This window comes from Mauremys reevesii, linkage group 9, assembly GCF_016161935.1.
Source record: "Mauremys reevesii isolate NIE-2019 linkage group 9, ASM1616193v1, whole genome shotgun sequence".
Taxonomy (NCBI): Eukaryota; Metazoa; Chordata; order Testudines; family Geoemydidae; genus Mauremys; species Mauremys reevesii.
In genome coordinates, this window is record NC_052631.1 from 57169455 (window position 1) to 57241543 (window position 72089).

A 72089-nucleotide genomic window follows, 5' to 3' on the forward strand; every position below is an offset into this window, starting at 1 on the left:
TAATGGTCTCAAGTTGCAGTGGGGGAGGTTTAGGTTGGATATTAGGAAAAAAAATTTCACTAGGAGGGTGGTGAAGCCCTGGAATGGGTTACCTAGGAAGGTGATGGAATCTCCTTCCTTAGAGGCTTTTAAGGTCAGGTTTGACAAAGCCCTGGCTGGGTTGATTTAGTTGGGGATTGGTCCTGCTTTGAGTAGGGGATTGGACTAGATGACCTCCTGAGATCCCTTCCAACCCTGATATTCTATGATTCTATGGAGATCTTTTATCTCATTGTGCTCCCCCAGCCCAGCCCCAAGACCACACCCAACAGTCCCTTGCTTGGGGACAGCTGCCTCTAACTTTGTTAAAGGACAATCTCTTTTCATAGCTTTGGATTTTCTTTCTATCTTTCTTTGGCCATTGGCTCTGCCATATCCCCACCCCAACCATCCTCTCTCTACTGGAATAAAAACTCCCCATCCCCTCACCTTTACCTATTTTTGTATAACACTTGTACCACTCCATACTCTATCTTGTATGGTGTAAACCTCCCACCCCTAGTACTCTCCCTTTGCTTCAGGCAGGAGTCAGCATCCAGTAGAACTCCCTTCTCATTTGGCCTGCACCTTTGTGATGTTCTTGTGTCTTCCTGTCTATAATAGCCCCATCTGCATATGCTGTGCACAGGCCTCGTGTCACCATTGCTGTTCTCCAGCATAGAGGGATGGACAGGGAAAAGCAACTACAACTCAAAATCAAGCATTCTGGGATAGCTAGATCAACACCAAGGCTGGTTGTGACACAGTCACTGTTGCAGCATTCGCTATGCCCCGCCCCCACAGTACAGCACCAGTGACTCAGATCAAGCTGAAGATTCAAACTTACTGTGAAATTCACTGAGATTCTTCTAAGCTAAATACAAGACTTTTTTAACTGTCACTGCACATTGAACAGATGTATTCAGAGAACTATCCATGATGATTCCACTGTCTCTTCCTTGAGTGAGTCCTGCACTTTCTGGTGGATTTGCTCGCCGCAGAGGTTCACGGCAACCCTCAGTTTGACTGCTTTCGCTAGAGGCACAAACCTGCCATTCACTCAGCTAACCTCATCATTGGCCAGTATGGGGGAAATGGAGAACAATCTCCGCAGTCTCTGTTGTCCCACCTAGTGGGTCAGGGACAGGCCAGATCCCTTTCCAAATTAGATCTTCCCCTCTGGTGTGTCTCACAGACCAGGTCAACTCCTCCTGTGTCAGATAGGCTGTTGGGGGGATGCAGGGGAGCCCGGGCCCGCCCGCTACACTGGGTTCCAGACCAGGGCCCTGTGGATAGCAGCTGTCTACAACGTTTCCTGTAGCTGTCACACAACTGATACAACTCCCTGGGCTACTTCCCCATGGCCTTCCCCCAGCACCTTCTTTATCTTCCCCGCAGAACATTCCTCCTGAAGCCTGATGATGCTTGTACTCCTCAGTCCTCCAGCAGCACGCCTTCTCACTCCCTGCTCCTTGCACACCCCTCACTAACTGATGGGAGGTCCTTTTTAAACCAGATGTCCTGATTAGCCTGCCTGCCATAATTGATTCTAGCAAGTTCTTAATTGGCTCTAAGTGTCTTAAGGTATGTCTACACTATGAAATTAGGTTGATTTTATAGAAGTTGATTTTTAGAAATCAATTTTATACAGTCAATTGCGTATGTCCCCACTAAGCGCATTAAGTCGGCAGAGTGCGTCCTCACTACTGTGGCGAGCATTGACTTACGGAGCGGTGCACAGTGGGTAGCTATCCCACAGTTCCCACAGTCTCCGCCGCCCATTGGAATTCTGGGTTAAGCTCTCAATGCCCGATGGGGCAAAAACAGTGTCGCGGGTGGTTTTGGGTACATGTCATCAGTCGCCTCTCCCTCAATGAAAGCAAAGTCAGACAACCGTTTCATGCCTTTTTTCCATGGAGACACCATACCATGGCAAGCATAGACCCCACTCAGCTCAGCTCACCGTCACTGCTGCACAGGTTGCCACACTGTGCATCATAGAGACTTTGAAAAACAGTTTCATGACTGTCCAGGCTTCAGTGTGGCAGTTGTGTGTGTTTCTCCTTGATGCAAACCCACCCCCTTTGTTGATTTTAATTCCCTGCAAGCCAACCACCCTCCCCCCTTTGAAATAAAGTAGCTATTGTTTTGAAACCATGCATTCTTTCTTTATTAATTAAAAAAAAATTAGGTAACGGTCAAGGAACCCCGGGTGGGGTGGGGGAGGAGGGAAGGACAAGACCATATTGTTTATTGTAGCCACACTAAAAATCAATCTGTTGCTTGGACCATCCTCTGGAGTGGAATGGCTGGGTGCCCAGAGCCTCCCCGCCACCCACATTCTTGGGCTTCTGGGTGAGGAGGCTATGAAACATGGAGAGGAGGATAGGCGGTTACATAGTGGATGCAGTGGGCGTCTGTGCTCTTGTTGGCTTTCCTGCAGCTCCAACAGATGCTTCATCATGTCAGTTTGCTCCCCCAACAGACACTTCAGCATGTCTGTTTGCTCCCCCATTAGCCTCAGCATCGCATCCTGCCTCCGCTCTTTGCACTCACTTAATGCTTTCCTGGACTCTGCCACTGAATGCCTCCATGCATTAAGCTGTGCCCTATCAGTGCGGGAGGACTGCATGAGCTTGGAAAACATGTAATCACGAGTGTGGTTTTTTCACCTTCTAATCTGCAATAACCGCAGAAACGGAGATGATAGGGAGAGCGTAGAAACATTTGCACCTGGGGGGAGATAAAAAGGGAGGGTTAAATTGGGTTGGCTTCTTAAGCCTTCATAACATGTGGGAATGTTTTCAAACTGTAGTGCCCCCCTTTCCCAGAGCAAGCAATTGGTTGGGTTTCACATTTAAAAGGCAGGGCTGCAGTATTCACGTAGATGTGCAGCACACACCTACCCCCGACCCCACTGGATGGCTATTCTCTGGAATGATCCCTTCTCCACTCCCCCCGCCGCGTGGCTATTCTCTGAGATTATCCCTTTTAGCCAAGCGCAAACAGCCCAGCATGAACGGGGTCCTTTTACTGTTCCCTTACAAACATTCCCCTATTTCAACTAGGTGACCATGAACACTATTGCTTTTAAACCCTGTACTGTAGTTACAAATGTGCACTCACCAGAGGTGCCTTCTCCGGCTTCAAGGTTGGGGATCCCGCCTTGTGGGGTATTGGCTCCAGGGTGATGAAAAGGTCCTGGCTGCCAGGGAGAACGGATTCACCACTTGCCTGCTGCGCATTCTCCTCCTCCTCTTCCTCATCCACAAAATCCTCTGTATTGTGTGAGACTCACCCCTTGCAGATGTTCATGGACAGTGGTGGGATAGTGGTAGGGTCCCCCCTAGAATGGCATGCAGCTGTTCATAGAAGCGGCATGCAGGGCTGGCTTTACGCCGATTCCCCCGATTCCCTGGAATCGGGCCCTGTGCCAAAGAGGGCTCCGCGCCCACGCCTAAGGGGATCTTTGGCAGCATTTCAGCGGCAGGGGGTCCTTCGGTGCCGCGGAAGACCCAGAGTGGACCCCCCACCACCGAAGTGCCGCTGAAGCCCTGGACCGCTGCCGAGTATTCCAACTGGGCCCCGTGGGGCATGTATGGGGCTCTGACCCAGAGCAACCATTTGCCTCCTTTGTCTTTTGGTAGGCTTGCCTGAGCTTCTTAACTTCCACGTGGCACTGCTGTGTGTCCCTGGTATAACCCCTGTCCAGCATGCCCTGTGAGATTTTGGCAAATATATTTGCATTTCTTCTTTTGGATCGGAGTTCTGCATGCACAGATTCTTCTCCCCATACAGCAATCAGATCCAGTGTCTCCCTTTCGGTCCATGCTGGAGCTCGTTTGCGATTCTGGGACTTCATGGTCACCTGTGCTGCTGAGTGCTGCTCAGCTCACCATGATGACCAAACAGGAAATTAAATTCAAAAGTTCCTGGGGCTTTTCCTATGTACCTGGCTAGTGCATTGGAGTTCAAAGTTCTGTCCAGAGCAGTCACAATGGAGCACTATGGGATAGCTCCCAGAGGTCAATACCGTTGATTTGCATCCGCACTACCCCAAATGTGACCCATCAAGGTCGATTTTAGCACTACTCCCCTTGTCGGGAAGGAGTACAGAAGTTGATTTTAAGAGCCTTTTAGGCTGACGGAAGGGGTTGGTTGTGTGGACGCGGTCATTTTTAAATCGACTTAATGCAGCTAAATTCGACTAACCCCGCAGTGTAGACTAGGCCTCAATTAGCTTGCCGGTCTTAATTGGTTCTAGCAGGTTCCTGATTGCTCTAGGGCAGCCCCTGCTCTGGTCACTCAGGGAACAGAACCCTGCTGCTTCTCCAGTGGCCAGTAGCTCTGTCTTTGACTCCTCTCCTATAGCCCTCTGGCTTGGAGGAAGGTGGGAGGCTGCTGCTGTCCCTGCTGGTGCTGCTGCTAGGCCCTGGACTCTTGCTGCTGCTGCTGCTGCTCCTGCTCCAGCTAATCTGCTGGGCAATGGGGCACATCCAGAGGGACTTCCCCTTGGCCCAGCACGGAGGAGCGTTCGGGACCCCCGAGCCCTGGCAGGGTGCCAGCCCCATCATCACCGGTGGCCCTGGCTGCCCCTGGCAGCAACAAGAGAAGTCACCCCTTCTTCTCCCCAGCCCACCACTGCTCCTGCTCCCCCAGCACGCCCAAACCAGCGGGAGAGGCCCGCCCCCGCTGCATGTAGTCTGGCTGGGCCTATGGAGGAGGGGGCAGTGGGATTACCGCCGGGTGTGAGAGAGGGCCTGCCCCAGGGTGAATCTTCCCTCTCCCATGCTGCCCCACCACTAGCTCCCCAAGCTCCAGTGCCACCGCCCTGCCCCCCGGCCCCACTCCTGTCCACCAGCCCATGGATGATGCCATGGAGGGCTGGGTCCAAGTACACAGGAAGCGGGGCAAGTGGATGCGGAGCCCCCCTGAAAGACCAGGAAGGGAGCCACCAACACTGAGCCTTCTGCCTTGCCCCTGGGTGTATCCCATCTGCTAGAGCAGGCTGGGGATGACGTGGCAGCAATGGAGGGTAGCACTGCCCCTCCTCCGGAGTCCCTTCCTGCGGGTCTCCTAATAGACCCCCTCTTGCCCCCTTGCCACCTGAGCTCCCTGCATGCGCCGAGGTGAGAGTCACTTTGGGCGCCGGTGAGGAGGTCCCCAGGGTGGTGGGTGGTGATTTCCCCTCCATATCTGAGAAGATCGAGGCCCTGGGTCTGACCACAGTGACCCAGGGGGAGGACAACCCTCTGCCAGTGGGCCTCAATCTGGGCGATATCACCCTGGCCCCCCCTTCCCAATGCTCTCTCCCCTTAACTGCTGCTTCTGCTCCTGCCTCTGAGGAACCCCTGGATTCTTCCACCAGCCTGGCCGCAGATGGCCCCCCGCTAATGGCTGCCGATCCTATTGAGGCAATGGCCAGTGTCATCAGGGGCATCCCTCGTTGCTGCACAGAGCCCAGCCAATCATGGAAGGGCTTATTGGGAGCCAATCAAATGGAGGCTTGAAAGCAGCCAATCAGAGCCAGGATGGGCCCTATAAGAAGGCTGCAGGGCAGAGATGAGGGAAGTCTCTCCCTGGAGGGCAAAGGGAGAAGAGCTGGCTCTTAGAGAGAAAGCAGCAAAGAATCCTGTGGCACCTTATAGACTAATCTTCGGATGCAAGAAGTGGGTATTTACCCATGAAAGCTCATGCTGCAAAACGTCTGTTAGTCTATAAGGTGCCACAGGATTCTTTGCTGCTTTTACAGAACCAGACTAACACGGCTACCCCTCTGATACTCTTAGAGAGAAGCACCTAAGACATAACAGGGCTGGGTAGGATCAGCAGAGGCTGGGAGACCTCTAGGCTGATGACTGCCAGACTGGGGCCCTGACACAAAGGTGCAGAGAAGGTGCTGGGGCTACGGGGAAGAGGCCCAGGGAAGCAGGCAGTAGAGGACAGTGGGAGAAGAGCAGTAAGTGGCTGCTGCTAGAAGGTCCCAGGCTCTGGGCCCAGAATAGTGGGGGGTGGGGGGCTGGGCCCACCTTTTTCCGCCACACTTGCCAGTGATGAGAATGGCTAAGCCAGACAACAGTTTGCCCTTGGAGGAAGGGGCTAGACTGAGGACTGCAGTGAGCAACTGAGGCAAGTGATAGAACCAGAAGCTGATGGTCCCCCAGAAGGGGAGGAAAGCCAGCGGAGTGGGCACAGCTGGAGAGCAGTGTCCAGAAGTGGCCACTAAGGACCAGGAGTGACGTGAGTCTGACTGTGAGGACGGTGAAGACAGAGTGAGTAATGGAGGGTGAGACACCCTAGCGAAGGCACACCACTGAAAGTGCTAATTTCCCTAACCAACCAGCAGGAGGTGCTGTTGTGGTGAGTCTGTTCCTATTACAGGGTGACAATCCTTCCTTTTGTCTGGAGTCCTGATCTCAGATGTTACACCTAGTACTGGCATACTAACCATAAAGAACATTAAGAATAATTCCATATAAAATATGCCAAGTACATTGCATTCAGTGGTCATTGATTTTCAGGAGTCTGCTGTACTTGAACTTACAAAATCAAGCAAGGAAGGTTCAGATGTGTCCATTTGTGTCCTTATACATTTCCTACAGCCCTAGATAAAGCCAACTTTGTATTTCTTCCACATCACCAAGTCACCTAGCTGGTACGTGGGGTAGCTGTAGGTCATTCATGCCTTCCTCATTCTCTAGGCCAGGCTAGATGATCACCATAGTCCCTTCTGGCCTTAAAATTGATGAATCTGTGAGAGAAAAAAGATGAATCCCCATGTGACATTCCCCTCTTGTGTCATCCGGACTGGTGATCTGCTAGGTCCCTCCAATCCTTGACTCTGGGAGCCAGCCTTACCCTGCTGTGCCATGAGAACCCCACTCCTGGGCTGTTCACGCACAGTACCTCTGGCATGTAAACTGCTCCTTGTATTATGCAACCGAATGACACTAGCCATTAGTAGGAGCATTGCCAGCAGATTGAGGGAAGTGATTATTCCCCTCAATTTGGCATTGGTGAGGCCACATCTGGAGTATTGTGTCCAGTTTTGGGCCCCCCACTACAGAAAGGATGTAGACAAATTGGAGAGAGTCCAGCGGAGGGCAATGAACATTATTAGGGGGCTTGGTCACATGACTTACAAGGAGAGGCTGAGGGAACTGGGATTGTTTAGTCTGCAAAACAGAAGAGTGAGGGGGGGATTTAATAGCAGCCTTCAACTATCTGAAGGGGGGTTCCAAAGAGGATGGAGCTCGCTTGTTCTCAGTGGTGGCAGATGACAGAACAAGGTGCAATGGTGTCAAGTTGCAGTGGGGGAGGTTTAGGTTGGATATTAGGAAACACTATTTCACTAGGAGGGTGGTGAAGCACTGGAATGGGTTACCTAGGGAGGTGGTGGAATCTCCATCCTTAGTGATTTTTAAGGCCCAGCTTGACAAAGCCTTGGCTGGGATGATTTAGTTGGTGTTGGTCCTGCTTTGAGCTCCTGAGGTCTCTTCCAACCCTAATCTTCGATGATCTCCGGTCCCAGACATAACCCTAGGAATCTCCGTCTTGCAGTGTCCAGTTATGCTCGCTGAATGCTGCAAGCTCATATGAGTTTGTCAATTTAACAAAGAAATTTATATGTACCGGGTTTGTTATCCCAAGGGGAGTCTCTGACATGCTTCAGACCAAATGCGTTCCTTCAGATAGAATAACCAGATTTATTAACTACAAAGATAAATTTTAAGTGATTATAAGTCAAAACATAACAAGTCAGATTTGGTCAAATGAAATAAAAGCAAAATGCATTCTAAGCTGATCTTAACACTTTCAGTGCCCTTACAAACTTAGATGCTTCTCACCACAGGCTGGCTGATTGCCCTTCAGCCAGGCTCTCCCCTTTGATCAGGGCTTCAGTCTCTTGGTAGTGGTGTCTGTAGATGTAGGTGGAAGAGAGAGGACATGGCAAATGTCTCTCCCTTTTATCATGTCCTTTCTTCCCTCTTAGCTTTGCCCCCCTCCCCTTCACAGTCAGGTGAGCATTACCTCATTGCAGTCCAAAACTAACCAAAGGAAGGGGGGTGACTCACTCAGAGTCTAACAGACACTTTTGTCATTGCTTAGGCCAGCGTCCTTTGCTCCTGTGAGGCTGGGCTGGGTTTGTCCCATACATGCCTGATGAGGTGTGAACTGCCTCTCTGTTCTTGGAGAGTTTTTGCCTGGGTTTGTTTTAAGCCATGAGGATACATTTTCAGCCTCATAACTATATTCAAGAAATTATAATTTATAACATTACTGTAACAATTACTATAACATCACTATAACAACCATGCTCAGTGCATCATGAGCCTTCTGAAGACACCCAACATGACAAACCTTGCATTGGATACCACACACTCATTTTATAAAGATGAACATGGGGGTGTAGGATGTTTCCCTGAGGTACAGAGCAGCACACCCCAGGATAGAGAAATAACTCCATTCTTAGAGCTCTCCTGGAAAAATCCAAGTGGGGATGTATCTCTACACTGGGGTTTTAGCCATTGGTGTAGCTGCACTACTGCAATCTAGGGGTAGGCAGGAAATTTTTGTGAGATTTTGAAAAATGTCACCATCCCAAATTGGGATGAAAAGTTGAACTCTCCAACATTTTTGCAAACTGACAAACAAATAAACTAAAAATGGCCTAGGTAGGTCGAAACATTGCAATGCTGACTTTTTTTTATTTTTCTTAACCATACTTTGGTCTAAATTTACTAAAGTCATATTTATTGGAAAACCTGAAACTTTTCATTCTGAAAATGGCAAAATGGAACACTTCAACAGGGCAAATGTCGAAATGGGACCCTTCAAATGTCGAAATGGGACCCTTCAATAGGTTTTTGGGGTTTTTTAACCAAAGAGAACTTTTGAGTCTGGAGATTTGTCAGCACTGAAGCTGCCTTGCAAACAGTTTCAATGAATCAACATTTTTGGAGAAAAAACTGTTGGGAAATTCCGGAGCAGCTTTAGTGAAAACCCCTAATGAAAACATGATTTACCCTTTGCAAATGGCACTGGGCTAGTATGCAACATGTTTCTGCTAGGGGTTTGCATGGGGTTGGCTACCCAGGTGGCTAAAATCCCCCACCTTGCACATTCAGCAACTACTGTCTTCAGTGTCATCTGTTCAGGAGCACCCTTTACATAGGAAGCAATTGGTGTGAATTTTCCTCCATTAAATTCCTTGTATGCTCCACTCCCTTCCCTCTGTCTCTTTTCTCCCAAGAGATAGGTTTTGTCTTCTGCTGATTGTGCTACATGTTTCAACTTTTGTCATCCCCCACATTGCCTGAGGCAGTGTAGGTGACCTTGTTGCTGAGCTTTCATTTTCCTTTTCATACGAATCCTCTCTGTTGTTGGATCAGCTTGTCATTTCACTGTGAAGTGCCTTTTCCCCCATTGTCTTGTCTTAACAAGTCTAGCTAAAGCTGCCTTTGGCCATGAAAGACACCAGAGAGGGCTTTGCTGTATGGGAATAATGCCCCATCCCCTGGTGCCCCAAATCCCTGCTAGGGCTGGGGAAAGTGAGAATGGGCACACCCCTTCACCAATATCCCATACCCAACTCTAGAACTGGGTACGTATCCCTCCTCCTGCCTCCACTCCCCAACTCCCACCTGTGCCAGGGCTCCCTTAGCGCCCATACAGGTGGATGAGGGGGAAGAAGAAGGATGCTATGGAGGTAGAGGGTTGCAGTGAGGGAAAGAGAAGTTGTGGGAGAAGGGATATTGGAAAGTCTCAGTCATCATGGGGTATTGGATAGAGGGTCAAAAGGACAGAGCAAGGGCAGGGGACTATTGGAGGATCTCAAGCCCAGCATTATTATAGAGTCACAGAGACGTAGGCTATTGAAAGGTCATAGAGAGGGAAGAAAGCTAAAGGACTTTGAAGGGTCATAGAGAAGGAAAGGAGCTGAGGGCAGAGCTCCTGGAGCAGTAGAGAAAGGGAAGGGAGCAGGGGACAAAGGTACTGGAGGGTCTAAAGGCACTAAACAAGTGGCCTGATTTTCAAAGGTGCTGAGCCACTTCTTTAGGGCCTAAGTACTGATTTACAGGTAGGTGTATAACTTGAGGCCCTCAAGTATGAAAATCATGGCTGTAATCTCTCCATGGTGTGTGTGTATACACACACACGGGGCGGGGAGAGAGCACAACTGTGTATGGACAAGACAAACAAGGCTATACTTAGAAAACAGCTAAATAGTCTTGAGCCAGTGAATGGCCTCTGAATCTGCAGTGTTCAGCTGGAGAAGACCTCCAGGGAGTCCAACACACACAAAACAAACATCCAGCACGTGCGCAGCATCTTCCATAGCACCAAAGAGGCACAGTGGGCTGTCCTGGATGTCCCAGGCATGGGTGGTCTTGGTACAGTGAGCCACACCACATCTGGTAGCCCAAAGCCAGGTAGTCATTCATTTGACCTAGTGATGCTTTGGGAGTTCCTGGGAGTGGCAGTGGCTCTCTTGCATTCTGTCTGCCACAGTTGAAGATGGTGTTCTCAGCTGGATGAAGAGTGGGTAGCACTGTCTGTGGCAGGGAGCAGTCCATAGATCCTTAAACGGGGGCATGTGAGGCATCTGCTGTATGCTGGCTGCATTCAGATGCTGGATGTTAGGCAGAGGAACATTGATTAGGACTGGTAACTATACAGATCGTGCCTGTGATAATTCTCTTGATATGATTAAATTGTGTGTCTGCTAATCTAGTGTGAGCAGAGTTTAATCAAATTGGAGCACACTATTCACCACTTGAATAGTACAGAGCGAGCCCTCAACTACACAGTGTTTGTGCATTGGCTTCCCAGGTGGACTCTACTCATTTGTTCAGGAGACAGTTTCTGCTCTTGATCTTTTGAGCTACTTAAGTGAGATGGTATTTGTATGTGTGTGTGCAATCTAGGGTACGCTGGCTTTGGATTGTGTGCCAATCGCGGACCATTCAAAAAGATGTGAAGCTCAAGTGAGCTCTGTGCATGGTGAAAGTGGATGCATGTTGATACAGTCTTTGATTATACTTGGTTTCAGTCTCCATTTCTTTCAGTAGTCATCTATTGGCATCCATATCACTAATCAGGGTCTCTACAATCTTTTAGAAGTCACGGTTCTTTGAGGCCAAGCAAATATAATTGGTGTGCATGGACTGACTGGGGATGGTGTTTGATAGGTCATTGGTGAATAAATTAAATAAAGTTGGTGCCAGCACTGAGCCTTGTGGGAGTCTGGTGTTCTGGAATCTTCAGATGCTGAGGTTGTGGCCCAGAGCCAGTTGAAAATGTCTGCCTTTGGGGCATCAGTTCAGTCGCCATGACAATGCATCTAGGCAAAGCTCTTGATATCTTGTATGGCAGACTGGTCTGCCAGATAGTGTCATAGGCTGCTCTAAGGTAAAAAAAGACAGCTCCAGTTTTCTTCTTCTCTTGAAATCTATTCTCGATGTATGTAGTAACCACTAGCACTTGATCACAGGTGTTTCAATCTGGTCGAAAACCTGCCTGATCATCACTCAGAAGTTGTTCTGTCATGGGTTTGAGTCTCTATAAGGTCATCCACTCCAGGAGTTTGTAGCTACAACTCAGGAGGGATATTGACTGATAGCTGGCTGCTAACAAATAGTCTTTACCTGGCTTTGGTAAAGCTATCACCAGGCCTTGAGTATCATATTCTCCTGTATGGCGCAGGACATGAAGATATTCAACCGGTGTTGCCTTTTCTTCCCATTTTCTTGTAGTAGTTCAGGTGGCACTTAGTCAAAGCTGCAGACTTTCCCTGTTTTCATTGATTTCAGTGCTTTTTGTACTTCTTCCATAGAGAATGGTTGGAAGTTTTCATCGTGATCAAGCTGCTTGTATTGTTGCCACTGGTTTTTGACTGACACCTCAAAAAATTAACTTTATCTGCATTAGCGATGTTGGTCACATGTGTTGGTCACTGTTTGGGGAGCCCTTCCATTGCCATGTATCTGGTGGGTTTTATAGTGCTCTGAACTTCCTGACGAGTATCCGTGCTTTCTTGGTAGGTCATGACATGTCCATTTCTAAAAGTGCTTTTTCCAAACATGTTCTTTGAGCTGCATTCAGGCTCTCTAGGAGGTGATTGGCTAGATCACTGGATTTTTCCTACAGTTTAAGGAGATCCACACATTTTTCATCCAGACATGGTATATACATTTTTGGCAGCTATGTGGGGTGGACTTGGACTTAAAGATTGCTTTGGTAAACCTTAAGCATGCTCAATCTATTGAAATGTTATAAAATCATAGAATCATAGAATATTAGGGTTGGAAGAGACCTCAGGAGGTCATCTAGTCCAATCCCCTGCTCAGAGCAGGACCAAAACCAATTAAATAACCCCAGCCAAGGCTTTGTCAAGCCAGGCCTTAAATACCTCTAAGGATGCAGATTCCACCACCTTCTTAGGTAACCCATTCCAGTGCTTTACCACCCTCCTAGTGAAATAGTTTTCCTAATATCCAACCTAGACCTCCCCCACTGCAACTTGAAACCATTGCACCTTGTTCTGTCATCTGCCACCACTGAGAACAGCCGAGCTCCATCCTCTTTGGAACCCCCCTTCAGATAGTTGAAGGCTGCTATCAAATCCACTCTCACTCTTCTCTTCTGCAGACTAAATAAGCCCAGTTCCCTCAGCTTCTCCTTGTAAGTCATGTGCCCCAGGCCCCTAATCATTTTCCTTGCCCTCCGCTGGACTCTCTCTGATTTGTCCACATCCCTTCTGTTGTGGGGGGCCCAAAACTGGACGTAATACTGCAGATGTGGCTTCACCAGTGTCAAATAGAGGGGAATAATCACGTCCCTTGATCTGATGGCAATGTTCCTACTATTACAGAACAATATGCCATTGGCCTTCTTGGCAACGAGGGCACACAGTTGACTCATATCCAGCTTCTCGTCCACTGTAATCCCCACATCATTTTCTGCAGAACTGCTGCTTAGCCAGTCGGTCCCCAACCTATAGCGGTGCATGGAATTCTTTCTTCCTAAGTGCAAGACTCTGTACTTGTCCTTGTTGAACCTCATCAGATTTGTTTTGCCCCAATCCTCCAATTTGTCTAGGTCACTCCGGACCCTATCCCTACCTTCCAGCATATCTACCTCTCCGCCCATCTTACTGTTATTTGCGAACTTGCTGAGGGTGCAATTAATCCCATCATCCAGGTCATTAATAAAGATGTTGAACAAAACAGGCCCCAGGACTGACCCCTGGGCACTCCGCTTGATACTGGCTGCGAACTTGACATTGAGCCATTGATCATTACCCATTGAGCCAGACAATCTAGCCAGCTTACTATCTACCTTATAGTCCATTCATCCAGCCTATACTTTTTTAACTTGCTGGCAAGAATACTGTGGGACACCGTATCAAAAGCTTTGCTAAAGTCAAGATATGTCACATCCACCACTTTCGCCATATCCAAAGAGCCAGTTGTCTCATCATAGAAGGCAATCAGGTTGGTCAGGCATGACTTTCCCTTGGTGAATCCATGTTGACTGTTCCTGATCACCTTCCTGTCCTCCAAGTACTTCAAAATGGATTCCTTGAGTACCTGCTCAATGATTTTGCCAGGGACTGAAATTAAGCTGACTGGTCTGTAGTTCCCTGGGTTCTCTTTCTTCCCTTTTTTAAATATGGGCACTATATTTGCCTTTTTCCAATCATATGGGACCTCCCCCGATTGCCACTAATTTGCAAAGATAATGGCCAATGCCTTTGCAATCACATCAGCCAACTTTCTCAGCACCCTTGAATGCATTAGATCTGGACCCATGGACTTGTGCATGTCCAGCTTTTCTAAATAGTCCTTAATCTGTTCTTTCACCACTGAGGGCTGCACACCTCCTCCCCATACTGTGTTGCCCAGGACAGCAGTGTGGGAGCTGACCTTATCTGTGAAGACCAAGGCAAAAAAAGCATTGAGTACTTCAGCTTTTTCCACATCCTCTGTCACTAGGTTGCCACCCCCATTCATAAAGGGTCCCATACTTTCCCTGACCTTTTTCTTGTTGCTAACATACCTGTAGAAATCCTTCTTATTACCCTTCACATCCCTTGCTAGCTGCAACTCCAGTTATGTTTTGGCCTTCCTGATTACACCCCTGCATGCTTGAGCAATATTTTTGTACTCCTCCCTAATCATCTGACCAAGTTTCCACTTCTTGTAAGTTTCCTTTTTGAGTTTAAGATCACCGAAGATTTTGGTGAGATGCGAGATACAGACTGTATATTGGTCAATAAGATTAGTCTGACTTTCTGTAGTTCCAACAAAGCCCTGTACTAGTGGTCGCTATATGTCTGGTAACCCCTATTTGGGTGAGAATGAGGCAATGCTGGTTGTAGGGGAAATTTCCAAAGACCCTCAGATGGCTGGTTGGGAGAGGTGTCCAGCAGAAGTGATCCAATTATGATCAGAAGAGTAGCTCTCATTCCAGTGGGCAGAGTGAAAATTTGCTGGTTGCTTACAGTCATGAAGAAAGTGTAGGTCATTGAGAGAAGCCTAGTTTGCAAAGTCCATCCTATTCTGATCAGATTTTCTATAGCCTCAGATTGTATGGGGGTTATTAAAGTCTCCAGAGTAGATGGCAGGATGCTTGAGTGGTGGTAGAGTAGGAGCAATCCATAATTTATTAGGGGTCTTGTAGACACTAGCCACTTTAAACTGACTGATCCTTATGATGTCACCTTGGTCAGATGTAAATGATAAACTTTCTACATTAGCTAAGTTAGATCTTAGGTAAGTGGCTCAGCCATATTTTTCATACAGGATGTAGTTTGAGATCGAAACCAGAGATTATGAGGCTACTGCCAATAAGTGAGTTAACATGGGTTTCCTGAAGGCAGATGACATCAATGTAGTGTCAGGAGGCAAGTGTTTTCAAGAATAAAGTGCTTTGTGGTTGATAGGCTCTTGACATTCAACTTGAGGGAAGGACTTTTATAGCATTTCCTTGACCTTGTTTAGGCCAATAGTAACTGAGATGCAATAGATTTGGTTCACTAGTAGCAGCTTTAGTTTCTCCAAATGATAATTCAGGCTACACAACGAGAACATAACTGCATTGTATCCCGATGGCGAAGCCACCAAATCAGTCTGCTCCCACCTATACCACTCTCAACATCCTCTTATATTTCCTTGTAACCTTCATTATTCTTTTCTCTTCATTTCTCTTCTTCTTCATTCCCCAGATCATTTTGCTCCCTAGAAGAAACTCTCCCTCCAATACATGATGCAACTATTGTAAGAATCCTAACAAGATAAGCAGTTGAGAGAATCTGAATGTTGTCCCTCGTTTTCTTTTGCTAACCTTTTGCTAACCTTGCTCTGGAAATCAGAAAACTAAGAGGATGTGGAGTCACCTGCAACCATTGCACATTGGATTCTCTTTATACAGTAATACCTCACACTTATACATCCCAATCCTATACAGAGGTAAGCACATGTTTGATTATGAAAAGTCTTATTTACTTCAATGGGACTAAAGTTAAGAACATGTATAACTCTTTGTATGATTGGAACTCTAACTGTTGATCTTTCTATGTGTCTAGCTAATCTGAGTGCCTTCCACATATAGTCAATATCAATAGCAAAGTCCCTACTGGACTTCCTGGAATTTGACACTTCTCCCTTTATGAGGTAAAAATTCTGCTTAGGGTAGGGTTTTGTGGGTGTGGGAGTGGTTATGGAAATAAAAGGGGTGTTCAAGTTGTGACATGTATAGTGGAAAGGTTTCTCAAAGTGAATGCTCTTGCATTGTTTCCTAAACCTGGTCAGATTTTGGATCGGCCTGATCTCCTCCAGAAGATTGTTCCATCGCCAGATCCCCTTGACAGAGAGTGCTTTGTCCCCAGGTCTCACAAGTGATCTGGGCTTTGGGATCTGTACTGTCCCAGGAGAGCACAGCTGTCACAAGGTTTATAGGTCAAAATTCAGTCTCATGTAGCTGGGACTTGACTCATTAATTGCTATGAAAATTAGAACCAAGGCCTTAAACTGGCATCAAGAGCTGCCTGGGAACTAGTGGAGGGATTGATGTGGTCGTGGAAGCCTGAGCCATCGAGCAGGCAGGCAGCCACATTCTGTACAGCTGGGGCCCATGCATCATCTTCACATTCAGCTTCAGATACAAGGAGTTACAGTGATCCACCTGGAGGTGGCAAACACATCCATCACCCTAGCTAGGTCCCTGTCCAGCAGGAAGAGACAAAGTCCCCTGGCATGATGGAGGTGAAAGGAGACATTTTTGGAAGCTGCTGCTTCTGCAGATGGTCATCCAAGCTTAGCAGGGAGTCAAACAGCACCCTGAGGCTTCTCCCCGCTCTGACGACAAGGAGCTGGGAACCTTTGATGTCAGGTGTGGACAGTGTCTTCACCAGTCTGAAGTATTTCCCCTTTCTGACCAGCATCACATTGGTCTTGCCTGGGTTCAGTTTGAGCCATCTGTTCTTCATCCAAGCGCTGATTTCTTCTAGGCATTCTGACATTTTAGTAGAGACAGTGGTTGTGTTAATTGAAAATGAGATATATAGCTGAGTGTCAGCCTCTTGGCAGCTAAGCCCTTGGCATCTCACTATCTCTCCTAGTGGTCTCATGTCAATATTGAAGAGAAGTGGAGATAGTCTGGATCCATACAGGACCCCACAGGTGGGGGCCTTAGGAGATAAGGAGCAGATAATCATCACCACTCTGAGTTCTGCTGGAGAAGAACGATTGGAGCTGCTGTAATGCTGGGCCATCCACTCTTGCTATATCCCGTAGGTGGGTTAGCATTACTTTGTGGCCCACTGTGTCAAAGGCTGTGAGCGGTCCAGCTGTATGAGCATGGAGATCTTATCTATGTCCATGGCCATGAGGAGGCCATCTTTTAGTGTTACAAGAGCCATCTTTGTGTGGGGCCCTGCTCTGGACTTGATTGTGAGGCATCTAGAATGTTGGCTGATGTCACATGTAGTTGGAGCTTAGTGGTTACTATTTTCTCAATTATTTTTCCAGGAATGGGAGGTTGGAAATGGGATGGTAGTTGGAGAAATCTTCAAGGTCATGTGGTGGCTTCTTGAGGGCTGAGAAAACCATTGCATTTTTCAAGGAGTTTGGTAAATGTGTTTCTCTGAAGGAGTCATTGACTATTTCCATTAGTAGTGGGCATGGTAGTTCTTCGCTGGCTTTTACCAGGGGCATGGATCCATTTCAAAGGTTCTGGCTGTAATATTTTTCAAGGCTTCTTGAGTTCTGACACAAGTGATGGAGTCAAACTCAGTGAAGGATGGTGGGGCATGTAATACAGGCCTCTGCACCTGACAAAGAACCCTGCTCCATGTTTCTATCCTTTCTTCATTTAGTAGCCATTTGGCATTTGACTGAAGGATTGCACTAGATTCCCTGCAGAAACCATCAACAGTGTAGATGGTGAGGCACAGTTTAGATGTGTAGAGTAAAGATATGCCAGCACCTTAGGGTAACTATATGGCTCTCTACACACCCAAACTGTGCCTCCTATGTCTACACTGCTATATTTAGCACTGTAGTATCCTGTTACTACCACCAGGAAAGACTCCAACAGCTGGAGCCGGTAGTTCCCTGCAACAAGAGCCTTTTCCTGCTGCCTCCCCGTCAGAGCCTTTCACACCACATGTAGCTATACATACCCTACATGCCAGTGCAGCCAAGGTCTGAGAGAGAGCACCTATAGGCATGATAACTAGATAGTTCAGTGGTTAGGACACTAGCCTAGGAGTTGGGAAATCCTTGTTCAATTTCCTGTTTTGTGACAAACTTTCTGTGTGACCTTGGGCAAGTCATTTAGCCTCAATCTGCCTCAGCTCTCCAGCTGTTAAAAGGGGATAGCAATTCCCTACCACCCAGAGGTGTTCTGAGGATAAATACATTACAGATTGTCAGGGGCTATAGTGATGGGGGTTGTCATAAACAGATAGTTAAGGGTTAATGCCTCTTTTACCTGTAAAGGGTTAAGAAGTTCACCTAGCCTAGCTGACACCTGACCAGAGGAACCAATGGGAGGACAAGATGGTTCAAAAGGAAGGAGGGACGTTCCCTTTGTCTGGGTCAGTTTTCACTTTGACCAGAGTGGGAAAGCTCCAGAATTCAGCCTCTTATTAAGTAGTGAGTATTAGTGAAGGAAATAAATAGGTTTATGTTTATTTCTTTGTAACCTGTCTTGTGCAATTAGAGGAATAGTCAAATTGGGTATTTGGGTATTTTTTTGTGTAAATAAGTTTTTGCCCAGGGGAACATCCTCTGTGTTTGAATCTGTGTCTGTGAGAGTAGCTGGTATGCTAATCTCTCCCAGAGGGTTTTCTTTTACCTTTCTTTTCTTTAATTAAAAGCCTTTTTCTTAATACCTGATTGATTTTTCCTTGTTTTTAGATCCAAGAGGGTTGGATCTGGATCCACCAGGAGTTGGTGGGAGAAAGGAGGAGGGATGGTTAATTTCTCCTTGTTTTAAGATCCAAGGGGTTTGGATCTGTGTTCACCAGGAAATTGGTGAAGTCTCTCAAGGCTACCCAGGGAAGGAAAGTAGTGCTTGCGAGTGGTGGCAACCAGACCAGATCTAAGCTGGTAATTGAGCTTAGAGCTTCTCATGCAAGTCCCCCACATCTGTACCCTAAAGTTCAGAGTGGGGAAGGAACCTTGACAGGGGTCATGTAGACAACTGACAATATTTCATGACTTTTTGCAAATGTAAAAAAACCTTTTTCCCCACTAAACTTCTATCAAAAAAAATTGTTAAAATTTCAAATGTTGAAAAATGTCAGCCTGCAGCCACAGAATTGTTATTTTTTAATTTACAACTTCACTAATATGGGTTTTCACCAATATCTGGTTTGGCGCTTCCAGGACAGCCCCTAGAGGGAGTTCAGAATCCTACTCCCAGAACCTGGCAACAACTGAAGGTAATGTCAATGATTCTTTTGTTCGGCAAATAAAGGAAGTAGCCCACAAGGGACCCATGTTGGCTAATGCTTTAGAAGGGCCTGTGGGAATTGTGGGAATATCAGTGCTTGCCAAAGGGAAAATGGACCTTACCAATGAGGTAAAAGAAATGCAATTATCAAGCTTCTAAGAAGTTATTACAAACCGTGGGCTGGATCTTGGGAGATGTTGGGTGCCCTCAATTCCCATTGACATTGGAGGGATTATACAGAACTCAGCACCTGACAGGACTGGACCCAAAGAAAAATTATAGATCAAACATGGGGGCTGTAGTTAGGCTACTAAAACAATAGCTAAGTCCCTACATATAAATTTTGGCCTGATTTTCAGAAGTGCTGAGTACTTGCACTTCTCATCAATTTTAGTGGGAGCTACTGGGTGCTCATGACTTTGAAAATCAGGCCCTTTTTCTGTAGCTGCCTAAGCATGGACTTAATAGCATAAATTTAGGCACCTAAAGGTTGTGATTTTCAAATGAGTGTAAAGAAGTTAGGTGCCCAACTCCCCCTGGGCTCATTGAAAATCTGTAGTTAGACTGTGGAACTCATTGCCACAGGATGTCATTGAGACCAAGGACTGAATATGATTCAACATGAGATTGGATAACAAGATTACTCAGAATTATCCTAATTAATGTGGTTGGAAGGCAGAGAATTGAAAGGGATATAAAACCCTTTAGGTTTTAAGCCAATCTCTAACTATTAGAGGTCAGAATGAGTCTTAATGGGGGGGGGCAGATTATACCACATCTACCTACTGTGAGGTTCTTATCTCATCTGAAGCTGTTGGTGCTGACTACTGTCAGGGACAGGATGCTAGACTGGATGGACCTTGAGTCTGATCCAGTCTGGCAATTCCTATCTTCTTATGTTCTTAAAATCTCAACCTTAAACTGCCTTAGTCTATATTCAGTTGTTTTAATAACGCATGATTAGCTGTGCTGTGACTGCCAATTATACATTATGATTATTTATTATTATGATGCTCTGTGTTTAATGAGTTCAGGGAAAAGGGAGGGGTGCAGCTGTGTGATCAGAGTGGTTCATGGAGCCTGAAAGACGCTTAAGAAATTCCAAGAAGTGCTATGCGCTAATAACCACACAGTTTGGGACGATCCAAATTCAGGATGGCCTATATCCACTTTATAATGTAGCTTTGAGAAATGAAGTACTGACTAAACAATCCAAAGAACCCTTCTCTTTAAGAAGTAAGGGTGCCTTTCTTTGGCCTTCCCTTTAAGAAGTAAGAATTTCAGATGTTATTCATTGAGTAGTCTTGACTCCGGATAGCAGTCCTACTGAAGTCAATGGTACTACATGTGGGTAGGGTTACCATATTTCAGGTTACTAAAAAGAGGATACTGCAGTGTGGAGGGGAGACTTGAGGGGGTATTTGGGGTGTGCTGGAAGGGGGTGTGTAGTGGGAGGGGTATTTGAGGAGTGCTAGACAGGGTACTTGCAGCAGGGCACTCACTGGAGGAGGGAGGCAGTATCACTTCCTGTCATGGTGGCAGGGTGGCTGGTGCAAGCCCAGGACACAGTGACAGCTGTCAGTCAGCACCTCCCTGCGGGACTCCCTCCCTGGGGCTCACAGTGGGGGTCTGGGTGGGCAGGATCCAGCCACTGTGTCTGCAGGGGACTAGACCAATCAGCTACAGATGCAGGGAGGGACCAAACAGGAAGCGGACCAATCGGGGCTCTTTCTGAGATGCAATGACGGCTCTGCAAAAATCCAGGAAGTTGCCTCTTGTTTGAAAATTCCACCCGGACAGAAGGCGGAGGTCAAAAAAGAGGCAATGTCTAGGAAAACCCAGACGAACGGTAACCCTGCATGTGGGCTGTGATCCAAAGCCCATTGAAGTCAATGGGAGTCCTTCTCAGTTTTCAGAGGGCTTTGAATCACGCCTTAAGGTATGCAAGGATTGTTCCTGTGTGTAAAGATTTGTAGGATCATGCCCCAATTTTGTCCTGACAGATAAATTCACTTTCAAGCAACATTGGGAGAGAAAAGATGTTATCTGATTAATCTCAGGAGCATACAGTGCTAGTAAAACATCATTTTGAAAACGCCAGATGGATGATGGAAACATCTTAACAATACCCACCATTTAAATGTTTAATGTGCAGTGTGCTCAGCCAACCAAGCTATCTGATTGTTGGTATATACCTAAATGCTTCAAGGTGGAAATTCACCCTTGGGCAGAGGACCTGTACTAGACCCTTGCGCTGGCCTTCTACATGAGGATGAATTTTATCCTAAAAGATGAGATGGGTGGACAGGTGTGCAAATATTGCAAAATCAGAATTTGTAAGCATGCATTGGAATTCTCAGTGGCTGTTTGGTTCGGCCTTGTTCATGCTCATTTTCATTTGCTATTTTCCAGTGTTCATGCAACTATGTTTTGACAACACACTTGTTTGGGGAATGTCTGTTCTTTGCCACGTAAGAGTATTAATACATATAATGGCTGCTAAATTTAACAACCGGATCGCGCGAACCGGTGCGAACTGGCTCAAGCTCACCACTATATATGGGTATACATGTACAAACAAGAGCATGTGCTAGTCATTATTATTCTGTCTAATCTACACGACTCTTACCACCACGGTATCTAAGTACCTTCTTTTGTTTAAAAAGACACAGGTATCCAGTCAGGGAACAGAAAGCAACACCATGTGACGTAGACAACCAGTCATGCAACCTGAAAAATTAACAGTGAGCTGCCTAAGTGAATAGTTTGCAAATACTTCATAACTTGGTTTGTTAAAACAAAATTTTCATCAAAAACGCTGAGCAGTGAGTACATATGAACAAATAAGGGCTTGGCTACCCTGGAGAGTTGCAGTGCTGGTGGTGGCTTTACAGTGCTGCAGCTCACTCACCGTCCACACTTGCAAGGCACATACAGTGCTGTATCTCCCTGGCTACAGTGCTGGCTGTACTCCATGTCTGCCTGGGGAATAACGACTGCAGCGCTGGTGCTGCAGCGCTGGAGTGCCAGTGTAAACAGTGATTAATCTTACTACGCTGTAACTGACCTCCAGAATTTTCCCATAATGCTTTTAACTAAAGAACTCTTTGTTTTGTTATGATGCCTCTCTTTGTTTTGTTGTGAACTCGGGGCTCCCCGGAGCTGCTTATCTAAAAAACAAACAGAGCTACTGTTTGCTGTGAATGAGGCAGGCAGGGGGATGAATGTCCACAACTAGTGTTTGCTTGAGGAGAGAAACATCATGGCAGGGGGGAGGGGAAGGGAGTCCCTCGGAGCAGCTGCTTATCTGGTCTGAAGGCTATTTGCATTTAAGAGTGTAGGGGAAGTGGTCGGAATTTGAAAGGCAGGGAGCTGACACAGTGTCAGCTCCAAAAATCCACTCTCTCTCTCTCTCTCCCCCACACTCCCTGTCACACTCCACCCCACCCACCTCTTTTGAAAAGCACGTTGCAGCCACTTGAACGCTGGGATAGCTGCCCATAATGCACCACTCCCAACACCGCTGCAAATGCTGCAAATGTGGCCACACTGCAGCACTGGTAGCTGTCAGTGTGGCCATACTCCAGCGCTTTCCCTACACAGCTGTACGAAGACAGCTTTAACTCCCAGCGCTGCACACCTGCAAGTGTAGCCAAACCCTAAGAGTCTGTTCACAAACTATTTGTGATCACAAAAAAGGGCTAAATTTCTCTGATAAATTATTTGTTGAAAAAAGTCAATCTCCAGCTATGGAAGAATATTTTATAGGGTTATAAATTCAGGGAGGCTAGAACAAGAAAAACAGCATAGACACTGCATACCGCAAAATTACAGCATCATAGACAAAATACCAAGGTGATCAAGTTTAATTTCACTTGGCATGTGCTTAGTAACTGCAACTTTTACTTAGCACATTAGTGTTGCCACTCACTGCCATTCATGGTGATGTTCTCCCACTGACATTTTGACAGGTTGGTGGTGGGGATAACTTGTGGTTTGAGATAGTGGTTCTGAGATGATTTCCAGATTTAGGACACTGAATGAGGAGATTCTACATTTTGATAATTGGGCAAACTCCTCCAGAAGGCACACTTCTTTCATAGTTCTAATGTTCATCCATCAATGACATTAGTAATATTATATCTATAAAAATATTTGAGCTGCTTTGAGATTGGACCTTCCAGTCCTTGGATATGAGAAATATTATAGACCTGAATTGAGTTGTCATTAGAGTTGGGTGAAGAGGACACAGCAAAGAATGGATTAAATTAATTTAGCCTTTTTTTCTGCTTGTCAATCAATCATTGGTTGATTTGCAATTTACTTGTTATTTCAATCTCATTTTTAAATCTGTGAATTGATCATGAATATTCCAGATTTGAGCTCCGTTGCAATTGGTTGGCTAAGTCACATAGCATTATTTCTTCCTGGATACTACAGTGCAAATAAGTGCTGGGCACATAAACACCACCCTATACCAGAAACCTACTGACCGCTGTGCTTACCTACATGCTTCCAGCTTCCATCCAGGACACATCACAGGATTCACTGTCTACAGCCAAGCCCTAAAATACAACCACATTTGTGCCAATCCCTCAGACAGAGACAAACACTTACAAGATATTTATCAAGCATTCTTAAAATTACAGTACCCCCCTGGGAAAGTGAGGAAACAGATTGACAGAGCGGGACGAGTACCAAGAAGTCACTTACTACAGGACAGGCCCAACAAGGAAAATAACAGAACACCACTGGCCATTACGTATAGCCCCAGGTAAAACCTCTACAGCACATCATCAACTATCTACAACCTATCCTGGAAAACGATCTCTCACTCTCACAGACCTTGGGAGGTAGGTCAGTCCTTGCTTACAGACAGCCCCCCAACCTGAAGCAAATACCCACCAGTAACACACCACACCACAGAAACACTAACACAGGAACCAATCCCTGTAACAAACCCTGTTGCCTACTCTGTCCCCGTATCTACTCTAGCAACACCATCACAGGACCCAACCACATGAGCCACACCAACAGAGGCTCATTCACCTGCACATCTACTAGTGTGATATATGCCATCATGTGCCAGCCATGCCCCTCTGCCATGTACATTGGCCAAACTGGATAGTCTCTACATAAAAGAATAAATGGACACAAATCAGACATCAGGAATGGTAACATACAAAAGCTAGTAGGAGAACACTTCACTCTCCCTGGACATCCTATAACAGATTTAAAAGTAGCCATCCTTCAACCAAAAAAAACCTTCAAAACAGACTTCAAAGAGAAACTGCGGAGCTACAATTCATTTGCAAATTTAACACCATTAATTTGGGCTTGAATAGGAACTGAGAGTGGCTGGCTCACTACAAAAGCAATTTTCCCTCTCTTGGTATTGTCCACTCCCAATAACTGATGAGAAGGTGTCCACATCCACCCTGATTGAATTGGCCTTGTCAACACTAGTTCTCCACTTGTAAAGTAACTCCTTTCTCTTCATGTGTCAGTATATTCATGCTTGCATCTGTAATTTTCACTCCATGCATCTGAAGAAGTGGTTTTTTTACCCACGAAAGCTTATGTCTAAATAAATCTGTTAGTCTTTAAGGTGCCACCGACTCCTCGTTGTTTTTATAGCATTATTTCTGTTCTCTGACTGGATGAACACACTAGCTCTTCTGGTGTGAATACTTATTCACATTTCAAATACATTATCCTGGACTACTCATGCACAGAGTAAAATTTGCTTCCTGCAGACATTTGTACTGAAAAACTTGATCACTTGGTTGTTTGCCGAAAGCAGACATAAAAGGAGTGCTGAAGCAAAAAACATTTAAAAACTAAAGAGAAGGTCCTTAGCTTTCCTGAGCCTGCCATGAGAAATGTCAATAAGAACCAGCTATACCATTGCTTCTTCTGACGGAGACACCTTTCTGCTATCCTCAAATTCATATAGGTGCCACTGAACAGCAACAGCTATTCTGAAATGGGTCAGGATTGAACAAGTAGTCTAGAAGCAAGAGTTCCTGAAAGCCCATGCCCAATTCCTGGAGCCATCCTGTCCTCTGAACTTTTAGAAATTTAAGGGATGAATGAACACATCAAATACCAAGACATTTTGCAACAGCAGCAACTGGAGGGGAAAAAAAACCATGCAGCTACAATCATTGAGCATGGACAGCTCCATGGTTTGTAGCTTCGAGACAAAGTCAGCCGCAACCGTCAGAATCTGTTTCAAGTCCGACCTTCTGCTTTTATCTATTTTTTAAACCCCACACAAGGTATACAAGGCAAATGTTTCTGTTACAGTCAGAGGCGCCTAAATAATGGATGAAGAACAGAGGCTAAAAAGAAAAAGAAAAAGCTAGAGGGGAAAAAAAGAAATAAAAGAACTCTCCAAAATCAGAAAAAGCTGAACAGCTGCCACCAGTGAGAGCATATCATGATGCTGCTCCCACGCCAAGACACACACTGAGTCACTTAGCTGCCATCCCTGACATCATTTAGCAGCAGCAAGTGTCAAAATTAAGCAGCATATGTTTTGCATTTCATAAACTGGGATCAGCATTCTGGGAAAGATGCAGGCTCCCTTCACAGAAAGGGGACGGGATATTTTGAGAGGGACATTGAAAGGGGAAGATCCCTGTATTGGCTGTGGTTGTTCCATATTCCTCTGGTGAAACTCAGAATGTCCCAAAATATCTTCAGGGCTGATGCAATAGTTGCACCTGTGATGTTGCTTCATGACACAGTGACATTTACAGGGACATGTTTGCCTTCACTGAAGCCCAGGCAGGTGGTTTCCTCCTGTTTCAGTCCAGATCGAAGATGGGAGCCATTATTTTGCAATGGCTTGGAGATGCTTTTTTATCCAAATAGATCCTATGGGCTTTACTTCCCTCTGGGCTGGGTCATAGAGAAGGCAGCAGCCTCCTCAGCGGGCGGCGGCTTGGCTTCCCCAGCCATCTCTGCTGTTGGCGAGTCGCCTGGAGTGTAGTCCGGGTCTTCAGGCTCTACCACCAGGAGTGTCACAGGAACCAGCAGTCTACATCCTTCCTCCTCTCTTGCTCACCCCGACTGAGCTGGGCTGCCTCCTTTTATCTGGCTTCTCCACCTGGAGCATGTGCAGCACGGGAAAGGGGGCATGGCTGTCTGCGCCCACAATGATTGGCCTGCCCGCGGTGGCCCAGTGCAGGGTTGGTACACCCCATCACACACCCTCACCTTCAATTCCAGACCAGATGGTGGTCCACCCCATCCTCTTTCCCCCCACCCAGGAAAAGAAGTCCGCATTTACGTGGGCTCAGCCTGGGTGGTGAAGTACCTCAATTCATAGGGTTGTAGGGCAAAGTACCATCTCATAATCCTGGCATTAGTGTCTTTCATAGGATGGAACCATCGGAGGGGTGTGTGATTTGTGATAGGTTGGAAGTGGTACCCCAGCAGGTAGTACTGTTTGGCTTCAACAGCCCATTTCACAGCCAGTGCCTCTTTTTCTGTTGTGGATTACCTTGTCTCGAGGGAATAACTTTCTACTCAGAGCACCAGGTGCTCCTCCTCCTCATGCTCTTGTGACAGGACCGTTCCAAGGCCTACCTCTGAAGCATCGGTCTGGAGTAGTGGATAGTTCTCTGAAATCATCCACTCAATGTGCAGCAGCAGTCAAAAAAGCGAACAGAATGTTGGGAATCATCAAGAAAGGGATAGAGAATAAGACAGAAAATATATTGCCTCTATATAAATCCATGGTATGCCCACATCTTGAATACTGCGTGCAGATGTGGTCGCCCTATCTCAAAAAAGATATATTGGAATTCGAAAAGGTTCAGAAAAGGGCAACAAAAATTATTAGAGGTATAGAACGGCTTCCGTATGAGGAGAGATTAATAAGACTGGGACTTTTCAGCTTGGAAAAGAGGCGACTAAGGGGGGGATATGATAGAGGTCTATAAAATCGAGTGAGTGTTATAGAGAAAGTAAATAAGTGATAATTACTCCTTCTCATAATACAAGAACAAGGGGGCACCAAATGAAATTAATAGGTAGCAGGTTTAAAACAACCACAAGAAAGTATTTGTTCATACACCACACTGTCAACCTCTGGAACTCCTTGCCAGAGGGTGTTGCGAAGGCCAATACTATAAGAGGGTTCAAAAGGGAGCTAGATAGATTCATGGAAGATAGGTCCATCAACGGGTATTAGCCAGGATGGGCAGGAATGGTGTCCCTAACCTCTGTTTTCCAGAAACTGGGATTCGGTGACAGGGCATGGATCACATGGTGATAACCTGTCTGTTCATTCCCTTTGGGGCACCTGCCATTGGCCACTGTCAGAGGACAGGATACTGGGCTTGATGGACCTTTGATCTGACCCAGTATGGCTGTTCTTATGTTCTTATGAGTATAAACCTTTTTGAAAAATTTGGGTGAAAAAGGACTGGCTCCTGATTTAACCACTCCTTCAAGGTCTGGGAAACATATTTGCAGGCCCTAGACCACTGTACTCTCTTGGGTTGGAAGCTTTTTGTCAGGTCTGTTAGCGGTGCTGCTAATGTGGCAAACTCTGGAACAAAGTGCCTGTAGTAGCCAGCCAGGCCCAGAAACTGTCAGTGGGTGTAGCTGCCCCTCCCTACCACGTATCCCAGCTATGTTACCTCCTTTTGCCCTAGGTGATACTTGGAGGGCTTGGCCATCAACCCAGCTTCTCCAAGGGCTTGCAGCATGGCGGTGAGGTGTCTAAGATGGTCCTTCCCAGCTGGTACTGTATATCACTATATTGTTGATATAGGTGGTCACATATTGCTCATGTGGCCGCAGTAGTTGGTCCATAAGCCTTTGAAAGGTCACAACAGTGCCAAGTTGCCTGGAGCTAGTTGCCATGTAGCCTGAATATAGCCTGGAGCTAGTTGCAGGGACTGTTTGACGGTGTGTTTGTTTGAAAAGTGTGAATTGGGAGCACTTTGTTCCAGGTGGGCCTTGAGTGGTTGATTGGAGGGAAGGCTTTGAGCTGGGCCAACTGCTTCAAGCCAGCAGCCTTATAAAAGGGCAGCCAGTTGCGAACTGAGTGAGTGGCAAACAGAGGACAGGCAAACAGAGGGAGTTTGCCTAGGGGGACTTCCCACAGAGTGTTTTTGCCTTTCAGGCTTCTTGGAGAAGTAAATACAACATCTGAGGACGCTTTTAGAAGGAAGACATGGATAGTGAGCTATCAGCTGTTGTGACCTGCACAGGATATGCCATGTTTGTCTTTCTGCCAGAGGATAGAAGTGACTTCGTCTGTACAAAGTGCAAACTGGTCTCCATATTGGAAGAGAAGGTTAAAGGACTAGGGATGCAAGTATCAATCTTGTGTTGCATCAGAGAAAATGAAGATTTTCTGGACAGAAGTCAGCGTTTGGTTCTGGAGGCACAACATGCCGAAGAATCAGAGAGGGCAGTGAAGAACGGGGAAGAAAATTGGCAGCATGTGACCTCCAGAAGAAGAATGTGAAGAACCCATGTACCCCCTATGCAGATAGAGGTAAGAAACCCTTTTCAGGCTCTCTGCACAGGTACTACAGCGGAGAATGATTTGGAAGAGCCCTCTGAGGGAAGGAATAAGAAGGAGACCTCATTGACTGGAAGATATGAGATGCATTGTCCTAGGGATGGGTGGTCCACGACCACCAGTCCCAAGAGGAGGAGATGGGTGAACTAGAGTGCCTTGTGATAAAGGAGGATATAGATATAATAGGCATCACAGAAACCTGTTGGACTGAGAGCAATCAATGGGACACAATCATTCCGGGGTACAAAATATATCGGAAGGACAGAACAGGCCGTGCAGGCGGAGGAGTGGCACTATATGTTAAAGAAAGTGTAGATTCAAATGAAGTAAAAATCTTAAGCGAATCCACAGGTTCCATAGAGTCTCTATGGATAGAAATTTCATGCTCTAGTAAAAATATAACAGTAGGGATCTATTATCGACCACCTGACCAGGACAGTAATAGTGATGATGAAATGCTAAGGGAAATTAGAGAGGCTATCAAAATTAAGAACCCAATAATAGTGGGGGATTTCAATTATCCCCATATTGACTGGGAACATTTCACTTCAGGACGAAATGCAGAGATAAAATTTCTCGATACTTTAAATGACTGCTTCATGGAGCAGCTGGTACGGGAACCCACAAGGGGAGAGGCGACTCTAGATTTAATCCTGAGTGGCGCGCAGGAGCTGGTCCAAGAGGTAACTATAGCAGGACCGCTTGGAAATAGTGACCATAATACAATAGCATTCAACATCCCTGTGGTGGGAAGAACATCTCAACTGCCCAACACTGTGGCCTTTAATTTCAAAAAGGGGCAACTAAACAAAAAAGAGGGTGTTAGTTAGACAAAAGTTAAAAGGTACAGAGACAAAAGAGAAAACCCAGAAAGTAGCGTGGGCCCTTTTTAAAGACACCATAATAGAGGCCCAACTTCAATGTATACCCCAAATTAAGAAAAACAGTAAAAGAACTAAAAAAGAGCCACCGTGGCTTAACAACCATGTAAAAGAAGCAGTGAGAGATAAAAAGACTTCCTTTAAACAGTGGAAGTCAAATCCCAGTGAGGCAAATAGAAAGGAGCACAAACACTGCCAACTTAAGTGCAAGAGTGTAATAAGAAAAGCCAAAGAGGAGTTTGAAGAACAGCTAGCCAAAAACTCCAAAGGTAATAACAAAATGTTTTTTAAGTACATCAGAAGCAGGAAGCCTGCTAAACAACCAGTGGGGCCCCTTGACAATGAAAATACAAAAGGAGCGCTTAAAGATGATAAAGTCATTGCGGAGAAACTAAATGGATTCTTTGCTTCAGTCTTCACGGCTGAGGATGTTAGGGAGATTCCCAAACCTGAGCTGGCTTTTGTAGGTGACAAATCTGAGGAACTGTCACAGATTGAAGTGTCACTAGAGGAGGTTTTGGAATTAATTGATAAACTCAACATTAACAAGTCACCGGGACCAGATGGCATTCACCCAAGAGTTCTGAAAGAACTCAAATGTGAAGTTGCGGAACTATTAACCAAGGTTTGTAACCTGTCCTTTAAATCGGCTTCGGTACCCAATGACTGGAAGTTAGCTAATGTAACGCCAATATTTAAAAAGGGCTCTAGGGGTGATCCTGGCAATTACAGACTGGTAAGTCTAACGTCGGTACCGGGCAAATTAGTTGAAACAATAGTAAAGAATAAAATTGTCAGACACATAGAAAAACATAAACTCTTGAGCAATAGTCAACATGGTTTCTGTAAAGGGAAATCATGTCTTACTAATCTATTAGAGTTCTTTGAAGGGGTCAACAAACGTGGACAAGGGGGATCCAGTGGACATAGTGTACTTAGATTTCCAGAAAGCCTTTGACAAGGTCCCTCACCAAAGGCTCTTACGTAAATTAAGCTGTCATGGGATAAAAGGAAAGGTCCTTTCATGGATTGAGAACTGGTTAAAGGACAGGGAACAAAGGGAGGAATTAATGGTAAATTCTCAGAATGGAGAGGGGTAACTAGTGGTGTTCCCCAAGGGTCAGTCCTAGGACCAATCCTATTCAATTTATTCATAAATGATCTGGAGAAAGGGGTAAACAGTGAGGTGGCAAAGTTTGCAGATGATACTAAACTACTAAAGATAGTTAAGACCAAAGCAGATTGTGAAGAACTTCAAAAAGATCTCACAAAACTAAGTGATTGGGCAACAAAATGGCAAATGAAATTTAATGTGGATAAATGTAAAGTAATGCACATTGGAAAAAATAACCCCAACTATACATACAACATGATGGGGGCTAATTTAGCTACAACGAGTCAGGAAAAAGATCTTGGAGTTATTGTGGATAGTTCTCTGAAGATGTCCACGCAGTGTGCAGAGACGGTCAAAAAAGCAAACAGGATGTTAGGAATCATTAAAAAGGGGATAGAGAATAAGACTGAGAATATATTATTGCCCTTATATAAATCCATGGTACGCTCACATCTCAAATACTGTGTACAGATGTGGTCTCCTCACCTCAAAAAAGATATTCTAGCACTAGAAAAGGTTCAGAAAAGAGCAACTAAAATGATTAGGGGTTTAGAGAGGGTCCCATATGAGGAAAGATTAAAGAGGCGAGGTCTCTTCAGTTTGGAAAAGAGGAGACTAAGGGGGGACATGATAGAGGTATATAAAATCATGAGTGATGTTGAGAAAGTGGATAAGGAAAAGTTATTTACTTATTCCCATAATACAAGAACTAGGGGTCACCAAATGAAATTAATAGGCAGCAGGTTTAAAACAAATAAAAGGAAGTTCTTCTTCACGCAGTGCACAGTCAACTTGTGGAACTCTTTACCTGAGGAGGTTGTGAAGGCTAGGACTATAACAATGTTTAAAAGGGGACTGGATAAATTCATGGTGGCTAAGTCCATAAATGGCTATTAGCCAGGATGGGTAAGAATGGTGTCCCTAGCCTCTGTTCGTCAGAGGATGGAGATGGATGGCAGGAGAGAGATCACTTGATCATTGCCTGTTAGGTTCACTCCCTCAGGGGCACCTGGCATTGGCCACTGTCGGTAGACAGATACTGGGCTAGATGGACCTTTGGTCTGACCCGGTACGGCCTTTCTTATGTTCTTATGTTCTTATGTGGTGGTGGTCGGGGAATCCCTCCTAAGGGGGACGGAGTCATCCCTCTGCCGACCAGACCAAGAGACTCGAAGTGTGCTGCTTGCCTGGAGCTAGAAATCAGGACATTACGGAGTGTCTGCCAAGATTGATCAAGCACTCGGACCTCTACCCCTTCCTACTTCTCCACATGGGCATCAGTGATACTACCAAGAATGACCTGACTGGGTCACTGCAGACTACATGGCTCTGGGAAGAAGGATAAAGGAGTTTGAGGCGCAAGTCATGTTCTCATCCATCCAACCTGTTGAAGGAAAAGGCCCAGTTAGGGATCGTCGAATTGTGGTGGTAAATGCATGGTTACGTAGATGGTGTCAGAGAGAGGGCTCTGGATTCCTTGACCATGGGATATTGTTCCGGGAAGAAGGATTGCTAGGAAGAGATGGGATTCACCTAACAAAAAGAGGGGAAAATATATTCACAGGCAGGCTTGCTGACCTAGTGAGGAGAGCTTTAAACTAGGTTCACTGGGGGACGGTGACCTAAGCACTGAAGTAAGTGGGGAGGAAACACAAGGAAGCTCTCCTGATTCATACTGAGAAAGCAAGGCAATTGGCTAGTTATCTTAGGTGCCTATACATGAACGTAAGAAGCCTGGGGAAAAAAGCAGGAAGAATTGGAAGTTCTTGCACAGTCAAAGAACTATGATGTGATTGGAATAACAGAGACTTGGTGGGGTAGCTCATGTGACTGGATCACTGTCATGGATGGGAATAAACTGTTCAGGAAGGACAGGCAGGGGACAAAAGGTGGAGGAGTTGCACTGTATGTAAGAGCGGTATGATTGCTCAGAGCTCCATTATGAAACTGGAAAAATGCCTGTTGAGAGCCTTGGGTTAAGTTTAGAAGCAAGAGCAACAAGGGTGATGTCATGGTGGGCATGTGCTATAGATCACCGGACCAGGAGGATGAGGTGACCAAGGCTTTCTTCGGACAATTAACTGAAGTTTCCAGAACACAAGTCCTGGTTTTAATGGGGAACCTCAATCACCCTCCCATCTTCTGGGAGAGCGATACAGCAGTGCACGGACAATCCTGGACATTTTTGGAGAGTGTTGGGGACAACTTCCTGGTGCAACTACTGGAGGAACCAAGCAGGGGCCCTGCTCCTCTTGACCTGCTGCTTACAAACAGGGAAGAATTGGTAAGGGAAGTAGAAGTGGGTGGGAAGCAGTGACCATGAGATGGTTGAGTTCGGGATCCTCACAAAAGGAAGAAGGGAGAGTAGCAAAATATGGACCCTGGACTTCAGAAAAGCAGACTTAGACTCTCTTAGGGAACTGATGGACAGGATCCCCTGGGAGGCTAATATGAGGGGGAAAGGAGTCCAGGAAAACTGGCTGTATTTTAAAGAAGCCTTATTGAGGGCGCAGGAACAAACCATCCCAACGTGCAGAAAGAATAGCAAATATGGCAGGCAACCAGCTTGGCCTAACAGTGAATTCTTCAGAGATCTTAAACACAAAAAGGAAACTTTTTACAAGAAGTGGAAACTTGATCAGATGATTAGGGAGGAGTACAAAAATATTGCTCAAACATGCAGGGGTGTAATCAGGAAGGCCAAAATATAGCTGGAGTTGCAGCTAGCAAAGGATGTGAAGGGTTACAAGAAGGGTTTCTACAGGTATGTTAGCAACAAGAAAAAGGTCAGGGAAAGTGTGGGACCCTTTGTGAATGGAGGAGGCAACCTAGTGACAGATGATGTGGAAAAAGCTGAAGTACTCAATGCTTTTTTTTGCCTTGGTCTTCACAGACAATGTCAGCTCCCACACTGCTGTCCTGGGCAACACAGTATGGGGAGGAGGTGAGCAGCCCTCAGTGGTGAAAGAACAGATTAAGGACTATTTAGGAAAGCTGGATATGCACAAATCCGTGGGTCCAAATCTAATGCATCAGAGGGTCTTAGCTGATGCGATTGCAGAGCCATCGGCCATTATATTTGAAAACTCGTGGTGATCGGGGGAGGTCCCGGACCATTGGAAAAAGGCAAATATAGTGACCATCTTTAAAAAAAAAGGAGAACCTGGAGAACTACAGACCAGTCAGCCTCACCTCAGTCCCTGGAAAAATCATGGACCAGGTCCTCAAGGAAACCATTTTGAAGCACTGGAGGAGAGGAAGGTGATCAGGAATGGTCAGCATGGATTCATCAAGGGCAAGTCATGCTTGACCAACCTGATTGCCTTCTGTGATGAAATAATTGGCTCTGTGGATATGAGGAAATGGTGGACGTGATATATCTTGACTTTTGTAAAGCTTTTGATACGGTGTCCCACAGTATTCTTGCCAGCAAGTTAAAAAAGTATGGATTGGATGAATGGACTATAAGGTGGATTGAAAACTGGCTAGATTGCCAGGGTCACTGGGTAGTGATCAATGGCTTGATGTCTAGTTGGCAGCCGGTATCAAGCGGAGTGCCCCAGGGGTCAGTCCTGGGACCTGTTTTGTTCAACATCTTTATTAATGCTCTGGATGATGGGTTAGATTGCACCCTCAGCAAGTTCGTGGATGACACTAAGCTGGGGGGAGAGGTAGATACACTGGAGTGTAGGGATAGGGTCTAAAGTGACCAAGACAAATTGGAGGATTGGTCCAAAACAAATCTGATGAGGTTCAACAAGGACAAGTGCAGAGTCCTGCACTTAGGATGGAAGAATCCCATGCACCGCTACAGACTGGGGACCGACTGGCTAAGCAGCATTTCTGCAGAAAAGGACCTGGGGATTACAATGGACAAGAACCTGGATATGAGTCAGCAGTGTGCCCTTGTTGCCAAGAAGGCTAATGGCGCATTGGGCTGCATTAGTAGGAGCATTGCCAGCAGATCGAGGGAAGTGATTATATCCTTCTATTCAGCACTTATGAGGCCACATCTGGAATATTGCATCCAGTTTTGGTCCCCCAACCACAGAAGGGATGTGGTCAAATTGGAGAAAGTCCAGCGGAGGGCAACAAAAATAACTAAGGGGCTTGGGCACTTGACTTACAAGGAGAGGCTGAGGGAACTGGGCTTGTTTAGTCTGCAAAAGAGAAGAGTGATGGGGGATTTGATAGCAGCCTTCAACTACCTGAATGGGGGTTCCAAAGAGGATGGAGCTTGGCTGTTCTCAGTGGTGGCAGATGACAGAACAAGGGGCAAGGGTCTCAAGCTGCAGTAGGGGAAGTCTAGGTTGAATATTAGGAAACACTATTTTACTAGGAAGGTGGTAAAGCACTGGAATGGGTTACCTGTGGAGGTGGTGGAATCTCCATGCTTAGAAGTTTTTAAGGCCCGGCTTGACAAAGCCCTGGCTGGGATGATTTACTTGGTGGTGTTCCTGCTTTGAGCAGGGGGTTGAACTAGACAGTGCCGATGTAACTACTAGGCAAACGAGGCAGCCGCCTAGGGCGCCAAGATTTTGGAGTGCCAAAAAGCGGTGCCCCCAGATTTTTTTTTACACTCCCTGCACAGGGGCTGGCCATGGCTGGGCCAGGGCAGGGTTTGCCTTGAGGGGCTCGGAGGACACTATGCAGGGAGCGGGTTCCACTCACAGCTCCAGCAGGGTGGCCACGTGTGCGGGGGGAACCCGGGGCTGAATCTGGGCGCTTCCAGCCATTACCTACTTTCTGCTTTTTCCTGGGCTCCAGCTGGTGGGAACCAGGCCCCCCCATGTCCCTCAGTGCCACCCGCAGGCTGAGTCAGCACCTGCGGAGCCCGGTCGTACCTGCTGGCTGGCCCCTCACCTCGAGACCCAGTGGTGGCTGGCGGCTGCAGTCACCATGGAACCCGCCCGACAGGCAGCGCTCCTCTCTCCCCATAGACCCTTCCCCCTGCAACCCACCCCGCAGCTCTCCCCTCTCCACCCAGACCCTGCCCTCGGGCACCCACTCTGCAGCGCTCCCCTCTCCCCACAGAGCCTGCCCTCGGACACATCCCCCGCAGGCAGCGCTCCCCTCTCCACCCAGACCCTGCCCTCAGGCACCCACCCCACAGCATTCCTCTCTCTCCCCAGACCCTGTCCTCGGGCACCCACCCCGCAGTGCTCCCCTGTCCCCCCAGACCCTTCCCCCTGGAACCCATCCCACAGGCAGCACTCCCCTCTCCCCCCAGACCCTTCCCCCTGCAACCTGCCCCGCAGCACTCCCCTCTCCCCCCAGATCCTGCCCTCGGGAACCCGCCCCACAGCTCTCCCCTCTCCTCACAGAGCCTGCCCTTGGGCACCCGCCCCGCAGGCAGCGCTCCCCTCTCCCCCCAGACCCTGCCCTCAGGCACCCACCCCGCAGCATTCCTCTCTCTCCCCAGACCCTGCCCTCGGGAACCCACCCCTCAGCACTCCCCTCTCCACCCACAGAACCTGCCCCATAGCACCTATCTCTATGGGTGTCCTCTGCAACCGTGGGCCCCACCGCCTCCCTCTGCCGCGCCCCACATCACAGCCCGCCTGCATCCCCCCTGCCAGCCCAGAGCCACCTCCTCCCCGAGCCCCCGAGATCTGTGCTCTGATCCCCAAAACAGCTCTTTCCAGATCCATGGGGGGCGGGGCAGGAGGGACTCTAGCCACGTGCAGGAGACCCAGGGCCATTTATTTTCATTAAATATGTAGACTAAATAATGAAATTAATAAATTTTCAAGCCAAATGTGTATTAATTCTAATGAATAATGCCACATTATGCAGTATTCATTTTTGAAAGTTTATAATAAGCGATGCTCCGGGGGGAGGGGAGGCGCGAGGTGGAAGTTTTGCCTAGGGTGCAAAATATCCTTGCACCGGCCCTAGGACTAGATGACTTCCTGAGGTCTCTTCCAACCTTAATGTTCTATGATTCTATGAATGGCATAGTCGTAAATTGGAAAAGGCCGAACAATGTGGCGAAGGCCGTCTTCTCCCAGGAAGCCAGAGTCAGGGGAGTTAGCCAGTATCCCTGTGTTAGATTGAGAGTAGATATGAACTTGGCATTCCCCAACTATTCCAGTATCTATCTACCCATGACATAGGGTATGCATCAAACCAGGAGATTATGTTTACTTTCCAAAAGTCTATGCAGAACCTCATGGATGATAGGACTTCTCCACTCACTATGGGATTCTTCCATGACCCCCAAGACTAGCATTGCCTCAACTTCTTCCTTGATGATCCCCCACATCTTCCAGGCCAACAGCTGGTGATGATCTTGCACCCTCTGTCCTGGACTGGTAGCTATGTGATGGTATGCCATCTTTGTAGATCTGGGGCAGGGTGACAGAAAGGCCGGAAAGGACTGGGTCAGTCGTTGCAGTTTTTACCGTTGTTCCTCATTGAGCTCCTAGCTGATGGCGATGTTGTTGCACCAAGGGGATTCAACATGTCTGGCCCTAATTCAGGATCAGCCATGTAAGCAATTAGCATGCCCTCCTGGGCCCTCCAGGCCTTTAAGGGGTTGATGTGGTACACTCTGGTATTGTGTTGCCATCCGGGTAACTGGACCTCGTAATCTACTGTTCCCAACCTTTGGACCACTTCAAATGGCCCCTGCCATTTGGCTAACAGTTTGAACTCAGGTGCGGGGAATAACAACAAGACACAATCACTGGGTTTGAAAGTCCAAGATGGGTGCCCTGGTTGTATCTGTGCTTCTGGGTCTGTTGGGCTTTCATTCAATTTTCATGGGCAAACTCCCAAGCCTCTTCAGGCATTCTCACAATTGTAATATATATGGAACTAACCTCATGACTTGTGTTCTTCCCAGGTCTCTCGAAGGAAGTCCAGTGTCGCAGGTCATCCTCCACAAATGTATGGAACATTGATTTCATAGAATCCATAGAATATCAGGGATGGAAGGGACCTCAGGAGGTCATCTAGTCCAACCCCCTGCTCAAAGCAGGACCAATCCACAACTAAATCATCCCAGTCAGGGCTTTATCAAACCTCACCTTAAAAACCTCTAAGGATGGAGATTCCCCCACTTCCGTAGATAACCCATTCCAGTGCTTCACCACCCTTCTAGTGAAAAAGTTTTTACTAATATCTAACCTAAACCTCCCCCACTGCTACTTGAGACCATTACTCCTTGTTTTGTCATCTGCTCCCACTTAGAACAGTCTAGATCCATCCTCTTTGGAACCCCCTTTCATGTAGTTGAAAGCAGCTATCAAATCCCCCCTCATTCTTCTCTTCTGCACTAAACAATCCCAGTTCCTTCAGCCTCTCCTCATAAGTCATGTGCTCCAACCTACTAATAATTTTTGTTGCCATCCACTGGACTCTTCACGGTCCCATTAAACCTCTCAACTAAGCCATCGGGTCTGGGGATGGTAGACGGAAGTCTTCAGAGCCTGGATGTTTAGTAGCTGGCACAGCTCTGCCATTAGCGGAGATGAAAAGTTGGCACCTTGCTCTGTTAGTATCTCTCTTGGTTGGTATCCCAACTCGGGCAAACATTTCCAAGAGCTCCTTTGCTATGGCAGTTGCAGTCGTTGAATGCAAGGGGACTGCCTCGGGGTATTGGGTTGCATAGTTTACCACCACCAATATGTAGTGGAGCCCTGAACTGCTTTTCTCTAAGGGCCCAGTTAGGTCCATGCCTATCCTCTCAAATGGCACTCCTACCATTGGGATTGGGATATGGAGTGCCTTGGTTATTCCTTTGGGACCAGCCCATTGGCACTTTGGGCAGGAGGCACAGAAGTCACTCACTTTCTTATGGATACGGGGCCAGAAAAACCTAAGGGCCACCTGGTGTAGGGTTTTCTCTCGCCCAGGTGTCCAGCCCAGGGCACCAAGTGAGCCAACCGCAGCAAGGTCACGCCAGTACTTATGTGGCACCAGCAGTTATTGGATCACTTCTTGGGTTTGTGGGTCCTTGGTCATCCAGTATAGGAGTGCATTATGGATCTTGAAGCAGGGTCCTTGGGGTGTCCGTGAGTTGACATCCCCTTCCTCCTCGATTGGTGTCAATTGCTCCCATGTGCGACTAAGAGTCGGGCCTTCCCTTTGCTCTCTCAGGAAGTCCCGATCAGTCATCAGCCATTCCCGCTTCACTTCCAGTGTCTCCCCTCCCACAGGGTAAGGTCTGGGGCCTTCTGTGGGGCAGGAGGGTCTCTCCTCTCAGCCTTCTTCCTTTTGCCCTAGGAGTCCCCTCTCCCATGGCCTTTGGGTTGTTTCTGCTGGTGGCTGGCACCCCCATTCTTGCATGGCTTCCCCAAATCAGCACCAATCGCGACCTAGGACTGTGGGATATGCCAGTTTTTTGGCCTGGCTGACCTGGCATTTCTCCTCATGACCACCCACTGTTAGCTTTACCTTAGTGGCGGGATACAGTTGTACATAGAATCATAGAATCATAGAATTCAAGATCAGAAGGGACCATTATGATCATCTAGTCTGACCTCCTGCAAGATGCAGGCCACATAAGCCGATCCACCCACTCCTTAGCAAGTGACCCCTGCCCCATGCTTCGGAGGAAGGCGAAAAACCTCCAGGGCCATTGCCAATCTTCCCTGGAGGAAAATTCCTTCCCGACCCCAAATATGGCGGTCAGCTGAACCCCGAGCATGCGGGCAAGACTCTCCAGCCAAACCCTCTGGAAAAGGTTATATCATACCAGGCACTTAATTGACCTATTGACTAAGCCCGTTATCCTATCATACCATCCCCTCCATAAACTTATCTAGCTTAATCTTAAAGTCATGGAGGTCCTTCGCCCCCACTGTTTCCCTCGGTAGACTGTTCCAGTATTGCACTCCCCTGATGGTTATAAACCTTCGTCTAATTTCAAGCCTGAATTTCCTGACTGACAGTTTATATCCGTTCGTCCTCGTGTCCACATTAGCACTGAGCTGAAATAATTCTTTCTCCTTCCCTGTGGATGCACTGGAGATATATAGGGGCCTCTGTCTGATCCACTGACTTCACCAGATCAGCTCATATGAGGGTCTAGCTGCAACCCGAGTCAATAAGACCGGATACTGGGGTGCCATTGACCTGCATAGGGACTATCAGCTTCAGTGAGCCTCTTTGTTGGGCCTGAGAGCCTGCTACCCAGACCTGTCCATAATTGCTGTCCATGAAAGGGTGGTCACGTCTGACATGTCCCTCCTGGCTGTATTCATAAACCTTCAATATGTCTGCCTCAGAGTAGTGTGGCACTGGCCCCAACCCACCAGCTGCGACCTCTTCCCCTTGGGGTCTCAGCCTAGGTCTCCGCATAAATCCTGGGTGGGAGGTTGACCCTCATGCCCCCAGCCTACTCTGAGGTCCTTCTTCCTCTGATTTGGTCTGTCTCTCGCTTGGGTCCCTCCTGGCTTAGGATTTAGAAGTCGGGGTCCCTCTGCAGCCAGCTAACCTTCCATCAAGGACACTGGCTCAGCGAGAGCCCTCAGTCGATGTCAGTGAACCCATTCTTTCCCTTCCAGTGGGAGGATGTGTGTAAACTGTTCCAGATGATAGCCTCTGCCACTTGAGGCCCGGTCAAATTCTCAGGTTCCAATGACCTGCACCGCCCAAGGTCGTGATCCTGGGGAATACCTCTCCCGTCAAAACCACTAACAGAATGGGGCTCTCCCTGGTGTGGTCTAAGATGGCGGCCTTTACTTTGGCATAATTTAGAGCTTCTATAGGGTCTACATTCCAGTAGACCATTTGTGCAGGTCTGGATAAGTATGGGGCCACGAGACTAACCCAGTGCTCTGGAGCCCAGAGGGCCACCATGGCGACCCACTCAAATGTGACCAAGAAGGCCTCTGGGTCATCTCTGGGTCCCATTTTTGCCAACCTCACTAGCAACCCAGTAAGAGCATTCTCCGAACCCTGGCTCATCCCAGCAGGTCTGGGTGGTCCCCTCAGTTGCAGGAGTGCCGTCATCTGCTGAACTAGCCATTTTTGCTGGGATTGGTATTGTGCAGCTAGCTCCCTAATCAGCTGCTGCTGCTGCTCTTGGTGATGGGCCATCTGTTGTTGTTGGGTGGACATTTGCTGTAGCAGCTGGGTTTGTTGTTGTTGTTGATGGGTAGCGTGCTGCTGCTGGCTTTCCAGCATCCATTTTAATGTCTGTATCCGTGGTGTCTGTGGGGCTCTCTCATGTAGCTCTCCTTGGGTTAGTCCTCTTAGCAGGACCCAACTGGTGCCTGCTGTCTCCACCAAGTTTGATGGGGACCCTACATGTCGAGCTGGGGCGCCCCTGTCGGTCTAGTGTGGGGTTGGTTCACCCTGTCGTTAGATTTCCCCATTAAGTGGATGATTTTGGCCAAGTGGGTCTTGGCACCCGACAGGGTCACTTAAACGACTAGTCCATGGTCTTTGGGTGGACAAAACAAACAACCAGTCTGAAGCCCCTCAGTCTCCAGGCTGGGGAGGACAGTAGAACTTGGTGAATTAGCTCCCTGGCCAGGGCAAAATACCAATCAGTCTATGGCCCCTGGATGGAGCAAACATACAGCTATGGGCTTTATTTCCCTCTAGGCTGGGACATAAAGCAGGCAACAGACTCCTCAGCAGGCAGTGGCTTGGCTTCCCCGGCAGTCTCTGCCGTTGGCGAGTCGCCTGGAGTGTAGTCTGTATCTTCGGGCTCTACCGCCAGGAGCATTGCAGGAACCGTCAGTGTACGTCCTTCTTCCTCTCTTGCCCACCCCAACTGAGCTGGGCTGCCTCCTTTTATCTGGCTTCTCCACCTGGACCATGTGCAGCAGGGTAAAGGGGGCATAGCCGCCTGGGCCCACAATTATTGGTCTGCCCCTGGTGGCCCAGTGCGGGGTTGTTACACCCTGTCACACACTGAACCAAAAGAACTACAACTATTAGCTCCACTGACAGAGCATGTGCTCCTCTGTAAGATACAGCCTCTTCAAGCCCCCCTTGGGACTGCAAGTGTCTCTGTAGGGAGTGGAGAAGGTTCTTTGTTGCTTTCTGATTTGTGTAGCCATGCAAGGGTCAGACACAATCAGGGCCGGCTCCAGGCACCAGCTTATCAAGCAGGTGCTTGGGGCGGCAACTCGGGAGTGGGGCGGCACTTTCAGGGATTCGACGGCAATTCGGCGGAGGGTTCCTCACTCCCGCTCGAAGCAAAGGACCTCCCGCTGAATTGCCGCAGATCGCAATTGCGATCGCGGCTTTTTTTTTTTTTTGGCTGCTTGGGGCAGCCAAACCCCTGGAGCCGGCCCTGGACACAATGGCCCATGACAAGCAGAAGCTATGTCCATCCCTGGAGTGATGTTCCACAGTTTCACCATGAAACAGATCCTCTCAAAATAGAATTTTCCCCTTGCTGCTGTTAAATTTCAGTGGCTCACCCAAAAAACCCACAAGTAGGGTGACCAGATGTCCCAATTTTATAGGGACAGTCCTGATTTTTGGGTCTTTTTCTTATATAGTCTCCTATTACCTCCCACCCCCTGTCCCGATTTTTCACACTTGCTGTCTGGTCACCCTACCCACAAGACCGACAGAAAGACTGGAGTATTGACAGGATGTGCTAATTAAACCCAAACAGTTAAACTCCCACAATTCCCTGCCCCCCATTGTAGTTTTCCTTCAGGCCCGGCTTTCCTTAAGCTCTCCTTTTATTCATGGGAAGGTTTCAGACTTGATGAATTAAGACCACTTGGGATAATCACTGTTGATCTAATGAGGGTTTCACTATGGAAGCAGCAAACATGTAAGAGTTTCATATGGAAATGTTTGCTGGGTATTTATTTATTTCCATAAAATGTTAATATGTAGCCAGAGACATGCATTTGCAACATGGGTTGGCACAGCAGGGATATATTTGCTTTTGGCAGCAAGTGTTTCCTTTGGATCGCTCTGAATGCACAGTGTAAGGGTATATAGCATGTATCACTGGTATAGTGCAAGGCGGAGTTTAGACCCCCGCAAGTGCCATGTAGGTATAGATTTTTTTTCTCCATTTGGCATTTTATTACTAAAGATAATTAGTATCAGGTACCACTGAGTCCGCCTGTTCCACCAGGCTGGGCTCCCTTATACTGTCCTGCTGAGACAGTCCCTCAAGCCTCCTCTAGCGTGCACACAGGTAGGGACACACCCAGCTGCAGAAAGACACAACAGACACTGAAATCAGTACTGCATGGGAAGACTTTCAGCTAAGGAATTGCACAGCACTCAAGAGCACTCCTCCTCTGGAGAGTAAACCCAAAATTGTATTGTCTTGTGCTGCACGGAAAACTGTACAGCATAAGCTCATTGAAATTCACCCTGTCCCTCAATGTGGAGAGAGATATGCATGGCCTTTTGCCCTCCCCGCCCCAGTTATGAATTACACAAACTGAGTTTAAAACAAAAACAAGTTTATTAAATACAAGAGGTAGATGTTAAGTGATTATAAGGGATAGCCAACAGATCAGAGCAGATTACCTTAGTAAATAAACAAAAACCACAAACTGAGTTTAATACACTAGATAGGTAGGATATGAATTAGCAAATTTTCACCCTAAGTGATAAACAGGCTGGCAGACTCTTAAGGCACACGTTACCTTGGCTCTCTCAGGTTTTCATACACAGGCTAAAGATTGTAGCCTGGGACCATCACTTCCCACAGTTCAGTCCTCATCCCTCAGGTGTTTCCAGGTGTGTTGTTGCAGAGAGAGTGAGGTCCCATCATGATGTCATTGTCCCCCTTTTACATCTTCTCACTTGCTGGAAAGTTCTTGCTGTCACCTGGGTCTAACAGTTCCCACTGTGTAGTGCTATCTGTGAGAGGTTTCTGTTGTACACAGTTCCTGGGATAATCCTTGTGCTTGTGTGCATTTCCTCAATAAGCCATTAACATTGTTTGGCCTTTCTACTGTTATACCTGAAAGGCCACTTGTGGGTGCTTTCAACCTTACAACATGTTTCAGTAACACATACATAGCCAAACTTCATAACTTCACATATGACAATAACACATACAACCCAACAAGATTTCAATGTCTAGCAGATCAAGACTTTTCGAATGATACCTTACAAGATATACTTTGTACAAAACATATCCTAATTACAAGACAGTGGTGAATATTGGGGTGTCAGGTCATGTGGTGAATATTGCAGTGTCAGGGTGTCACACCCAGGATGGAATCTTAACCTTAATGATGAATAACAGAGGCATGGGTTTGAAGCTCACTTCTTACATCAGGCTAAGAGCGTATATAAAGACCTGCACAATTTGTGGAGCACAAGAAGATGTTTTACTGGTCCTACAGGAACTATGCTGCATGTTCTTCAGTGCCATCTATTGGCACCTTATCTAGTAACTACATATACACAGACCTCTTGTAACAATAAGCATCAAACTTGTGGGTGTTTATCATTGGTGGTGCATATAATAGGTCAGGGGAGGCTACCGGACTCCCAGTTATGGTGTTTGGAGGTGAAGTTTTTGCTTTGTTATGTCCCATGCAGATTCCAGGGCGGCTGAGGAACTGGTATGTGCTATTCAGCTTCCTGGACTCCAGAGAGATTACTGAAGAACCCAGGAAACTGAGTAGCCCCAGAACCTGCATGGAGCATATCAAAAGCATCTCCAAAGAGACACTTTTCCCTGGGGTGGCTTGGATCTGGAGAGGGGAGGGGAAGGGAGGCATGGCTGCAGTTGAGCCGAGGCACCTCCAGGCAGGTGAAGGGTCACTCAGGGCTTTGGCTGGCCCAGGGCTCCTCTGGCTGAGGGCGGGGGGGGGGGGCGCTCTGGGTTGTGGCTGGCCCAGAGTTACTGCGTCCGGGGGTGGAGGAGAGCGCTCGAGGCTTCTCCAGGCGGAGGGGGTGTGGCACCAGCCACGGGTGGGGGGGAAGAGATCTCAGGGCTCTGGACCTGGGGGGAGGCAGAAGGGGCAGAGACAGGGGCCAGCCTTCCCAAAGGGGGACTCCACCTGTGGCCCATGGTGTTTATCCAAACTCTGGGACATTTTGAGCTCTGTCTATCAGGTTATTAACCTCCCTGTCTGACCACACCTACTGTGTCTGTGATCAGATAGTTTGTAATGGAAGGTCTTGAGTGATTGACTGTGTGTGTGTTTGAAAAGTGTGAATTGGGAGTGCTTTGTTCCAGGTGGGCCTTGAGTGGTTGATTGGAGAGAAGGCTTTGAGCTGGGGCAACTGCTTTGAGCCAGCAGCTTTATAAAAAAGCAGCCAGTTGTGAACCAAGTAAGCTGTGAACAGAGAAGCCAACAATAGCGTGTTCACTCTTGCAGCGATATTTGGAGCGGTTCACACTGGGATACTCAGGCAATCATCTAGTCCAACCTCCTGCTCAAAACAGGACCAACACCAACTAAATCATCCCAGCCAGTCCTTTGTCAAGCCGGACCCTAAAAACCTCTAAGGAAGGAGATTCTCCCACCTCCCTAGGTAACCCATTCCAGTGCTTCACCACCCTCCTAGTGAAATAGTTTTTCCAAATATCCAACCCATAGATCTATCCCATTGCAACTTGAGGTCATTGCTCCTTGTTCTGTCATCTGCCACCACTAGGAACAGCCTAATTCCATCCTCTTTGGAACCCCCCTTCAGGTAGTTAAAGGCTGCTATCTAATCCCCCCTCACACTTCCCTTCTGCAGACTAAACAAGTCCAGTTCCCACAGCCTCTCCTCATAAGTCACGTGCCTGAGCCCCCTAAAAAATTTTTTTGCCCTCCACTGGACTCTCTCCAATTTGACCACATCCCTTCTGTAGTGGGGGGATCAAAACTGGACACAATATTCCATATGTGGCCTCACCAGTGCCGAATAGAGGGGAATAATCACTTCCCTCGATCTGCTGGCAATGCTCTTACTAATGCAGCCCAATATGCTGTTAGCCTTCTTGGCAACAAGGGCACGCTGCTGACTCATATCCAGGTTCTTGTCCATTGTAATCCCCAGGTCCTTTTCTGCAGAACTGCCGCTTAGCCAGTCGGTTCCCAGCCTGTAGCAGTGTTTGGGATTCTTCTGTCCTAAGTGCAGGACTCTGCACTTGTCCTTGTTGAACCTCAGATTTCTTTTGGTCCAATCCTCCAATTTGTCTAGGTCACTCTAGACCCTATCTCTAGTCTCCAGTGAATCTACCTTTCCCCCCAGCTAAGTGTCATCCATGAACTTGCTGACAGTGCAATCTATCCCATCATCCAGATCATTAATGAAGACATTGAACAAAACCAGCCACAGGACTGACCCCTGTGACACTCATTTGATACCAGCTGCCAACTAGACATCGAGCCATTGATGGGTGACCCATTGAGCTCAACAATCTAGCCAGCTAACTAGTGACCCATTGAGCTCAACAATCTAGCCAGCTTCCTATCCACCTTATAGTCCATTCAGCCAGTCCATACTTCTTTAATTTGCTGGCAAGAATACTGTCGGAGACCGTATCAAAAGCTTTGCTAAAGTCAAGGTAAGTCAACTTGCCACTCACAGGGCCCTGAGCTCGGACCCAGTAGAGCAGGGAGGTGCTGGATCGCCCTACCTGGCCACCACACTCCCCCCCACCCCCCCACCCCCGCAGGTGGTGGCTCACTCCCCTGAGCGGCTGCCAGGCCAACTGCCCCTACTGAAGAAGGCCATTATACTGACTCTGTCAATTGGGCCACACGGCTCTGAAAGAGGGCAGTTAGACTGACTCTGGCCATTGACTGCGGCAGCTATACAGACTCTAGCCACTAGGCCACACAGCCCAGCTGAACAGGCAGCCCTACCAACTCTGGCAGCTAGGCCACACAGCCCTACAGAAGTGGGTAGTTACACTGACTCTGGCCATTAGGCAACACAGCCCTGAGAGAGGGCAGCCCTACTGACTATTGCCACTAGGCCACATAACCTTGCCAAGCCAGGTGGCCACACTGACTCTGACCACTAGGCCATGCTACCTCAAGATAAGGCATGGTCATAAAGATGCAGCCGCAGGGAAGTAATTACCCTCTCCCTGCCCCAAGAGAGGATGGGGTGTGCTTACCCCACAACACCCCACCAGAGTATTTCTATGTGTAGCTAACTACTAGGAGTAGCGCAAAGTTGTGTATAACCCACACCTCCCCCACACTCCTTAAAGAAGGACCTAGAGGTCACAGACGCTATCTCATAGGTGATGAGCCAGCATGGATAATCTGGCAAAGGGCTTCTGAATGATGCCATCAAGGAGGAATCCAAAGACAAGCCTTGGAAAGTTCAACTGCAGTGTCATTCTCTTGCTAGTTGAGCATGGTGAGGAGCCAGAGAAAAACCCTACAGCCTAGCAGCAGAACTAGAAAAGCCTTTGCCCTGGCATGGATTGGGTATGAGTGGTATAGATGGACATCAGCAATGTACTGGACAGATAGAGATGGACAGGAGCAGAGCTGAAGAGGCTATTGTGCCACAATGGGACTGACAATGTCAGGGAGGGAGGGAGGGAGGGATGGAAGCTGTGCTGAAGGGTCTTCCTCCTGCAATTGGCTGAAATGGCTGACATGATGGATGGACACAAGCCTTGCTGAAGAGGCTTCTCTGGGCTGTGAGATGAGAATATCTGAGATGCATGGACAGAAGCAGTGCTAAGGAGACTTTTGCCTTCAAGTAGGTTTAGAAAGGCTGATATGGATATTGTTACAGAGGGGCAGGAGCTGTGCTGGAGAGGCCTTTTCCTTGCAGAAGGCTGACAATGGATGGATGGCATGAGATGCTGAGCTATTACCAAGCCTATAAGATAAATGTTTTTTCTGCCTGTCGCCACTCCAGATAGTTATTCCCAGAATTCCTGTCTCTCTGAAAATAGCAGAATCAGGAATGACATTTCAGAATCAATACCTTCAGTGTATGTCTACACTGCAGCAAGTCTCAGAGCCAGTGTCAGCTGACTCAGGCTTTGTGCTATGGGGCTAAAAACAACAGTGTAGACATTCCCGCTTGGGCTAGAGCTCAGGATCTGAGACTCTTCCCTTCACTGGGTTTCACAGCATTATCATGCTTGTGAGACCAGGGTCCAGCAATTCTAAACCCAGGTTTACCATGTGTGAGCTTGGAACCACTGAGTCCAAAAGTTCATGTCCCACAGACATGGGTTTACAATGCAGTGTAGACATACTCTGATTGGCTGGCTCTAGGCACAGCAGGCCAGTCAATTGGCTGGTCAACTATTCAGAAGACAGACAGATAGTACCATATGGGACATGAAACACTTGATAATAACATGAGAGGACTTCCTGTTTCTAAAATTAAACTGTCTCTTGATCAAGAAAACTATTTACAGAGCTGCTGCAGCTGTAGCTAGCATTCCAACCATGTGCACACAGAGTGACTTCCTGGTGCCCCTACAAACTCTTCCTTCCTTCAACCAGTGCTCCTCCCACTAAGGTCCTTGCAAATGAATCATAGAATAATCGAAGATTAGGGTTGGAAGAGACCTCTGGAGGTCATCTAGTCCAATGGTGGCAATAGATGGATGGATAGATGGTGATAGATGGATGGATGGATAACTATGCATAGCAACTATAGTTTGCTCTTTTATTTTAAGCTATCAGCAGCTGGAGTGAGAGTTTGATAGTCAGGAACTCAAACAATTTTGCCTTCATAAAGGCTACAGTGGCAGTCAATCAATTAAGCTTTGTAAGATTAAATCTAAATAGGAGTCTACTTAATTTTAATAATTGAATGATTTTAGCTGGTTAAGTATCTGATCAAGTAGTTGGTTGACTTGTGTGTCCATCAACTACTTGGTCAGACATCAAATCAGGAAATAACAGGTATGACATACCAGATGTCATACCAGGAAATACCTCTTCCAGGCTGGCAGTACATCTAGGAAATAACCAAAGTGTTTAATACCAGGGCACATGTGCAAGACTTGTTTTTATCAGTGTGGTGCCACTGGGTGCACATTTGTCATCCTGGCAGGCTCTAGTTCAGACAGAAATTATTTCAAGAAAGTTCTCTGCCCTGTTGGGTAGGAGGACAGTCTAGACGATCACAGTGGTCCCTTCTGGCCTTGGAATCGCTGAATCTATGTATTTAACTAAAGCTCACAAATGCACTGCAGTGGGATCTGCTGCCTCTTTCATTTAGGGAACTGGAGTAAAAGCCTGCTTGGGGATTGAACTCACAACTGTGGGTTTAGCAGGCCAATGCTCAAACCACTGAGCTATCCCTCCCCCGTTCAGCTAGTCCAATCCCCTGTTCAAAGCAGGACCAACACCAACTGAATCATACCAGCCAAGGCTTTGTCAAGCTGGGCCTTAAAAACCTATAAGGATGGAGATTCCACCACCTCCCTAGGTAACCCATTCCAGTGCTTCACCATGCTACTAGTGAAATAGTGTTTCCTAATATCCAACCTAGACCTCCCCAATAATATTTCTGCATTACGATGGAGGGACGGGTTGGTGATGGCAACTCATGCAAGCATACCTGAGCTAGCTTTTGTCTAGCTAGCTTGAGTACCAAGAGCAGTGAAGACCTGGCAGGGTGGGCAAGGATGCCTGGGACCCTGGGTAATTACTGAGGTGCCTAATCCATGCTACTGCAGTAGCATCTTCACTGCTACTGGTAGCATGGCTTTGTCCTCACGTGCGGCAGTCACACCTCCATGTGCAGTGTAGACATGCCCTCAGATAGACAGTGATCAGGGCTCCATTTGTCTTAACTAAACAACAATGCCTGCTGACTCACCACAGAGCTGGGAGCCTCGAAGCACTAGTCCAAAGACCCAAACCTCCATTTCTTTAAGAACGAGCATGAAAAGAAATGAAAGCCAAATGTAATACCACACATGAGTTAGTTATGGGTGGAAGACCTGGATGGTCTTCTGGCTCTGGTTACTGAGGCACAACCTACTTTTCCCGCTGCTCTAGCAGGTGTAGAGATCTGACACTGAAGCTTTCTAGGGTTGCTGTATACACAGAGCTACCAGTCTCTCTGGGATAAGGCCAGAGAGGCTGTCCTGAGTCTTACCTTCATGAAGAGTATTTTGCACATTCTTAAGGACAGGGACAACTTACAAAAGGAGGCTAATCCCTCTTCCCCAGGTGGGTTCTCTTCCCCTTCTCCTCAAAGTACATCAAAGCCTTATGCCATTTCTTTAAAAAATCCATGGGGCCAAATTCCAGGGCTGCCCAGAGGACTCAGGGGGCCTGGGGCAAAGCAATTTTGGGGGGCCCTTCCATGAAAAAAAGTTGCAATACTATAAATACTATATTCTCGTGGGGGCCCCTGCAGGGCCTGGGGCCTGGGGCAAATTGCCCCACTTGCCCTCCCCCCACCCCCCCGTCTGGGCAGCCTTGCCAAATTCTGTGAGTGACTCCACTGAATTTGGCTTATGTGTCAGAATTTCTTCTCAGGCTTTATGGAAAAACAGGAGGGAAAATTGGGGAGGTCAAAATTCAAACATTTGAAATATTTAGTCCAGATCTATAGTTGGGTGAATGGTGTGGTGAGGAAGGCGGATTCTGAAAATTTAGTTGACCATTTTCCCCCTATTTTTTCATCAGAATTCAAAATTTCATTGAAATATGTGGTCAATTTTTTAAAAAATGTTGATCAGCTCTAGGTTTGTTTTTGTTTGTTTTTCTTTCCAGTCATCTGCACAGTAATTCATTCTAGTGCCACAGAAGCACCATCAGGTCCACTCGGCTCTTCCTCCAAGGAGAGTCCTCTATGGTCTATACAAAGAGAATTCCCTTCTCTAGTCAGTCAGCAGAAAGAGAAACTTCTGCTATATTCAACTTCTGAAAGTGAACAGTGCCAAAATTCGCTACAACTAAGGGCATTGAGCATTTGGGGATAGTGAAAGTGGATAGCTCTGAAGGGTTTAGTGAGCTGGCTGAAGCAGAAAGTCAGAAGAGGGCAATGTGATGTACCTGATAAATGTGAATCTGTTGCTGAATCTTCTGTTTCTTGACTGGAGAGAGGAAGAGCAGCCAGAAGGAGAAAGTTCTGTGGTGGAAATGTAATGAATTTTTCACCATTTCTTTTCGGTCCCCCATTTCCCACTTTTTGCCTCCCAATAGATGATGATGATAAAAATCACTATTTGTTTGACTGCAGGTTGTGGGATCTGCAGCTAGACACACAGCTGGACATACAGATAAGCATCCATGAAGTTAGTGTACAGGTGAGTGCTGCAAGCAGGAAGTTCTGCAGAATCTCGGTACTGGCAGGAAATCCCTCCTTTCTTCAGCAAATCCCACGGTGTCTTATACTGTGCATCTGGTAAGAAAACCGGGCTCTGGGGTTTGCCCTACCTGGGCATTCCCTTACTGGCTCTATGGTGCTCTCCCTCTCCTGTAGGGACTCCTCTATGGCCAAACAGCAAGTCAATGATAAGACAAACAGAACTCAAGAATTCTCCGTCCCCTGCACTAACCACTTAGGAATGCCTTCCCTGAGATTAGCAGGGGCATGCTGCAGGTTAGGAATGAGGAACACTGAGCAAGCTGTGGAGTCCTGAGATAGGAATGGCAGAGATGCCCCAGGTCAGAACTCAGTGGCCCTGTGGAGTGGACCAGCCTGAGAGAAATGGGAATGCATTGATAGAGCTGCTTGGAGGGAGCGCTGCAGGTCAGACAAGAGTCACTGGCCAACGTGACATGCATTAGAACCTCTTCTCTCTCCCCCTGGCTGTAAGTCTGACTTGTCCATGAAGTACCAAAAGTTAATGAACTTGCCCAAAATTTACAGAAAATCCCACTGTCAGGCATGGCAGCCAGTTTCCCTTTAGTTCACACAGTGAGCAGCCCTGTCTGTGCGTATTCACCGTACAGCGTGGATGCATTAAAATATTCAGCAAAGCCAGGCTGGGAGCTGAGAGTGCATGTCAAAAAGGTACAAAAGAGCAACACCTACTGCCTTGATGGCAGCACTTGGGGTTAATTTGGGTAACGGATGGAAGTAGGAATTTTGCCAATAGGAGAGGAAGTCAAGAGCATTCCACACCAGAGTTTTCCTGGTCACTATCTTGGGCATTATGTACATGTATTTGTACAGCTATAATGCCTAGGAGGTCCAGTCATGGAGAAGGTCCCCAATATTGGGCAGTTTGACAGGCTGTGGTCTTAGCACACCAGCAGCCAGCTCTGAATTGGCGGAAGAAATTTCATCTTTTTTACTGAACATGGTGGGGGGGTGACAAGCCAATCAAGACTTGAAGACAGATTCTGAGCCTGCAGTCACTGGTGTAAATCAGGAGTCTCTCCATAGAAAGCAATAGGCTCAATTCTAAAGGTGATTCTACATAGCAAGCAATGGTCAAGATTCTCCTGATGGCTTAAATCCTGAGTAGCTGAATCAGAGTCAATATTCTGCATTTATTCCAGTATAACTGAGGCCTAAATCAGGTCCCTGATTTCTGCATTTGATCATAAATCTTGCCTGTTTGAAAGGGGACCTTTTAAAGGTCTTTGATTATGGTCAAAACAACATAATGCCTTGGAACTGCACTTGGAATTTAGTTAGGCTACAGGGTGCACTGGCTTCTTTGCAAAGGGACTGCCTAATTGCCTGCAGTTTAGTAAGAACAGTTTGCAGCTGTTTAGCGCCTTTCTATCTGAAGGACCCCAAAGTGCTTTACACACTTAACAACAAACCAGAGGCTTTCCTGTGCCTTTTAAAGAAGCTGAGCTAGGAGGGAGAGTCCTGGTGCTCAATGCCTGAACTAAGGGCCCTGAAGGCGCCAGGCCTCATTCTGTAAATAGGAAGTAATTGTTGAATTCACTGTGATGCTGCTGTAAGAGAATCAGGCCCCTTATGCACAAGGCTTTCAAAGGCCCCCAGAAGAGTGTGGGGAGAGGCTCCCCAACAGCAGCTTTAAAAAATTGCTGCCAGCTATATTATTTGGCAGTGGGAGAAGCAGTATCATAGTGCCCAAAGACCTCAGTCCGGCTCAGGGACACGTGCTTTGTGATGTTACAGGTACGTACATTGGACCAGCCCCTGCTCGGAGGATTTGACAGCCCAATTAAAGAGAATGTGCCACAAATGGGAAGAGCCCAGTGGGTTTTCCTAAAGTATCCAAGACTTCCAATGAGACTGGTGCCCTTAAAGTCATGGAGGCACTTTGCAGTGCTAAGAATAGGCGGTTGTGGGCAGGGAGAAGGGGTTTGTCTCAATGAGGGATTGCTGCCCCAAACCCTCTGCACTATAGATATGCTGCACCAGTGTCAAAATGCAACTGACTCCGCTTTCATGCCAGGACACGTGGCTGGGGGCATTCACAGTGGTGGAGCTACATCCCTCCTTCAGGCAAGCCCACAGCTTTATGCTTCCAAGGCATTTTAAAAACACACCTGTTGGCAGTTTATCCACAGGGTGCATGGAGAGCCTCAGCCCTGATCCCATCTTCTCTCTGCCCAGATTCACTGCCCTGGGACTGCTAGTTCTGCCTGCATTTCTCCCTGGGGGTCTAGGGCCTGACTCAAAGCCCTGAGAAGTCAGTTAAAAGTGTTCATTGACTTCAATAAGCTTTGACTCAAGTCCTCTGAGAGTTCTGAGGGGTCTCCCTGTGTGCTTGCCCAGTGCTGTGCAGCTGGGCTGGAGTAGCTGGAACTGAGCCACACAGATAGCGGGAACTCACCAGCCTGCACTTGCTAAACTGCATGCTCTGGCCCAGACATGTCACTGCCCAACCATTGAAGTCAATGGAGCGTCTTCTGCACCAAGATCCAACACAGCAGGAATAGGGGAAACTGGCTGGCCCAGAAAACATCGGTGTCTTCACTCCACCTATTAGCTGGGTGAAGACATGTGGTGCCCTAGGCATGCCTGACTCAGGATCCACTGTGACTCCACCCCATGACCCACCACCCCGCTCACTTGTGGGGGGAGGGACTTGATCCTCCAGAGAAGCAGGGTGGGATCCCTTTTACTTCTTGAGAAGCTGCAGGAAAGGTCCACCTCCCCTTGGGAGCAACATCAGTGGCAGCAAAGTCCCCTGTTTTCCCCCAGAGAGACAGAAAGGGGTCTCATTACTTACCCCTGGATGCTGGGGTCAGTAATGGGGGCCCCATCTGATTGAATTTTTGGACTGGGCCCACTGCTCTCTTCTCCTCCTGCTGTTCAGGGAATCAGTTGTCTGATGGGATGGGGTTGACAGAGTGGGGATTTGAGTTCACATCCCATTGATGGCCTGAGGCATCTCCCCCTCTCAGAGCTTTTATTTCAGGCTGTCTGCAGACTCAGGTAGAGGTTGGGTCATGATTTCATGCTTTTCTTTCCAAACATGTGAACTAGAAACTTACTTTAAAAAGAATGAAAGCTGAGATTTTGATAGCCACTGTCATATGACTGCAGTAATTGGGGTCCTCAGGAGGAGATATATATTCCCAGATTTTTAAAGGCTTTTAGGCCATGCTGCACTCAACTTTGCAGCACCTAAATCTCATTTTCAAAATGAATTTAATTCCTAAATCACTTTTGAAATGAAACTTGGGCTCTTAAATCAGTTAGGCATTGCAACACTGAGAACAGCAATACCTAAATGCCTTTAAAAATCTGGGCCAGAGTGCCTTAATCCAGTTTTAAGTATCAGAGGGGTAGCCGTGTTAGTCTGGATCTGTAAAAGCAGCAAAGAATCCTGTGGCACCTTATAGACTAACAGACATTTTGGAGCATGAGCTTTCGTGGGTAAATACCCACTTCGTTGGATGCAATCCAGTTTTAGTTCATGTTTTATGTATCACATGCTGGGTGATAACATGAGAAGACTCCAGGTTTCTACAACTGTCTCTTTATTAGGAGAGCTATTTGCAGAGGTGCTGCAATAGCAGCTAACATTCCAACCACGTGCACACAGACTGACTGCCTGGTGCCTCCTCCAGACTCTTCCCTCCTGCAACCTGGCCTCCTCTCTCCAAGTTCCACACAGGTTGCTACTGCTCTCACCAAAGATGGAAGAGCAGGGACCTGTAGCAAGCTTTAGGGTTTCCTTATTTTTACCAAATCTACTACAGTACATGTAGTAGTTCATTATGAAATATTATAATAAATAATTAACACTGAACTACAGTTGATATTATAAAGCATGTGGTGTAATGAATTATTCTTCCTTTTTTATTGTGTTGGTTCACTCACAACATTCAATAATTTGCAATGGAACACCCAGTCATTAGTGCAAATTAGAAAGGTTCTACTGGTGAGAGATCAGCAAAATGCAGCCACCTCTGGGGTAGAACAAAGCAGCTGTTTAACAGTGCACAGCATTGTTTAGGACAGAATGTGGATGAGAATACTGTAGGGGAATTTTGGGAGGCAGAATGCAAAGATCCAGACTGGCATGTGACCTGAGCTCCAGGGTTCATTTACTCAAATGAGTAAATCCTCAGCAGTGTGAGTAGGCTCAAAACTCTGGCCCATTTGAATCCACAGGATACTTTTGGAGGTAAGGTGCTACCCAACATAAGAGTAGCTGGATCTGACCCTATGTCTTGAACAGGTGGCTCAACAACCCATTCTACTACAGTGAAACCAATTCTCCTCTCATTTACACTGGTGTTAATTGGTTATAATTTCATTGAAATGAATGGAGTTACACCGATGTCAAGGCCCAACTAACTGTCACAATGAATCAGCATAGCAAGATAACACTCCACTATGCCTGCAGTTATGACACAGTGGGGAGAATTCAGTGTTCACTGACCCTGCTCTGTGAGTTGTAGTCGACCTGCTTAGTCTAGTGGTCTAGTGCTGTTTAGAGAGAGGTATGAACTGAATACCCAGATCCAAACACCACTGAGCTTTGCAGACCTCAAGCATTGACCCGAGAGCTGGACCTCCACAGCTGGTGCTTCTCTATAGTGGATCAAACCAAAACCCCAGTTCCAGACACCTCCAGATTTTGGGAAGTTTCAAATCTGGATCTAGATCTTTTCTTTTGCTCAGGCCTCTCTCTACCCTAATAAGACACTGCACTGGTATTACATGGGGCTGTTGTATCCAACATATGAGTATACTGTCTACCTCAAGGTTTGCTAGTGGATGTTTCCTGCACAGGCTGTGCTTCTTGCTTTAGCTCTAAATGAGCCTTGTGGTTCTGCAGCATTGATTTATTAAAAGAAGCAGTTTAAAGGGAGGTGGGAAGGGGATTAGCCCAGGCCTGTAAACTTTAGCAGAAACCCCAGGAATTTCCCATACTACAACCAAATGCAGTGCCAGTATGTGTATGGCACAATGCCAGTGAAGATAATATGCTCATGGGGGAGTGTGGGAATCACTCTCTGGTGCTACTTTATTCATCCTGGGGTGCACCTGGGCCTTTGTTACATTTTTTTTGCTGCTGTCTTTACAAAAGCAGGTGAATATAAACGGCCAAATGCTCAGCTGGTGTCGATTACTCATTGGAGCTACCCAGATTTACCCCAGTTAAGATTCTGAGCCATGGTGCCTTTAAAGAATATATCCTCTGAAGAAGCAAGCAATGGCCAGAGACAGATACCAATAAGCTGTGGATGCACATGGTGAAGAGTGTAATTGATACTAACCTGTTGTTATACAACACCTTGCATCCAGAAAATTCCCCAAGGGGTTTCCTATAAGCCCCAGGTCAGATTCTCCTCTGTTACTGTGAAACCAATGCAGTTGTTCCAAATGTATGCTGGTGTACATGAGAGCAGCATGTGTAGGAATCACTTTACCCATAAATGCAGACACCTCTGGGGTGGAAGGTAGTAGCTATTTTACAGTGCACAGCAACACTGTTAGAAGTAAAGAAAACTCCTATAGCTAGTCAGAACTGTAGGGCAAATTTAGATAGACCAACTGTTCTCACTCCAGTTGGAAATTGTCCAGGATGACTCTGGGACACATTTTTTTCCAAAAGGTGTACTGGGATATTTAATGATTGTGCGAGATCCAGGCCTTAGAATTATATTTAATCTGAAAGTTGGCACCTCCAGTGGCACAGTGCACCCTAATGCCAGGATGGGACATTGGTCCAGTATGGGTTCGGAGGTCAAATTTCTGCAGCCTTTGGGTTTTCATTTCTAGGATTTAACTCAGAGCAGGACAAATTCCCCATTGCCCAATCTCCCTGTCATATACTGCAGGCATTTTTAACGTGAAGCACTAAAGTTGATTAAATTTGATACATTTTAGAGCTGGGCAAATCATTCATCAAAATAATGCATAGATCTTTTTTTTAAATGTTGACAAAATATTTTCCTGAACATATCTAGCAATTTTTATCCACTCTAGTCATTTATTCAATGAAGCATACCTCTTTTCCTTTCACACATGGCAGATTGTGATGTTCTCAAGCTTGTTTGTTATTTGAAATGATTTTCTAAATAGGAACTTTCACTAATTTCTGGTCTGTCAATCATTCATAGGCAATTTGTGGAAATTTGATATTGAAGATTTGCAATTTAAGTTGTTTTGATTAGGCCAGATGGGATTGTTCCTTTTTTCATGATTGGATGAGCCTATCTCTTAGAATAATAGTAATATGTAGCTCTTATGGAGCACTTTTTATCAGCAGATCGCAAAGCACTTTACAAAGGATGTCAGGATCATTATCCCCATTTTAAAGTTAGAAAAACTGAGGCACAGAGAAGGAAAGTGACTTGCCCAAGGTCACCCAATAGGCCAATGGCAGAGCTGGGAATGGACCCCAGATCTCCTGAGTCCCTGGCTAGTGCTTTCTCCACTGAGTATGACTGCTCTGTCAGCTTTCTAATGCAACTTTCTGTGTTTATGAATTCAAACTGTACTTTTTAAGTTGTTATTTGTATTGCAGTAAAACATAGAAAGCCCAAGTGGAATCAGGGCCCCATTGGGCTAAGTCTTGTGCAGGCACATAGTGAGAACCAGTTCCTGTCTAAATAGACAAGAAAAAGGGCAGAAGGGGAAACAAAAGTGAACTCCCAAGGTCATGCAACTGGTCAGTGGCAGAGCCAGACATAGAAACCAGGCCTCCTGAGTCCCAAGCTCATGCCCTAACCACTAGATACTACTGCCACTTCTGCAACTGTTATCTTAAAGGCACGAAAATTCACTTTTTTGCCAATATTCCTGCCAATAAACTGGAACACTAGGCTGTTCACAGGGGCGTGGATACCAACAGACAACTGAAGTGTATTTGTTTAAAGATTGCAATGAATTTTCATTGCAATTTTGTTGTTGTTGCATCACCTGCCAGCCTCTCATATAAATGTTGAAAATTAGCATGCTGCAAACTCATGTGGCACGTCTGCCCCAGGAGAGTCACCAGTCTTAAGTGGTGTCTAACACTGACCAGAACATGGATTTTTTTTCCCTGAGGGAAAAAATCTCCATTCAAACTTTTCCCATTTGGGGGGAAAAAAAGTGTTTCTCCTACAGGAAAATTTGAAAAATTAAGCAACAGCAACACTGAGGTTTTCCCTGATTTCTCTTGCTTTCTAATTGTTTTCCAATAGGAAAAACAAAAGTAAAGATCTTATGTCATGTCACTTTCTCTCACTTAAAGAGAGAGATTAAAAAGTAGATAAAGTGTTACTTTTAAAAATGACATTGTTACATTCACTCTCTTTTTAACTTTTTTTTTCATTACCACCATTTTCATGGGGAAGTGGGGAGGAGTCAAAAATTGAGAGAAGGTGGGCATTTTCCCACAATTTCACAAAAATAAAATGTCATTGAAAATGAGATTTTTCACATGAAAAAAGTTATTTTTGATTTTAAAAAAACATTTTTTTTGGCAACCAAAACCAAAACCCTAACCTTTTTGTCAAAAAAATTCCAGCCACCTCTAGTGATGTCTCCCTGGGATGGCATCAGGAGTAACAAAGTTCTGGTATATGTAGTGGAGTAGGAGACTTCTCGTGCCATCCATGTGAAGCCATCCATTCCCCACACCCTTTTTCTGATCCTTGAACACACTGGTTCTTCTTGAGGCCTCCAAGGAGGCAGAGTGGAGTCCCAGCTCTTGTCCCTGAGAGCAATGGGAGATTAGGTTGTCTAGCTCCCTGGGGATCTGATTCTGACTGCAGACCCTCTCAATGAAGCGGGTGATTTCCATAATAACCTGGCATCAATTTCAAACACAACTGTTCACTCTCTTTGCCAGCTGGGAAATAACCAGGGAGGGGAGGCCTAGTTAAATTAAATAAACCAAGATAGTTTAACAGAGGTAAGAAGACAAGGAGATGGGGGTCAAAGAGATGGAACCAGCATCAAAATGAAACAGTTTCTGGGCTAACTGCAAAACAAAGGAAAAAATACAAAATTTGCAAAGCTGATCTAGATCTGTCCAGAAATAGTCACCAAAGGTTGTTCACCCATTACAGGGGTGTCTCGTGTTCAATAACATTCCTCTTCAGGGAAGTCTTCTGTCCCTGCTGTTATGACCCCACAACAGGAAAGGATGGATGCTGGAACTCTTTGTAGCCCTAATGATAGAGCTAATGTTCTTTCCAGTAGGATAATGAGGTACATCACTCAAACTGTATTAATGCTCCTCATGCACTGAAGAATTAATGGAGACATGATGAGTAACTCCACATCTATTTGGCTTAGGTGATGAAGACTGCATTATCCTTGGCTCCCATGCCGCCCACGCTGTGCTGAGCCTTTCAAGATGGTGTTTGCTATCTAACAGCCACTAATACCATTTCCCTGGACAGATGGGCTGATATGTGCCAAGACTTGTGTGGAGTGAAGTTAAACTCATAGAGGTCTTGGTCCTGCAGTTCCTAGAGATCAGGGTACATTGGAGGAGGACCATCATAAAGCAAGGGACTTCTGAATGGGGAACTTTCTCTGCTAAATCATATGGTGTACCTTGTCTCCTTGAGGTTTTATTCTGGGGTTCAGTTTGTTACCCCCCTTGACTCGTCTTTTCTCTATCTCTGTAGTTCGGTCACTGGTTAGCTGACTGGGCTTTCCTTCTTATGCACCTGCAACCAAGGCAAGAGCTAATTCAGACCAAGTTCATGGTGCAGAGATCCCATTTTTGCAAGTTAACTTGCATGGCTGCAGCTCTGACTCTCAGATTAAGTTTAACATGGAATTTAATTGACACTTTCAGTAGCAATATCTTCCTTCCATTCTCTAACATGCCTTATTTGTCCCAAGTATAATAGGCTGGTAAGTGTGGGGGACTCCTTGCTAACTCTGAATGGCTCATTGTAGCTCTGTTTTAAAGAAAGAACTAGATAAATTCATGAAGGATAGGTCAATGTCAATGAAAGAGGTGGATAAACAAATGCTTAATGTACAAAACCAGAACAGCAGCTACTTTGTTGAATGGATTCCCAATAATGTTAAAACTGCTGTCTGTGATATCCCATCCCGGGGTCTGAAAATGTCTGCTACATTCATTGGTAACACTACAGCTGTCCAGGAGTTATTTAAGCACATTTCTGAGCAATTCACTGCTATGTTTCGCCAAAAGGCTTTCTTGCATTGGTACACTATTAGCCAGGATGGGCAAGGAGAGTGTCCCTAGCCTCTGTTTGCCAGAAGTTGAGAATGAGCAACAGGTAATGGGATCACTTGATGATTACCTGTTCTGTTCATTCCCTCTGGGGCACTTGGCATTGGCTACTGGGCTAGATGGACCTTTGGTGTGACCCAGTATGGCCATTCTTATGTTTTCCAGTGGGGAAAGTTCATAAATCAAGCAATTCACAGGCACATCAAAGCCTGAGATATCAAAGCCTTTGAATGTGGCTGAGGTTTCCAAAGTCATCATGTTACCCAGAATTCAAGTAGGTTTCAACATTTCTTTGCAGTTTTGGGTGGCAAAGGGGTCACCGTCAACTGGGTCCTCCTGAAAGTGCAAAGGAAACAAAGCAGAAGTGTCTTTTAATCATTGCCACCAGAAAGCTGATGACTGCAAGAAGACCTGAAGATGAAAAGCTTTGTGTGGCTCAAAAGCTTGTCTCTCTCACCAACGGAAGTTGGTTCAATATTACTCTATCTCACCCACCTTGTCACTCTAATATCCTTGGACCGACACAGCCATAAGACTGCATAGGAAGCTCTCAAGAGTGGGTCAGAGTGGAACACACTTCACAGTGGACAACACAGTCAGATGGAATCACTGGAAAAGTTTCCATCTGAGCACGAACCTGAAATGAGAAGTGCAGGTGAATATTGTGTCAATAAAAGGATTGCTGCAGTAATTGCAAGTGGATTTGGCTATTAAGGTGCCATTACAGTCAGAAAAGGGAGTGTGGAAATGACCTCACAGAATCCCCTATTCTTGTTCAGTGGTTTCTCTGCCCCTGGGAAACTACTACACCAAGGTGAAACTGAATTACCTCCTTGCACCATTCCTATTTGTTAACGGCAGAAGATCCATGAGCTACTTCAATGCAAGAGGCAGGGCAGCACACATTTGCACTAGAACAAACCTGAGACTCTGAGGTTGTCACTGCACTGCACAGTATGGCCATCTGAAACTTCATGGGAAGAGAACTCAGACCTCCTTGATTCCCAAAGCATGGGCCACTGCCTAGAGACTGAGCTACAAGAGATTAAGAACATAAGAACATAAGAAAGGCCGTACCGGGTCAGACCAAAGGTCCATCTAGCCCAGTATCTGTCTACCGACAGTGGCCAATGCCAGGTGCCCCTGAGGGAGTGAACCTAACAGGCAATGATCAAATGATCTCTCTCCTGCCATCCAGCTCCATCCTCTGACGAACAGAGGCTAGGGACACCATTCTTACCCATCCTGGCTAATAGCCATTTATGGACTTAGCCACCATGAATTTATCCAGTCCCCTTTTAAACATTGTTATAGTCCTAGCCTTCACAACCTCCTCAGGTAAGGAGTTCCACAAGTTGACTGTGCGCTGCGTGAAGAAGAACTTCCTTTTATTTGTTTTAAACCTGCTGCCTATTAATTTCATTTGGTGACCCCTAGTTCTTATATTATGTGAATAAGTAAATAACTTTTCCTTATCCACTTTCTCAACATCACTCATGATTTTATAGACCTCTATCATGTCCCCCCTTAGTCTTCTCTTTTCCAAACTGAAGAGTCCTAGCCTCTTTAATCTTTCCTCATATGGGACCTTCTCTAAACCCCTAATCATTTTAGTTGCTCTTTTCTGAACCTTTTCTAGTGCTAGAATATCTTTTTTGAGGTGAGGAGACCACATCTGTACACAGTATTCGAGATGTGGGCGTACCATGGATTTATATAAGGGCAATAATATATTCTCAGTCTTATTCTCTATCCCTTTTTAATGATTCCTAACATCCTGTTTGCTTTTTTGACCGCCTCTGCACACTGCGTGACATCTTCAGAGAACTATCCACGATAACTCCAAGATCTTTTTCCTGACTCGTTGTAGCTAAATTAGCCCCCATCATGTTGTATGTATAGTTGGGGTTATTTTTTCCAATGTGCATTACTTTACATTTATCCACATTAAATTTCATTTGCCATTTTGTTGCCCAATCACTTAGTTTTGTGAGATCTTTTTGAAGTTCTTCACAATCTGCTTTGGTCTTAACTATCTTGAGCAGTTTAGTATCATCTGCAAACTTTGCCACCTCACTGTTTACCCCTTTCTCCAGATCATTTATGAATAAATTGAATAGGATTGGTCCTAGGACTGACCCTTGGGGAACACCACTAGTTACCCCTCTCCATTCTGAGAATTTACCATTAATTCCTACCCTTTGTTCCCTGTCCTTTAACCAGTTCTCAATCCATGAAAGGACCTTTCCTTTTATCCCATGACAGCTTAATTTACGTAAGAGCCTTTGGTGAGGGACCTTGTCAAAGGCTTTCTGAAAATCTAAGTACACTATGTCCACCGGATCCCCCTTGTCCACATGTTTGTTGACGCCTTCAAAGAACTCTAATAGATTAGTAAGACACGATTTCCCTTTACAGAAACCATGTTGACTATTGCTCAAGAGTTTATGTTTTTCTATGTGTCTGACAATTTTATTCTTTACTATTGTTTCAACTAATTTGCCCGGTACCGACGTTAGACTTACCGGTCTGTAATTGCCGGGATCACCCCTAGAGCCCTTTTTAAATATTGGCGTTACATTAGCTAACTTCCAGTCATTGGGTACCGAAGCCGATTTAAAGGACAGGTTACAAACCTTAGTTAATAGTTCCGCAACTTCACATTTGAGTTCTTTCAGAACTCTTGGGTGAATGCCATCTGGTCCCGGTGACTTGTTAATGTTGAGTTTATCAATTAATTCCAAAACCTCCTCTACTGATACTTCAATCTGTGACAGTTCCTCAGATTTGTCACCTACAAACGCCAGCTCAGGTTTGGGAATCTCCCTAACATCCTCAGCCGTGAAGACTGAGGCAAAGAATCCATTTAGTTTCTCCGCAATGACTTTATCATCTTTAAGCGCTCCTTTTGTATTTTCATCATCAAGGGGCCCCACTGGTTGTTTAGCAGGCTTCCTGCTTCTGATGTACTTAAAAAACATTTTGTTATTACCTTTGGAGTTTTTGGCTAGCCGTTCTTCAAACTCCTCTTTGGCTTTTCTTATTACACTCTTGCACTTAAGTTGGCAGCGTTTGTGCTCCTTTCTATTTGCCTCACTAGGATTTGACTTCCACTTTTTAAAGGAAGTCTTTTTATCTTTCACTGCTTCTTTTACATGGTGGTTATTCTCCAAGAGGAGCTCACAACATAAGGCCCATGACACATAGCTGAGCAGTTCTGTTTCTATCCAGTAGACATTACTATTTATACTATTTATGTGTATTACCAGAACACATAGGAGGCCCAGTCATGGATCAGGACCCCACTATGCTAGGCACTTTACAAAAACAGAGCAAAAAGATGGCCCTGCCTCAGAGAGCTCACTATCCAAGTATACAACACAAGACAGCAGATGGATACAGACACACCAACAGGGGAGTGCAAGGAAACAATGAGACAATATTGGTCAGCATGATAGGCAGTGGTCTCAGTATGTCTGTGATGCTCATACACACTAGCCAGTTTATTTCAGTGTATTCCAGTGGGTTCTGCCTTCACTTAAACAGCACAGCCCCAAAACCAAAAAAAAAGAGAGGTGAGAAAAGGGAATTTTCACTATCTTTAAATGTTCACTATCTTTTTTGACCAGCTCTAGTCTAGCTTTACACATAGGTAGGTTCATATACAATAAGGCCAGAAACAATCATCTTCTCTGACCTCCTCCATAAGCGAGGCCAAAGAACCTCACCCAGGAATTTCTGCATCAAGCCCATCACTTCTGATTTAAGCTATAGCATTTCTTTTAGAAAGGCATAAAGACAGCAAGTGATGGAGAAGCCACTATTTCCCTTGGTAAGTTGTTCCGATAGTGAATGCGCTTACTGACTAGGGTGTGTGGGGGAGAGAGAGAGAGAGAGAGAGAGATTGTACTGAAACAGAGATAGATCTATAGAGCAGAAATGCATCTCACTTAGATTTTTTTTTGTGAGGATATGTTATACAGAACCTGCAAATGTCAGAAATGTGAAAACATCATTGGTATCACAATGGGAAGAAAAACACTTGTTAAGTAGAAACTGACTTAGGCTGAAGTGCCCATTTCTGAAGAAAAATTATTGCAATGATCTGCTTAATAGAAATAAAGAAGTGCTGTTCATAGACTTGTTGCTAAGGAAATAAAATGAGTTAATAGTGCTCTAAAATATCTGTGCTCTGTTTGTGCACCGTATGTAGATTATTAGCAATATGGTTTCACTGCAAGTAGTTTTGCTCCTTAGGTTTGAATTTAGCACTTTCTGCCTTGCCTTTTCTGTTTTTAACTTTTTGTTTTCCAAAAGATCCTAATACAAGAGGAAATACACTCAGAATGAAATTCTGACCTTGTTGAAGTTAATGGAAGTTTTGCTATTGATTTCAGTCGGGTCAGGATTTCACCCCAGATCTTGGAACTTCCCATTTTAAGGCCTGACCTTGAATTCTTACACAGGTAAAACTTCTATTAAGTTCAACTGGAATCTTTCCTGGGTAAGGGCTGGCAGATCAGGGTCTCAGTGCTATCTCTAGTGTCCTAGTTTTCCACTTCCAACAAAAAAGAACCAGTTATAAATTACAATATAACATACGAATTATAATTCCCAGTCATGCCAATAGCAAAATGCCCACTTGTTACAATCAGAGCAGAATAGGCTCCAAATGCACTTTCTAAACAAGGGCCAGATCCTTTGATGTGGTGAGTAATCAGAGTTCACGGTGCTCAGCTCATCCCATGAGATACGGAGGAGCTCACAGAATCAGGTTCCTGGAGACTGGAGATGCCAATGAGCTAAATGCATTTTGGGCAAAAGCAACTAAAATTAATGAAAGTCAGGACATTATGCAGTCAGGGTTCAAGCAGAGGTATTTATATACTAGATTAACCGTGAATAAATTTATGAAGTCACCAACACAATCACTAATCACAGTCACCAGATGAGCACCCATGATTATTAGGAGCCTAGTCTGTGATGCTGCACTCCATATTTTTATACAAATATGTTTATAAGTGTGAATACAATGTAACTGGAATATGCTTTATGCAAAAGGTCACTTGTAAGGTATCATTACAAAGCTTATAATCTACTGAGTGTGGTCATCCTATTTGTATGAATGTATCATTCTTGTATCTGAAACTAGGAATATGAAAAATAACTCTGAGGTCCTACTGTAATTATGCAAAGTGTGGGCCATTAATGATGGCTTAGAATCCTGATGGCTCCCATCAACTAGGACAATTGGTTGTAAATGACTCTGTTTACTTGTAAGCCTTCCTGTATCGGTGGTTGCCAGCCACTGAATAATGAAGTCTTACAGGGCATGTGAACATTTCACATGATACTGGAATCCATCTTAAACCTGGTGCTTTTCCATTTAGAAGGAAGGGAGGGGACCTAGAGAGAAACAAAGTATTCCCGCCTTGCGCCAAAGCCATAAAAAGGGGTGGAACAGAACAAAGGAGGCTTCAGTAATGAGAAATCCCCTAGTTATCACCTGAGCTGGAACAAGAACTGTACCGGGGAAAGGATTTGGCCCAGACTAAGAAGGAGTCTAATCTGTGAAAGAAGCTTATTGGACCATCTCTGAGGGTGAGCTTTACCTGTATTCAGTTTCTTAAATGTATTAGGCTTAGACTTGTGTGTTTTGTTTTATTTTGCTTGGTAACTCTGTTATTACTTGGAACCACTTAAATCCTACTTTTTATTCTTAATAAAATCACTTTTGTTTATTATTAATCCCAGAGTAAGTGATTAATACCTGGGGGAGCAAACAGCTGTGCATATCTCTCTATCAGTCAGAGGGTGGGTGATTTATGAGTTTACCTGTATAAGCTTTATACAGAGTAAAATGGATTTATTTGAGGTTTGAATCCCACTGGGAGCTGGGTGTCTGGGTGCTGGAGACAGAAGTACCTGCTAAGCTGTTTTCAGTTAAAGCCTGCAGCTTTGGGGATGTGGTTCAGACCCTGGGTCTGTGTTGCAGCAGGCTTGCGTGTCTGGCTCAACAAGACAGGGTTCTGGAGTCCCAAGGTGACAGGGAAAATGGGCTCAGAGGTAGTTTCAGCACGTGAGGTGACAGTCCCAAAGGGGTCTCTGTGACCAAACCCATCACAAAGTCAAACATCAGAGGAGAGGAAATGAAACCTCACTAGTAAAGCACATTTGTGATGCAGTGCTCCTACCACTGTCTCCTCATGGAGTCTCAGCCATTCTCCAGCAACTAAAACAGCATTTCAGAGGATAGAAAGCCTCTGGCTTGTTCAGTCTTCTTAAGGTAAAGGAAATATTTTGGGAATTAGTGCACATCATACAACAGACTCTGATGAATGGCACCATTTCCCCAGACACTGTGTGGGTACCAAAGTCCAAATTCCTCCTCTATAGTCTGAAATTCCTGCCATGGCAGAAAATTGAAAACTTCTATCTCTAAACTACTATGATATTGGGAAAACACAGACATTAAAAGCACAATACAGTACATCAACACCAACTTACTGTCAGTGTGTAAATCATTTGGTCAGTTTGGAAGATGGATAAAGTCCCCTTTGGTTTTATAACAGAATATCTTGACAATAATGGCTTTATATTTATATAGCAGCTTTTATCGTGAAGGATCCCAGTGCATTTTACAAACATTGTAAACTCTGACTATATGTAGGACTCAGCTTTGAACTGCAGCTGCCTCTGGGGTGGAACACAGCAATTGTTTAACAGCAGAGAAGCAATAGCCAACAACTTAGTATATGAAGGGGGAATGCCTTTTTCCATTTTAGCGCACTTGCTTCTTCTGCATTTGTCTGGGGATGGTGACTCAGACCCCATGTAGTCTTTAACGATCAGGCATCAAATCCAGGAGGACCTGATCCTCCACAGATAGTGATTCCCTGTGTCACAGGTCTTCCTCCTACTCTTTCTATTTAAACTGTAAACTCTTTAGTGCTGGGACTGTCTCTTCTGATGTATACCACCTAGCACTAAGATGCCAAACTAATTACTCAAGGAGTCCTGCTTGTGAATATGGTATATTCAGATTCTGCAGAATCTAAGCTTTCTTTTTTTTTTCTTTTTTTCTTTTTTAAGTAAGTCTTTAGCCCTGGTGATTGTAAAGAAAACTTCCCATATATGATCCCAGAGTAACTGATGTAGTGAGATCTGCCTGGGTCTGCTGAGAGCCTGAAGCAATGATGCAGAGTTGTGACTCCCCACCTCCCAGTAATCTTATTGGAGGATTAACTTTAAAACCCAATAATGACACTTGTGTGTCAACATTAACCGTTTCACTACTTATCTTTTCAGTGGCTAGGCTGGGGGAAGGGATAGGAATAAAGCCCATGAGGTTTGGAGTTGCTGTAGAAAAGGAAATGCAGAAGGAAGAATAGAAGAGACACCCAAAGTGAGGGAAGGAGAAGAAAAAGAGGAAAAGATGTATGGGGAAGAAAAAGAATCAATGGCAGAAATAGTGGTGAAAAAATGAGGCGGAGATTTTCTCACTGAATGATGCTGAAAGAGTCAATGAATAATAGTAAGAAGCTTAGTGAATACCTAAAAGCCATACTCTCCCCTTGATCTTTGTGCAACCCATCCATTGATATCAGGGGGTGCTTGTTTCTACTCTGAGGGGAGTGTAAGTTCTCAGTGCATACCCCAACCCATGAAGCATAATTAAAGGAGGAATATGGCACTCTCCAGAATGAGTTTGACACCCCGGGCCTGACATAATGGGGCCCTGATCTTAGTTGTGGCCTCTGGGAGCTACTGCAATTCAACTCACAGTAAAGAGAGGGTTGTTTTCATATCTCCAAGGCTTGAATGCCACCCCTGGCTGAGATTCCTAGTGCTACTTTTATTCAAAAGCAGAAGACCATGTGCAAACAGTGCTATAGGTACGTCTGTATCATATTGCATTGCAGAGCATCAACTGTCCAAATCCTTCCTGAGCTGTGAGCTAAGTTTCATGTAAATTTCACTCTCTTGCTTCAATATTTAACAATAATCTGCAACAGGACTAGAAAGCACTTTTTGTGGACTAGATGATGAATGATGCAGAGTTTCTGCTGACTAGTTTGGTACCTAGTTGCGGTGTACATCACTGAAAACAACTCTGTAAAATGAACTCCATTTCTGAGTCACATAATGCCTAAGGAATATTTGTTATTCCTTCCTTCCTAGGTGAAACTACAAAACTCTTTGTGTGGTATAAAAGAAACCATATTGCTAGTCATCATGTTCATATTTCTCAGAAAATGCTGATTTTCTTTGAGTTGCTGGCTATACTGCTGAAGAGCTCTGAGCTGCTCTCTGAACTATGGATTTAGTTCTGATCTTCATTCTTTAGCTCCAGGTGGCCAGTGTCTCTTAACTGCCCAGTGCACACTCCCCATCTCTGAGCTCCCTAATGAGCTGAAGCCAAATCCTGCAGCCCTTCCTTAGGGCCTAATACTGCAATCCCTCCATGAACTTATGCCCAGAGCTTGTAGTGGGACCATACACCTGAGTGAGACTATTCCTGCAAGGAAGGTTTGGCTGGGTCAGCGCCTCAGTCCTTACACAGGCAAAGAACTTTTGCCCACGTAAGGATCAATCCTAGATCCTCAAAGGTATTTTGACACTTAACCTTCACTGAAATCAATCAGTGCTGGGTGCCTAAATAGCTTAGAGGATATGCGCCTAAGAGCCCATTCCTGCTGATCTCCCATACCCTTATGGGCCAGCCCTACTGGGAGGGGTTTTCCAAAGTCACTCAGGCCCAGATTCACAGAGAGATTTAGCCACCTACCTCTCATTGATTTCAACAGGAGTGAGGCACCCAAATACTTCTGTGTACCTGGGCCTAGGTGTTCCATAAGTTTGCTCCCAAATGGTCAAAGGTCAAACTCTCATTGACCCCAGTGAGACCAGAATTAGGCCAGTGCTGAGCACTGTCAAAAATCCTGTCCAGTGACTTCAGTGGTGTTGGTCACATGAGTAAGACGAGCAGGACTGAGCCACTAGAAATAAAAGCCACACAAATTTCAGAATTGTAAGCCCAGGCAAACAGTCTTGTAAGCAGCTACAGATCCCATCCTATTCTGAACTGCATCAACACACAGTATACCAATTTCTGATCTCAGTTATTCTGGATTTAATGTGGATGTATCTATTAACCTCAGTGGCGTTACTCTGGATTTACCTAGGTGTAAGTGGGAGCAGAATTTAACCCAAGATATTTAATCCAGATCTAACCCCTTCCCAGGATTTGGCCTTATAAAATGATATGGAGATATACCTATCTCATAGAGCTGGAAGGGACCCTGAAAAGTCATTGAGTCCAGCCGCTCCCTTCACTAGCAGGACCAAGTTAGTAATAGGGATCTGATTTTGCCCCAGATCCCTATTACTAACACAAACATACTAATTGCTGACTGTCATCATCAGTAGATCTCAAAGCCCTTTACAAAGGAGAGCAATATCATTATGCCCATTTTAAAAATGGGGAAACTGAGGTATAGAGAAGGGAAGTGACTTACTCCAGGCCACCAGTAGAGCTGGGAATAGAACCCAGGTTGCCTAAATCCCAGTCTAGTGCACCAGATGTTAGACAGGTGTTTGCAACAACAGAAACTTGAATATCTGTCTAAACTTTCTCCCCAGGCTTGGTGCTGCTTACAGCTTCCATGCAGGACCTCATTTGTCCTAGATCCCAGTTCCCTCTGCCCAAATATCCAGGGTGGAGGTAATGACCTGCATTCGTCACTATGAGGATATGTCTACACTGCAAAAAATCCCACAGCAGCGAGTCCCAGAGCCTCATGCTGTGGGGCTAAAAACAGCAGCATAGGTGTTCCTGCTAGGGATGTGGCCTGGGCTCTGAGGCCCACCCCTTCAGCCCATGTGGGAACATCTAGGCTGCTCTTTACAGGCCCGTACCATGAGCCCCTCAAGCCCAAGTCAGACCTGGGTTGCTGCTACAGGAGGTGGGGGGTTTCTGCAGGGTATCCTGAGCCAACAGCAATCAATCCACAATGCCCTGCTGCATGCCAGCACCTGACAAGAGGGTGGGTAAGCAGGAGAGCCCTGTCTCAACCCACACCCTGAGACCAGATACAAACACACAGGAAATGGAAATACAAAACATAGGGCCCAATCCTGCACTCCCTACTCAGCCAATCCGCCACCCCCCATATACTTCACTGAGGATTCAGCCAGTGTAAGAGGCTTAGTATCAGACCAAGAAAAAAAACGAGATGGAGGGAGGGATGCATGCCTGGTTGAGGAATAATTAAATAATTCAGAGGGAGAAGGTCCAATAGATGCCCCCCCCTTACAAATTAATCACTCAGTCTTCCCTAATACAAGAATTAAACTGCTCACTATCCAGCATTCTTCTGCAGGCAGCTCATTTATAGTCTTCCTCCCTAGGTTTCCTTTTTAAACCCTGCTGTTCTCCTTCATGCTACCACACCTCCGAAGCCTGTAATTACTGCTTTGCTACTTCTTTCCCCCTGTAGTGGAACAGAGCCTACTTCAAGCACATACCTGTTTAAAAATACATCTTCACTGCACTAAACTAAAACACATAGAATAATAGAATATAGTCCGTCAGCAGGGGCACCCTTTCCCAGGATGTCTTTCAAAGGAAGGAATCTGTTAAAAGAACACTGGCCATTTTCTTTCTTTCAGCCCTGAACCAGAGTGCGGAGCATGACATGCTGCCTGCACTTTAACTAGGGCCTTGCACCAACATTTTCCTCCTCAGGACCACGGTCTGCTCTCAGTGGCATCAGTGTAAAAATGGAGTAATTTCACGAAGTCAGACTTATATCACTTCGGGGCACCAGAAGCAGTGCTTGGCCCATAGCCAGTGATGATCCTACTGCATGAGGGGTACATGTGCCGCAGAGAGCGTAGGGAAGCGCTGTGTGATCAATTCATTCGCACACCCACTGGGACAAAAAATACTTCCTCAGAGCCACAGCCAAAGAGGGAGGTAGCAGCACTGCTGGGCAAACAAACTTCTGCTGTTCTGCTGAGCTGCATGTGTCTGGGATGTAGGTCCCAGTTCAGCAAATCACTTCTGTCCAGATTTTTAAAGGTCAATGGAGTGGGATTTTGGTGCCTAAGAGCCTAAATCCCCTTTTAAAATGATATTTCAGCTCTGAAAACAACTAGACACCACCAGGCTGAGTGAAGCAACACCTAAAGACCTTTAAAAATCTGAAGCACCTGCTTCAGTTCCATCAAAGTTACCAGGTCACTAAAGAAGTCAATGGGAATTCAGCATGTACTTCAGTGCTTTGGTGAATTGGGGCCACAGGCACTCTGTGCATGGGTAGCACAGCACAATGTTCAATAGCTGGGAAATGATGTGGGCACTTAGTATGAACAGGCCAGTGGGTCCCCAATATCCTGTCCAAGCAAAAGAGAGATCCTGTCTCAGAAACACACCATTCCCAAGGTCCCAGTCCCTTCACTGCTGACTTCTCAAAGCATTTTATTCTGTGGGCCACTGGAATGGGTTTCATGGACTACAGGATGAGAACCTCTATTGTAGGGGTATCTCAAAATGTATTTCCCAACCACCTGCTGATAAGTGCAAACTGACTTGTTTTCTCAAAGGCCAAAAATTATATGATGGGGATTGTATGATGGAGTTGCTTGCAATAGCAAGAGACCGAACTGATGTTCCAAGATGTCCAGGCCTAAGTACTGTGTTCCTAAAAAATGTGTTCTTCAGAATACTTAGAATCACTGTAAAAGTCACTTCTGACAGAGATGGTTTAGCAGCACCATGATAGGGGTGGTGGCTTCATGCAATGCAAGGAACTCCCCTCCTCCCCCCCCAACGTGATAGAATTTTAACTGGTTCCCCCAAAAGCCTCCTCTCTATCTCTGTCACTGGCACAGTGGCCTTCAGTATAGAGGAGAGAGGGAGGGTTCCCTTAATCAAAGAATTACTTACCAAGCCACAAATCTGATAAAAGAAGAAACAGCTCATATATCAAAACCTCAAGTAAAGAACCTGCAAGTGCTGGGTGCCCTGCTAATCAATAATCTGTTAATTTAATACAATTTCAGCACTGAGGTCATGGTTCACAGGTTCCCTTTGCAATCCAGGAGCAGAAAGAGTGTGTGTGTGGGGGG

General features: G+C 46.1%; 1 long non-coding RNA gene across 1 annotated transcript; it reads left to right on the top strand.

Moving 5' to 3' along the window:
- The first annotated feature begins 11300 nt into the window (after positions 1–11300).
- Positions 11301–54400, top strand: LOC120372549. Its single transcript, XR_005585037.1, has 4 exons — positions 11301–11430; positions 15248–15491; positions 50600–50666; positions 54284–54400. It is a non-coding gene; the product is annotated as an uncharacterized LOC120372549 (long non-coding RNA).
- The last annotated feature ends 17689 nt before the right edge of the window (positions 54401–72089 follow it).